At 39.1% G+C, this 54,378-nt stretch overlaps 2 protein-coding genes across 7 annotated transcripts in view; both read left to right on the plus strand.

Annotated features, from left to right (window-relative positions):
- The window catches only part of agrn (agrin), a 261,254-nt gene extending 257,823 nt beyond the window's left edge, over positions 1-3,431 (plus strand). For all 4 annotated transcript variants that reach the window (XM_038723324.1, XM_038723325.1, XM_038723326.1 and 1 more), the window contains one exon: positions 549-3,431. In XM_038723324.1, coding sequence (XP_038579252.1) covers positions 549-709 — 161 coding nt within the window. In that variant the 3' untranslated portion in view covers positions 710-3,431. The remainder of the gene's footprint in view (positions 1-548) is intronic.
- Positions 3,432-7,800: 4,369 nt separating this feature from the next.
- ptpn11b (protein tyrosine phosphatase non-receptor type 11b) lies at positions 7,801-51,685 on the plus strand. Of its 3 annotated transcripts, none has more exons than XM_038723331.1 (16): positions 7,801-7,934; positions 25,050-25,172; positions 34,025-34,219; positions 36,607-36,799; positions 37,052-37,171; positions 39,745-39,858; positions 40,608-40,704; positions 40,943-41,022; positions 41,391-41,546; positions 42,342-42,473; positions 43,608-43,762; positions 45,196-45,263; positions 45,356-45,507; positions 45,676-45,776; positions 45,890-46,014; positions 48,849-51,685. In XM_038723331.1, exons 1-15 carry the CDS (start codon positions 7,921-7,923, stop codon positions 45,972-45,974), a joined length of 1,785 nt encoding a protein of 594 aa, XP_038579259.1. In that variant the 5' UTR covers positions 7,801-7,920; the 3' UTR covers positions 45,975-46,014; positions 48,849-51,685. The 3 variants fall into 3 exon arrangements, with proteins under 3 accessions (XP_038579259.1, XP_038579260.1, XP_038579261.1); XM_038723332.1 differs by having other exon boundaries at positions 37,055-37,171; XM_038723333.1 differs by lacking the exon at positions 7,801-7,934 and adding an exon at positions 17,421-17,547.
- The last annotated feature ends 2,693 nt before the right edge of the window (positions 51,686-54,378 follow it).

Genomic DNA, 54,378 nt, shown 5'->3' on the forward strand with positions numbered 1-54,378 from the left:
AAGTATTTCACCCTTTTGATGGCATGTGCGAGTTCTAGCATGGTATATAATCCAAACCTTTGTCCTCGTGTTTGATCTTTAAATAGGCACTCCGTGCATTTTACACATGAAGGTCAGTTCACTAGTCATGGGGAGTACTACTCGGCCTGTGAAAACAGTTGTGTCATACCTTCTGTGACTCTGGAGGAGCTGAGAAAATAACCCCTGATGATGTCATGAGGGGATATCTTGACTTGGGCTCGAAATTTAAAATTTGTAACAGAAAGCCTGCCTTACAAATGGGGGTTGTGTTATTTGAAAAATATTTAGGTAAGGCCTAATAAACAATGCTATTGGCTTTATTAATGGATATTTAAGAACTAGTGTTATGCATTCTTGGCTTATATGGAGCAGCCCTTTAAAAAATAGTTGCTATGATGAATGATTTATCTTGCCTCAGTCTGGATTATTATTCTCTGATACATGTCTCAGTTTTATCTTAATGCGAATGTATGAGTGTTTATGTACAGTAGCTGATTCATCATTGTATCAACCTATGTCTCCCTCAGGTGGTCTGGAGGAGCTGGTGGTGGCCCGTCGGTTACCCAAGGCCTACAGCACCGGCTTTGTTGGCTGCATCAAGGATGTGGTGGTGGACGGCGTGGAGCTCCACCTGGTGGAGGACGCCTTAAACAGCCCTAAAATATTACACTGTTCCGCCGCCAAATAACCTGGCAGAGACAAAATATTAAAGGAAAAATGAGAAAAAAAATGATACCCTCCCACCTGGTCCCTCCATAGCACCCATGTCTCCTGCTGTAATTATTTTGTATTTTTGTATACTTTTCATCGCTTTTTATATGGAAAGAAAATGAATATGTTGTTTTGATTTTTGTTTTATATATTTTGTTCTTCTTTTTTTTTATCTGCACCTCCGTTCACAGAACACACTTTCTTTTCTTTACTCCCATAGCCCTTCAGCTTTTTCAAAAAGCAGGCTTCTCTGTGAAAAAGAGATCTTTTATTCTTGTCAGTTTTGTTGTTTTAAAACAAACGTCAGCATAAAAAAATAATTGCCTGCTTCTTTTCTTCGCTCATTACTTGAATATACTGATGGACCTTGCTGATGATCCCTGGTTACTGCCTTGTCTTGGTGCCATATCTATCGTCCACATTCCCCAAGCATGGCCAATACATTCATGAATATAAAGACTTACATTCCCCCGTGTAAGCTGGACGCAGAGTATGCTGTGGCCAGTGTGTGCAGTTCTGTAATGCTGCAGCCAGCTTGCATCTCCAGTCAAGAAACTGTATTCAGCCCCGGTAACCCTCTGTATTTTCCTAATGGGACTTTTCAGATATTAGTCAAGCTGCTACAGTGAGAAAGTACACAGTCAAAACCACTCGATCAACCCCCATCTCACAGCGCCAAGAAAAAAGGAAAAAACTCTCCACTCGATCTGAATCCCATCAGAGCCTTTAGTTTTGAAATATGACTCACGAACACTGCAACCCGACATCACGGAGAGAGAGCGCTGCGTTCCACAATGACTCGCATATCATTAGTCATAAGTCAAGACATGAATCATAGACATGAATAAATGTTATAAATATAGAGTATATAAATAATACCTGAGACTGTGAATATGTAAGATGGGTTCTCTTTGCAGAATTGTGCTTCTCATGTAATATTGTGCGTTCTGTTTTACAATCAGCAGATGAACTAATGATGACCACTATAAATGCATGCACTTCTGCAGTGTTGGTTTGAATCTGGTTTTTGTTTGTTTGTTTTTTTTATTCACATTTTGTTCCAAAAAAAAACAAAACTTTCTATTTTGGAAAATGTCACTTTTTGGGGGTTTGTTTGTTTGTTTTTTGCAATAACTATAAAACTCTTACTTTTTTTCTTTTAGAACCACTGATGTAATTTCAGAAAATACAGAGCTCAGAATAACGTTTGACATTTGTTCATTCCCTGTATCTTTTTTGGTCGTCTTTATTTTTCTTGGGAGCAGTTAGTTTTGCAGGACCATAAATGATGCATAAGGGGTTGTTACCAAATCTGACCTTAAGGAGGTGCTGAAAGCAAAGACTGAAGAAAAGGACAGACAGAAAGGAGGCAAGAAGAGATCTTATCATTGGGAAGTGCTACTAGACTTGGGAATGTCCTGTGAAACGACAGTCAGTCGTCAGTACAAACAAAAATGCTGCCTGAAACTTAATTTTGTTTTCCCGTATTTGACCTAGGAGCATTCCTGGAGGAGTCTTTATTTGGCTGGTGAGAGAGACTGTGACGTTGTTGTGACCTTTTCAAGCCATAACAGCCGCGAAAATGGGAGAAGATGCATAACCCTACAGTACTTGCAAATTAACATAGTAACGCATGGATTTGTATTACTAGTGCAAATTCTGTACCATTCAGTGAACTGATGCAACGTGGAGCCGTCTTTGCTGAACCACAATAAGCTGCGATGACTGACTTAAAGACACTTGTTTTGATATGAGAACCTTGGCAATATTATAAGAAAAAATCATGCCTGTTCGTGATAGAGTATCAAATGGTCTTTTTTTTCATAATTATGTTTTCCTTCTTAAATCATCAAACAACCTGTTTTTGTACAGCCCTGCAAGTTTAAAGTGTAAATTTAGCAAATGTGTGATCTGTGGAGGTTTATGTTTTTAGTAATATACACTGGAACCATGTCTGACTTGTCTGTTCACCCACACGATGATATACCTTTGTACATGGGGGAGGGATAGCCCTAAAGCTATAACTGTGTTGTGTGTAATCAAGCTCTGAGTGTCCACACCAGATTAGGAAAACCTTTCTGGTGTACTAAGACACGTTGAAATTCCAGCACTCACTCTATTAACCTTAGACTGGTCTAATTTTACCACACCGTTCACTGAATTTGATGAATTTGGTAAGACTGAATAAAAGAGAGCGATTCCTGTGTATTTGGAAGGACTTAAGAACAATGAAGACAATTGCAGTCTATGGTTTGGGTGGAAACTATTAGTTGCCTTAAAAACTGGTCACCCTGACTCTGAGCAGGTGGCAAAGCCGTTATCCATATAACTGTTTCCTTACTTTAGCCAGTGTATTAGCCTCATCCCCATAATGTAAATGAGTAATAAATAATAATGATAACTATATTAGTAATAATGCTCATACAGAAATAAATCCCAGGGGGGCTCTGCAATTGTCCCCTCTGGCTTTTTACAAAAAATCTTCTATTTACTGTTTTTTGAATCTATTTTCTGTTCCTTATTTATGTCTACATGTGATTACCCTCCATTTCTGGCCTCTGTAAACTACTGTCTGACTGCGCAAACCTCTTCAAAGGGCAGTGCACCGAGTAAGAGTGGCATGACCTGAACATTACTAACTTTATGACCTTTGTCTTGTGTTCCTACCACCATGAAATAAAATGTCAACCAAATGGGAATCCTTTCTTGTCAGCCATCTTGATTTTTGTCATCATGTGATTGATTTGTATTTTGATGACTTTTCAAAGGATAAGGCTGATGTTATTCTGTAATTTCCGAATTGTCAACAAATCCTGGTAGAAGAGCAAAACATGTTTCAGTACTTTCTGACTTCCTTACCTTGTCTGTGGCTCTAAGGCCCAAGCCTGATCGTTACTTCCGAAGACATCATAGGCATGTGCTAATTTGTTAGTGACAAGCTGTGGGATTAATATACAAAAGGTGCTTGACTCGAGTATTTCTGGCAACAGGATGGCACATGTGGTATTGACTCAAAATAAACTACATGACTGCGGAAGAATGAAACAAATGAACACATAACAAACTGTTCAGTTTGAAAACTGTATACCGAAATAGAAAACTGCATTTGACATCTGAGCATTTGTAGTAGTACTAAATAATACTAGATAAATCATTTTCAAATTATTTTAACACATGGTTAGCTTTTTTCCTGAGCTTTCAACCACTTCTCATGGTTTCCCTCTGTAGTTGTTGTTTGCTCAGTTGTGACTGAGATGGCTAAGGCGTGAAAGACGTCTTAGACCATTATTTGTTTCCAGGCACCTGGGTATATTGAAGCAATTCACAATTTAAGACTTAAATCTATGTTCTGTGTTAATGAGAGGTTTCTGCTAACATTTTGATTGAAACCAGATCAGATTGTTTTTCCAGATCTAAGCTATTTAAGCCAGCACGCTCCCACACATAAAAAAAAAAAGCATTTCTGGCTACAGTGATATTTACTTATTTACTTTACTTATGATTCAAATAACCTACAGCAATCTCTGGGGCTCTACTGCTAATTGAAAGCCTGGGATTCAAAAGAAAAAGGAAGCTGCTGCACAGCTTCATACATCATTCAGTATCCCAAATCTGTCTTGAACATTTCCATTAAGCCCCAGATTTAACGAGTTTAATTTATTCCTTGCTAATGACACAGAAGGACATTGCATTTTGTGTTGTGTTAATTAAAACTCTATGAAATGGTGTAGATTAAAAAGTTTCACCCAGTGAGGAATCCGTCTGGGGAAAGATTGTTTTCAAGTAAAAAAAATGTAAGTAATTCGATTTGTTTTCCAGGAATTAAAATCAAAACAAAATACAACATCTATTCATAGAACCAAATAATTGAAGGATCACTGCTTGGGTGACACTCAGGGGAGCTAGACAGTTGAGACGGTTTGGGGTGAATGATGCCTTGGAGGACACAGGATTCACAGAACCAAGGAGACACAGAAAGCTAATTTTGATTCATGTGTCGAGCAACTGACTGGCTTTGAGAAAAGCTGCAGAAGCAGCCAAAACGTTTTAGGATGTGTTTTTTAAGACTTGTTGGGGAATGCAGTATGTACAAAGGTCAAAGTGGATTTAGGAATCATGCAACAAACAGATCTTTCAGCCTGAGAAAACCATGATCGTTTAAGAATGTTTTCTAAACCTAAATCTAGACCTCACCCTTACCATTCTACATTTCACCCCCTTTTGTGAAATAAAGTTTCTTTCTCACAGCTTTTTATGTCTACATGGTAATAAAAGTTCTTTCTCTCGGACAAGGCTCCAGCTGTCCAGCTGCTTCACTCTCAGTATAAGTCCTCTTTGTTTCCCTTTCCAGATTTTTTTCAATCTTTGGACTGGCAGATTTGCAAGTCTCAAGGCTAAAGAGGTCAAAGGCCACAAACCTACAGAGGCAGCCTCCTCGGGGTAGATGGGGCATCCTGGTTTCCAATCCGCTGTGTGGGAAACTAGGCTTTGCGCTCTTGAGTATTTTTGTCCATCTGAGACTCAACAGGACATGAGTCTGCATGGTGATAAAAGGTGAATGTTTTAGTCCAGCAACCTCATCATATCTTTCTATCCCTAACTTAACCACTTCCATAATTTTACAAATCATTCTTTGTCACAGTAAATCATTAAGCAAACCCAGCTCTTTTGTTTTTGAAATTTGAATATATTTTATTTATTCTGTTTGTTCCATTCATGTCTGCATAGTGTGAAAATCATCCAGGGCACATATTATTGTTGCTATTTAGTGTAAGATAATTGAGTTCCATAGTGTATGAAGATGTATGTAGAATGTATATAATGCATGTATGTAACATATCCTATACCGAAAACCTGTTTACTATCATGTATAGTAAGTAAAAATGTAAAGCATACATGATCCGAGTTACAGTTTTTCTCAATTGCATAAACACTATAAGCAGGCTTTTGAATTAAAATATAAAAACCATAACTCCATTTTTCAAAAAGCACACGCATTTCCCTAAAATCTATACACGAATCCCTTCATTCCTCATTGCCTACACCATGTGGTCATTGAGAAAGCACTGACATTCAGTATTATTTACTCAAGGCAGCACAGGTTGAGCTCAATTGCTTCTGACAGGGAAAACTACAGTTATAAATACCACCATGAGTGTTTTTCCTCTATTTGTTCGTAAAATATGTATTAAATTAATTTTTCAGCTATTGAGCTTAAATACATAGCATAACATGACATGATAAAAAACATAACATCCTTTGTTGCATGGTGTCCACATATGTGGATAGTTAAATAATTTAAAAATAGAACCGAATTTTGAAAAAAATGTAAATGGAATTGTATTTTAGCCCAATTTTGAGCGATAAAAATAATCTTTAAAAATCTATATAATGTTTTTAAAAATTCCTGCATGAGAGGGTTAATGACAGCAATTACAATGTTTAAGGTCATGACTATTTGTAATCCTGCTCCCAACACACAAACACTAAAACACAGCTTGACTGACCTTCTCAGTCACATGCATAAGCAAAAGTGAGCTAGCCAGTTATGGACTAAAACATGTGCATTTAGATTTACAAATTTACAAATTTACAAATTTACAAATCCCTCTCCATCATCTCAGTGTTTGTCTGTAAACTGCAGCAACACACTGGGACAAACAGTGGAAAAGCAAATCCATAGATGTGAAGCCTGTGAGCTCACAGACAATTGCATAAGCCCATCCATCCCCCAGTAGATTAACCTCGACTGATAACCATAGGCTGTGACGTCAATGCTGCCCTGCCTCTCTTAGTCCTCTCCCCCACCAGCACCATTCTCCAGAGCTTCAAGGCTGTCCCATCATGAGGGTGTAAAAGAACCTCTTTTATATATATATAGGCCTGTATATAAAAAAAACACCTCTCACCCCTTTGCGGGGTGGTATGTGTCATCCTCAAACTTGGGTCCTCTGCCAGAGGCCTGGGAGTTTAAGGGTTATGTGCAGTATCTTAGCTGTTCCTAGGACTGCACTCTTCAGGACAGAGACTACTGATGTTGTACCTGGAATCTACTGGAACCACTCTCAGTTTGGGGGTCACAGTCCCCAAGCTATACATAGATAGATAGATAGATAGATAGATAGATAGATAGAGAGAGAGAGAGAGAGAGAGAGAGAGAGAGATGTAAATCTTCCTCATCTATCACAAGGAGCTTTACAGCATAACAATACACTGCACAGGTTATGCACCTAGTTGGTGAAGATACAATAAATCAATGGATGAATGATTTTAATCAAACAGGGGAATTGATATTGAGAACCGGCCTTTATTTTCCACCACCCCATAATATAAGTAGATGCATGTATGAGTTATTAAGACAGTTTCTTTATTTTATATTATTTTACAGGTTGTTGGCCTACAGCTTTACTGTCCTGCTCCTAAACACCATTATGAATTAAATAGTAAAAATCGGAATCAATAGGTTATTCATTTTGAAACTAATCATAACTTAAGCAAATAAAATGTTTTAACCTTCCAGCATGGACAACAGCTAAACAACATGTTGTGGTATGTTTTAGCTTGTTATGTTATTCTTTGATATTAATCTGAAAACATGAACTCTTGATGTTCTCTGAATGCATCAAGTTAGCTAGGGCTGTTCAGAACAGGACAGGAAAAGAAGACTGTCTTGCAAAATAAAAGTATAAAACGGTCAATGGCAAAAGAACAGGTAGGCCGACCTAAAAAGCCTTCTTAAATGTTATAGTAGGCTAGTTTACATCAATAAGACATCAAAATACCAGATAGTTTGACGTTAACAAATTAGCACATGCCTATGCTTGTATATGAAGAATTTTACAATAACAGAAATCTTTTTTAATTGTCCAACAAAATGAAAAATATCTGAATCAAAATGTCTCTGCAGAAGTCGGGAACAGTGCAAACATACGGAAAATATCAATAAGTTAATACAATTATATAATAACATAAACACAGTACAGGAATATTTGACATAATCCGCCTACGGATTTCCCTTTAATGAGCCTATAAATCACGGCCTTTGTTTTGAAGGCATTAACCGGAATACGTGTCAGTAGTTCTGTGGAGCTCCACACGCAGGTTCAACAGATCTCTCACTCCTCACAGCGACTCAGCAGCGGCGAAAGGGGAACGTTTGGGGACACTTGACAGCTTTTAGAGACTGCTATGACATCTCGCAGGTAAAGTGGAGTTTGTTTTTTAAACGGTCATTAATCGCGCTGTAATATTAAACCGCCGCTTTACACAACACGAGTGGTCAGAGATTGTACGGGCGAGATTAAAGTGACCGCCAGCAGGAAAGCAGGGGCGCCTCAACTTTTTCGTGCCACAGACCCTTGTAACGGAGGCACTTGACTTCTCAAAGTCACATTTCATCCGAAGAAACTTCATTATACGTTTGTTTGGTTAATTCTGAATGTTACATACGTATAAAGTATGGTGGTAAGAAGACGTGGCAACGTTGGAAACTTTAAAAAAGCTGTAACTCTACATCAATTTGTGCTTAAATTCAGCTAGCTGCTGCAAAGTTAAAAAAAAACAGTGGAGTTCAAATCTACCTAAGGTTGCTCTGTTTTCACGTTTTAACACTCAGTTTGCATTATGTGCGCAAGTTTTTTTTTAGGAATGGTATGATTTATATTTATTCCTGAGTCCTCTTTAATATGAAAAACTCCTTACATTTACGTTTTTATTGTCACTTTTACGACTAATGTAGTGCTATTGCCTTTTTCTGAATCTGTCCTCTTTGTTTCTGTGAGTGCACAATGCAGGAAATTGGCTTGTAGCTTCCTGTGAATCCAAGTCCTACACAGACACTATTATAGCAAAACATAACACATTAAAAAGAGCACTCTGGTAAAAGCTCAGGAGAAACTCAAGTTGAGATCAAACATGTGTTTCAGGTGTCATTCACTCTCACTCTTTTCATGTATTGTCAAGAACTACGAAAACAATTCAAGTGTGCATGTAATTTGTAACTGGAGCTTAAAAACAGTTACTTTAAAAGACTATAAAGTATTCAATATATAAAATTACTCATTGATACACATAACATATATTGATTTATTTTATAATCAATGCCTGCATCTTTTTAAATCAAAGACAGTGGCCTGCTGTACACTAACAACTTATTTAAGTCTTGTTTTACTCATAAATCTGTACGGTATGTTTTCCTCCTACCAATGACTCTGTCCTCTTCCTACATATTATTAACCACATGTGCATCTGTGGACTAGTAATGATTTGTAGATCTCCCTGAAACATTGACCAGCTTAACATGTGACAGTTTAAGAGCTACAGGAGGCTGCGCTGAACACCGTAAACATGAATAAATACATGTAGGCCGACTGTATGTAATACTGAGATGTAATACTGTAGATTTTGCATTACTGGTTCAAATAATGTCAGATTCTCCTCGATAGCCCTTTCCAGATACTTTCCAGTACACCGTTTGTTATATTACCTGCCATATGCAAGTAAAAATAATAAATATAATTAAAGTGTTTGTTTTGCTAGCGTTATTTGGTGGGAAATCATGCAGTGAAATGCAACCATTCACTTATGTATCCCTCATCATAACTAATAGTCCGCACAAGTTTACCAACTGTTCGTCCGGGTAAAGATTTCTGTGCAAGGTGACCTCTGAAATGTTGACTCCAGCAATCGGCTTGTATCTTGACCATTATGACCATTAAGGCTGTTGTGGACTCAAGTAAATGCAGTGTTGGCAGTCAGAGAGTGTGCAGTTGATGCAAATAGTTTGCCACTATATGGGTGGAAAAGATAGCGGATGTATCGTATCACATGGTGTTTGATATGTGATCGTTGTGTCCTGTATTCGAGATAATGATGTGAAGGTTGAAAGACCAGTCCACTGATTTTTACCTTAATCCAGCTTCACAAAGGCATTTATTTCTCCTCGGACAGAACAAAACTTGAAATTGAGTTTAATTCTGACCATGTAATTAGGCAAAGTATGATCTTGCTAGATATGGCTTTGACCTTAGTGCATCAAAGGGAGTTTGGAAACAGCTGGCAGGCTGGCTGGTGCATTAAAGCAAACCTTTTTGACCTTACAAACAACATTTCCATAGTCATGGACCATTGACATTCTTAACCGCTTCCTGGTACACCCTACAGCAAGGATGTACCTACTTACAACACATAGTTTTGTCTATAGTGGTACTGCGTGTGGCTCCGCTTTGCATAAGCTATCAAGTAAAATAAATCCAAATTGTTGTAAACTTGCTGCAGTGGCTGATTATTCATCCGACTAATTGCAAGGATGTCTTTTCAGTTTGATGGTTATATTTATTTGTACCTGAATTCACAGATTAAGAGCTTAACCAAACTTTGTGTGTGCACATAAGTGGGTAAATCATTCCCGCACATTACCAGCATAGGCTAGGGCTGAACAGTTAATTTAAATTTTATTAAAATTGCAAAATGGCCTACAGCAATATTTCTTAAAGGTGATGTGTGGTCAAAATACAATTTTAAATTAAATATTGATGTGCTGCAGAGATGTCCTGGCCTACACATCATATTCTAGACTTAAGAAAACCTCTATGTTTGGTACAGATCACACCATAATTCATTTTAATGTGTTTTTTTTTTTTTCAATGAAAATGAGAATAATAATGTAAAAATTATCATTCATCCTAGTATCGCAAATCATATCGCAATATGAGTCAAAATGACCTTCATTAGATGTTTTATCAAAATCATTCAGCCTAATCTAGCTGACTAGGCTAATAGAAATTGTGTGTAATTCTTTTAAACATTTTTTTATCACTTTTTTATTTACACTTTCAAATACTGTATGTGATTCAGATTACTGGATTAAATTGGACTTCGGTAAAAACTGTCACCAGTAGACACCATTGTAAAAGTGTTGTCTAGTGGTGCCCTCTCAATAAGGCCAGCTAGTGAAATGTTCTCGCAACTGATCGAAATAGAAGCAAAAAAACTATGAAACTCTTAACTTCTCTCTGTCACTGGAGTTCAGTCTCAAGGAAGTTTGTTTCATTTCACAGATATTTGTGTTTGTTTGTGTATGTTTTTCTCAGACATGTACAATAAACACTTGTGAGTTGACAGAGGGCCAAGTGTTCAGTTGCCCGGGGGGCCAAAGCCACCAGCAGGCTAAGATCAGAGATAGAGAGAAACACTGAGACAAAGTTAAGTTGTTTTCATCTCTGCCACTTTCCATGGTTTGTCTGAGATATGCATGACTGCACTGTACAATACTACAGTGCACGCCATCTCGATCTGACAGACCTGCTCTGCTGTTGATTGTATCACTCAGACTCCCCATTTCAGGAGGTTTAGTTCATCATACTATCGGGGAGGGCTGGAGTTTCCACATACTTTGTCATTATTGTCTTTGCAGGGAGGATTTATGACGGTTTAGTCATAAAGGAACAATTTGTACTGTCCCTCATTGTGATTGTACTATCAACGTTGCAATGATTAAGCATTGTAATGAGTTCAGTATAAAGCTGTGGGCCCAGACTAAGCGGTAATGATGCAGAATCATTTAATGTTTTTGTTCCGTGTTATTTTGCCAGTTGATTCTGTGTAGTATTACAAACTTTCCTCTTTTGGAAACTACCTCTACCCCTCTTTGTTTAAAGAGGAGACCTCATCTGTCACTGAAACTCATTTGACCAGCTGAGAGCAGTGAGTCAGTTTTCTCGATAAGCCGACAGGAAAACAACAGCCCAATGTGGAGGAATAAGATAACACTGCCAACATTTCCAGGAGTGCTCTGTACCAGCTGCTAGTTCTTTCCAAATAAATGTTTTGCACTGACACACAACAATGCAGATAGAGTATAGGAGACGAAACATCATAAAAATTTTAAAACTTTTCAAATATTACTTCACACGCGTGGGGTTAATTGTAAAGTGTAAGGCGCTTAAAACGTTAGAAAGGTGTATGTCAAATATTTGCTGTTGAACATATCAGGAGTACACTCCACTTCCAAGCTCAGATTTGATCAGGTTAATACTGCCACACCTAATGTTGTTTCTTGGTCTTCTCTGGAGATAACAGACTTACAAACAGAATATTAAATTCACTCCAGTAAGAAGTGCCATTGTCTCGCTATCTTTGGCTGGTGAAAGTAGTTGGCTGAAAAAGAGGAACAACATGATTGCCCGCTTACTAATATTTACCATTTAACTTCTCTTTGCAGACAGGTTAACACCTATGTAGTTTGTCACAAACCATATCTGCTGTGTATTTCTCTCCATTACGGGTGTGTCATCACTTTGAATGGTTAAAATGTGTAAGATTAATTATTTTTAGAGTAAGCGTGTATGAGTATCTCAGCATTTGTTATTTCCAGTATGTAGGCACTAAATATGGACTACAGTCAAACTAGTATGCACTTATTTTTGCATAGTAAAATGAGTTATGGAAAATCTTAGCGAAGTATCATCCTATATTTGCTTTCAATAATAAGACTGTGATCAGTAACCTTTTCCTGTAATCAAGGTGAACAGGACTATATGCCTAACTGAGCCACATCTATAATGTGCTGTGCCCTTTAGGGCTGAAAGGATTCATTGATTAAATCAATAAAATCGATTTAATAAAATGCATCGATGCTTTGTTTAATCCATTTAACTTTACAGCACAGTGTTTCGCAGGGACATTTATTACTGTCGCACATCGCCCTTACACTGTGAACACGACGTGATTAGAATCAAGCTGTTTGCAAAGTGGAGGGAGAGTGAGGGACAAAGACGAAAGTGTCCAAAATATGGGATTATTTCAAGCTAAAGAAAACAACAACTCTGTAATGTTACCGTCCGTCCACCGTAAAACGAAACTTGTATCGCCTCTGCAACAGCACGACGGCAGCTGATCAGAAAGCAGCCGGTGTTCTGCCAGCGGACCACAGACAAGGTAACCGTAACGGCAACTTTAGCATTTAACTGAAATCCTGATTGATTGTTGAGTTGAATCCAAAGTAAGCCACAGTCCTCAGCTGAAAATGTGCACACTTGCGTTTGTTGTTCTCCTTTTTGGCCCATGAGTTTTAACCTCACAGTCAGGAGTTAACTGGGTGTCGGGAGCTGCACCTTTTAACTCACCTGCAGCTCTCCCCCTGTAGCTCAGACGTTTCCTGCTACCTGCGTGTGCTAATCCATCCTTCACCCAGATTCTTTGTCTTTATAATCGCCATCTTTATAATAACAAACAGCTGTTTCGTGTGCAGGATCGCTCATTTCCCGTTTCACATTTCACATGTGTTTTCTTGACAAAACGTGGTTTGGAGACCAGCGTCGGGTGACACAGCCGCTGTCAGCTCCTGTAGAGTGTGACCCCCTGTCACTGATCAGTCAGGTAGTGTGAACGCACAACGACTTCAAGACTGCAGCCGTGTGAACGACGCTGAATGTCGTGTAGTCTGCACGAGCCTTTAGTATAACTTGTAGAGCACCCGGGTGATGTTTGTGTTTGTAAAGCAGCTGTCTGGTTGTTGGGTCTGATGTTTGCTGTATGACACACTATGAATTTCCCAAAGGACTAATAAATATCTATGACCTATAAACGTACACAGCTGATCCCGTTACGGTCGGGGGGGGTTGCCACCGCCAAGCAAAAGTACTTCTTAAACGACTCATCGATGAATTGTTGAAATAATCTATAGAAGCTTCAAAAATCATTGTTAGCTGTAGGCCTAGTCCCCTTTAAAAACTGTAAAACCTCTTTTGTTGAAGATGCATGTTTTGGAATAATTTTTGAATGAAAAAAGGAGAACATGTAAATAATTTGACATTGTTGATAAATTGCAAATATGACATCTTAGTAAAAAAAATTTGTTTAATGTTAAACATACTGTATTTCTGCCAGTACATTATTTAATCCAAATTGAAAAAGGGATTATTCCATTACTTTAATCTCTTGCTCCCTGATAAATTTTGCCAAGTTTTTGCAAAGAGGTCAGGCAAAATTGCAAAGAACTACTTTTTCAAATACTTGTCTAGTACAGAGAATATGCTGTGTTAAAGAGTTAAAATCATAAAGACGTTTTGAGCGATTACTCTGTCCCACAGTTTGTTTTTTAATCTGGTGTTTTGCCATTTTGGGCAAAACGTCCTGTGTGTATTAACTAGTATCTGTTCCCTGAACATTGGATTTCCATGTTGTCTGTTAAAAAGGTTGGCTATGTCTGAAAAAAGCATAGTGGTTATTTATTAACCAACAATGCCCAGGGCCACTTTCACTCAGTGTTTGACAAGTACTGTTTACTTCATGTAAATACAAAAAGCCACAAACTATTGATACCCTGTGCTATTAGTTGTTTTTGCATTATTAAAGAACTGCCTGAGTAACCTGAAAGCATTTGGCAATTTATCATATCACTGCTAGCATTTCTATTAATCAGTTGGCCAGCTTGATGGGTTGCATGTGTGCAAGTGTTGGAAAAACAAACTGTATGCACGTGTGCAGTGATTGCTGGAATTAGTCATTTAGCTAATTCTACTAAGCTGTCTGCCTGGTGCTACCAAGAAATGTGAGGCATCCGGCGAGTGGGGGCGGAGGGTTGGGGGTCCGCATTTTGCACCTGATGTAAATACCCTGGATCGTCAGCTGGGCTAACAATATCTACGACATTATGAAAATCCACACCACAGGGCTTGTCTGTGACCAATATAGCCCTAGCAGAGGCTTTCATGCTGCACTGCGCCTACTAAGTATATCACTTTTTTGTCAGCGGGGCCTAGACGGGTGCGCTTTAAATAGCAGACCAGGGCTATATCGAACCTGAGAAATTATGTAATAGGATAGAGTGGTGGCTGGGTGCACACTGGGCCTGTTTCCCCTCAACCACCTCGAGGCCTAACCTGCAGCTCCTAGCTGCCTCTGTCTCTCCCACAGTACATTCAGTTTATTCTCTTCCTCCCTGTCTCTGTTTCATCAGATAAAACCAGGCTATTTGAAATCTCATTCTCTTTGTCTTGTCTTTGTCTCTCCCTCTCTCACTGCCCAAGGCCAGATGCAGGGAAATAGGGCGCCTGGTGATTGTCAAAGGGAATCCTAGGCTATTCTCGGAAAGTCCTGAGTCACTCTTGCTCCTGCAGTCATGATCTGAGGAGAGGGGGGGATATGAACATGGCTGTATAGGAAGGGCATTCTTTACAGTTTTAAAGGCAAAATGTGACTCAAATCCAACAGTACAACTGTACTCCTTCAGTTAAATAAAAGGCTACACATACCTTTAGGGACATAAGTCACATCACTAAATAGGAGTGTTGCACTAAAATAATGTGAGAGTAATGTGAGTTTGGTTCTGTGGATCTGTACAGTGTTAGTGTAATGCTGTGGCAGATTTAGTTTAAACAGTTTAAGTAGTTTACTCATGCATATTTGTTGAAAAACGATTTCATCATAATTGTTTTGAATGCTCTTCCTCAGATTTGTTAAGTCATCCACTGTTTGGCAACAAGTGTCTGTTCTGACCATAAAGAGAAGTTTAAAACCAAAATCAAATATCTGGTTCCTTCAACTTTCACTCAGGAGCAAAATCAGCCTTTAAACTTGAAAGAAATTATAATTTGACCTTTATAATAATAATAATTATCAATATCAAATGTTATGGCATTTTTTATTATCATAATATTTTTGGCCATATCGCCCCGCCCTACTGTAGACACATTAAAAGCACTCAATTTTCATCATTAGTGAGGTCTAGTACAACCTTTTTATATACAGTCTATGAGTACAACATAAGGAAACAAAACATTCTGATATTATGACATGGCATTAGTATATTCTTCTTTGTTAGAAATGCATTTAACTGGTCCTTTTAAACAAGGCTGGCAGGTTCAGATATGTAATTTGTTAATTGGTTAGCGGAGTCACAAGAAAAAGGGCCAACGTTCCATAAAGTGATAATCTTCTAGGTGTGAAAATTGATTCTACAACCATCAGGGTTAATTGTACACTTGAAAATCTCTGATTTGGGACCCTGCAGCCAACTGTGGCTTATAACAGGATAATAAACACATGGCAGCGTACAATTATTTTATTAAATCACAATTTACTTTCATATGACAAAATTAATGTGTAGTGTTTAATTAAAAAAATCATCAAGAGCACTGGCTGTAAGCATCATATTTACTTACGTTGCTAAATATAACACTTGAACATCTGCAAGCAAATGAGCAGTTCAATACTCTTTATGTCACTGGTTCCCAATAACCACATCTGTTTTACAAGTATGTGACGAGTGATGGCCTAAAAGTTAATCATTAAATGGAGCAACAAACACTGAAAAAGAAAGGGCAAATACATTTTGTCCTGTGCTTAGACAACACAGGCAGCCAGATCACAAAATAATATATTCTCTCAAAAAGGCTTCCCAGAAAACGCATAAAGAGCCTTGCAGCCAGGATTGCATAAGTGACATTTTGGGAAATGAGTTTCATAATACAAAATTAAATAAAAATTTCTAGTTTGATCTGTGCTTGAATCAGAATCAAAATCAAAATGCAACAAACTCAACGTCAGCAACACCAAAGAGTTGATCTTTGATTTTGAGAAATCAAAGATCTGTGTCAGAAAATTCTGCCAATAGGTCAATCCAGCAGACTGAAACAATCAGATTGCCATGAAATCTTGTACACATGGTCCCCAGAGGATGAATCGTAAAGATCTCTGAACTTTTCCCCTCTCACCACCATGAAGTTGACTTTTTTTGTGTGTGTGAAATGCCCCACCACCTATTGGTTATGGCCATATATTTTCACTTTGTCTATACAATGATCATTATAGACTTCCAGAGCCGCTACCATAGCCGTTTTGTTATTTGTCAGTCTTCAGGTATGTAGTTACAAACACACAGTAGCTGTGATTAAAAATGAATGAATCACCTTTATTATCCAGTATTTCTCAGACAAAGACGAAACTATGATCAATAAGGACAGGAATAAAATCGTAATACAGACCACATTTTACTAAAATCTAATGCAAAGAGAAATCAAAATACCTGTCCATTGTAAGACCATTAGATATTACACTACAGTCTAATACTGATGTGCTTTTGTTCTCTGTATTTATTTTCAAACTCACCTACAAATCTCCCTAACCCAAATGAATAGCTTAATGGCATATTGCTGAATTGGCTGGATTGAGGGGTTTAGCATGGCATGGGCTAACTATGATCCAGTGTAACTATGCCACACGATTAGGTGTAATCTCCAGGCACGGGCAGCACAGCTGTTACATTTAGCCTCCGACAAGATAGCAGCAGCTCTCGGAAGACACCCTGATCTGTCCTGGCCCGGTCAGGTCTATGTTACAACCAAGCTCTGTTAGCTTTAGGATCACAGAGTGGGTTTTGGAGCGGAGCCGCTGTCCTAGTCTGAGGGAGGGAAGCAGAGGGTGGTTGGACCAGTCTGTTTGCGCCTGTCACATTTGTCAGTGGTGGGAAAGGAGCGAAGGCGGGGGACGACTGATAGCACTGACGGGTGCTGGTATCAGGCCTGCTCACGCTCGTCCAAATCCCAGATTAAAAGGCCCCCGCCCCCTCACTCGCTCTCCCTCTTGCAATCGCTCCCTCGCTCTAACACTTACAAAGTCGTTTCTTTCACTGTCTGTCTCACTCTATCTAACCCAGTAACACTTTTAAAGGCACCCCCCACCCTCCCCCTTTCGTCTCTATATCTCCCTCGCTCCCTCCGCCCTCTCTTGTGTAACAGTGCCCAGTGCTGGATTACTGAACTCTGAGGCTGCTGAAGTAAGGGGCTGCTGGCAGGCTTGGACCAGAATGGTGAGGTAGGGCAGAAACAATCCAATTCGACTTCACCCTATTTTCTGCTTTTGGACAACCCCTCACACTACTTTTGACTCCTCCTCTTCACATAAATAATGCCTTTTAATTGTGCTGTAGTTTGCTTAATTGAATGCACAGAATCCAATGCTGAAGGATAACAAGTGAATTTGAGAGAGCATGCGGAGACCTCGCCATGCGGAAGTATCTGTGCATATGTACAGCATTTCTTTCTTGTGCATTGATGTGTGTGTGCGTTTCTCTAAAGGTGGGCGTTTCAGGACGTTTGGTTACCAAGGGGCTAGGAGTACGCTCTAGTTGTTAAGACTGAGTGAGTTGTGAAGGTGTCCCCCTGCCTTCAGTCCAGAGTCCAGCCCATCTCCATTGTTTTGATAATTTGACAAGTGACAGCAGCGATGTGAGGGATTAGATATGGATTAGAGACATAAGGCATTTTTGCTCCACTGTTATTATTTTTCTGTATGAATCTGTGTAGGATTAAAAACAATACCAGAGTAATCTGTCCAACAGCTTACACCCATGACCTGTTAATAACTCCTCAGTACAGTAACCTAAATGTGATGGTGAGTTTGAATTGAATTATAAGAAAAGGGCTATGATGAGTGGGAAAAAATGTAGTCAAATAAAATATGAGTAATAGGCTACAACAATAACATGTATAAATAGTGTTTGTTGTAGAAATAGCCACGTACCATGAGCTCCCTGTTTTCATGTGTGTCAGTCTCCATTAAAAAAACAATTTAAGGGACCTAATCAAAAATGTTTTTGTTGTATGCTAATGAATTATTATCGCATGTTTTTAAACTCCCATATATCCGTATTAGGATTGGCCTCCAAATACAGACCAGTATCAGTTGGGCTATAACTTTTTGCTCAGGCCTATACGTTTTCTGATTTTAATCTTTGTCTTTCCAATTTTAGACTTTATTTATGCAAAGCTGCTTTTAACATTTGATACTTTTTGGCTTCTTTTATTAAATGTTGTTTTATAGAAAAACGTGTATATTCCTCAAAGGTACCAAAACTCAAGGTATCGTGTCAGCTCTAGTATTAAAACATTTCACGTTATCTATCCCTACATCCATATATGAATACAGATATGTTGAACTTTTTCTCAAATTAATCCTCTCAAGCTGTCCTCTTGGAATTCAGATATGGTTCTGCAAGATACATGGAAATAAACAATAATAAAACAGAACAAACATAATGGCAAAATTCACGATAAACCATTGTAAACAAGAACAAAAACATATTAAAATGCAATTGCCATACATTCTTCACTTTACAAAAATTGAATTGCATTTTAATGAGAATGTTGTCATGGCATCATTCTTTCTGTTTGTCTTCATACAGTCTCCAACAGAAGCCATGACCTACTGGTGTCTGTGGTGTCTTTCTGACTATTTATGGACCAAATACTCTGCAACTAGGACATGCGTCTAGTATGTCCTATGGATTCACTTAAATGTATTATCTACTACACTCTAACACTTTTTTCTTTCCATCCCTTTGAGTCATTTCCTGTCTACAAATGGTCTGTCCCTAGCTCAACCAGCCAACCTCCCTGACAGACTTCCAGAGATATTTCTAATGTCACAGGGAGGGCATTGTCACCCTCCGTCCCTTACTTGTTTTTATGACTAATCCCCTTGTAATCGGTTACAATTTGTTATTTATGAATTCCTCCTATAATCTGCTCCCTCAGCTCGTGGAATGAGAGAAAGCGCAGCAGATGGGTTTTGCCCCCCGGTGAGGATAAATAAGGGGGTCAGGTGCAGTCTGTGTCAGATGTCTGGTCTTGTGTGGTGTGGGCTATCTGTCGTGAGCTGGTGCAGTTCAGGGCTTTGCTTAAGTCTTAACTTTAACAGTAGAGACTCTGTTTATGCAGGCTGGACTGATATTTAGATCAAGCACATTTTGGCATTTTATTTAATACTGAACTAGTCCTGTGGTTAATCTCCAGCAAAAGAGGGTCCTCGATGACCACAAAGAAGCGGTGTAGTGTCTTATGTTGGTCTACATACTAATACAAACCCTATCACACATTTAGTGTCATTACTGATTCTTCTGCCGTGTCTGTCTCGCTTTACCTGTTTCTTCTTCCCCTTTCCTGGTGTTCCCTCTCTGTCAGTGTCAAAAGTCACGCAGCTTTGTGATTGACAAGCAGTCAGTGTCACATTTATTCATCTCTTGAATACAAAATGGTGGCAGTTGCTTCATCTGCAATCGTCCATGTGTGACATTTTCATTTAGCAAAAAAACTATTTCAAGCCATTTCAATTTAGTTTTAATAAATGTCACCCACAGTTCGTTTAATATGAATTAAGTCGTTTTGACAAACAGAAACTCAAACAGTTGCACAGTGATAATAGTTGTGTTTTTTGTGGTTCAGGAGTTATTGAAGAAATTATTAGAAAGCGTTTTTCACCTAACATGAAATGAGATTCAGACCTTTACACCAGCAGTGACCACAACAATAATGTGGTCTGTGTTCGCCAAAAGAGCTGCTGAGCTGACACATGAGTCTTATTTTTATCTTACTGTCATGGGTTTGTGTCATACAGTGTGCAAAAACAGAAACGCCTAAATGCTTGCCCACAGTTAAAGCTTTCAGATAGTATCTTCACACCATGAGCTTCATGAAGGGGCTCTTGTGTCACCCGGTGCTCTCCACTGGGTTATATTAATCACTAATAAGCCTTTGTAATGTGTCGTGTGTGTGTGTGGTGAAAGCCTATGATTTAGCGTGTAAAATGCATGATTTCCATGACTCATTTGGTCTCATCAGTGTCAAAAAAAGTCTGTTTTCCAATTAGTGTTTAATCATTGACATTTACAACCATTTTTCTTTCCAAAGACAAAGCCAAGGCCTGCAACTAAAGGGTTATTTCAGTATTTGAATGTTCTTGAGCCTTTCAGTTAATTTGTCAATCTAACTATTCTCTTATTTCCATTACTTAAAAAAACAAGAAAATAAACAAATACATAAATTAGCCTGAGAGACTGTTAGAACATCGCTTTAGAATCTGCAGATTCTCCATGTGCAGGTAGGGAGAAGAGAGTGCAGGTGTTTCCTTGAATGTAATAATATACAGCTTTTCATAATATATCCTATTCAGTTCTGCAGTAAAACTTGATAATCACTGATTTCCAAGCAGCAAGAATACTTGCAGAGAGTATCTAGAGAGATCCATATTTGTCTTTAAAATGTAAGCGATGCTTCTGTGAAAAGCCCTTTTAATTTCTGGATTCATACATTGTTGTCTGGGTGTATTTGAAATGGATTTGTTGATTTGCATGTGTTCAGTTTTTTTATTACTTATCGCCCCCCCAAAAATACCACAGATTTAATATAGTGCTTAGAACTACAATTAACAACCAGTTTCATTTTCAGTTAATTTATCCATTATTCGTTTTATTATTCAATTATTCTTTCATAGGGGCCCAAAGTGATGTTTCCAAATTAACAATTTATTCTGACTAACAATCCAAAAATCGAAAGTTGTTTCAAATATGAAATTGTCACATTTGAGGAGATGCTGCAAAGGTTGGTAGTTTTACTGTATAAATAACTAAAACATTACAGCAGTATGTTAATTATCAACATCATCATTGATGAATTTTCTGTCACTTGACTAATAGATGTATAAATTACTGTAACCATTTAATCAACTTAATCATCAACTAATCTTCAGAAGGGTATGCTTTAGGGCATGCCTACCTTGTGATTGACAAGTTGCTACCATGGCAACATGTCAGTCTCAGTAAAGGCTATTCCTCCCCAGCTACAGGTCACTTCTGGTTCCAAAAACCCAAGTTGGCGACAGCTAATATGCCAAACTCAAGGCTTCAAAACGGTAGTCCACAAATGGGTCAATGGGTGACGGGAGGCTATGATTTAATTAAAATGTCGTTTCCCCCATGAAACTCCAACAAAATGTACAACCCCATGCCCCTGAGCCATGTGTGCAATTTCATGTCAGCGTTGTCAAACCCCTGTTCCTTGACACACATAGGACCCTGGATGGCTAATGGTGCGTTGGATTAGCCAGCAATGGCACAAAGTAGTTAGGGAGGTTTAACCCAATGATCCCTGCTTAAACATGAGCTCTAAATCCACACAGCTGACATAAAGCCATTCACTGGGACGTTGCTGCTGTACTTACGTACTGCTTCTTCGAGATTAATGTAGTCCTTCACTCATTAAACACAGTTTTTACACAACACTCCAGCAGGCTAGTGCAAGTGTCAGTGTGTAGATGCACTGCCTTGATGTCCTGTGAATAATGAATATGGTTTGGTTTGGAAAAGTAGACCACCCAGAATCGGTCAACATACCTGAGACAGGGATGGGATAAATATTTTCCTGCAGTGTTTTGCAAACAGGAAGTAACATGTAATCAATAGCTGTGCAGTACTGTAAACCTGTGTGCCCTTCCCTTTCGGACCAGGACAGGACACAGTTTGTATTTATTTGTAGATTCATCACGAAAAAGATGTACACTATGTACCAAGGCACTACCAGAATCATGATTGCAGATATTGTTATGAATGTCTGTAAATAGATCTTAAAATAAGAGCATAAATGTCATGTTTTATATATGCAGTATTTTATTTGTGCAGTTACAGTTACTTCCAGTGTAGTGTTTTTGATACAGCCTCCTTTTGATGTTAGTTTGATAGTTTATGCTAAAATGTTATTGAGGAGCACTCCAGTTTTTTTATTGATTTAATTTCAGTTTTAAGTGTAATTAAAAGCTGCCTGGTGTCACATGACATAAATGAGACCTAAAAGGCTGACTGAAGTAAAGTAAGACTTTCAAATTCTTGGTAATGATATTTTGACACAATTGAAAACGCTAAAAGATTAGCATTATAATAGTTCTATTGAAAAGATAAATATTAAGCACAATATTCATACAGAGACTACTGATACTGCTGATCTATAATCAATTTTATTCTTAAATAATGAAAGGTAGCCCCATTAATTTGAAAACGGAGTCTATGGATAGACCACACATCCATTATGTTCTAAAAGTAGCCTACATCACAGAAGACATACAGTGCCTGAACACATGCCCTTATTTGACCATCACTCACCTAATGTAACTATAAAAGTCTGCCTCCTCTATCAAACTTGAATTCACACTTAGCAGCTGTGGTCAAGTCACAAGCTGAAACTTTATACGGCCGATTAACACTTACAGATCAGTGAACCACATCACAGACGCTGAAATAATGCTAAACTTTTCTTGAAAGTGCGGGAATTCAAGTTCGGGCTTTTCCGACTAGAAATGAGCGTCCATTACATACAAGCCCTCTCCAAACGAGTGCAAACAATGCTGATTAAGCCCATCACAGCCAGGTAAATGTCTATATATTTTTCAGTACACTGGTGTTTTCAAATCTGGTGTCTGTGGCGACATTCCTGCGCTGGTAAACTGGTAGTTATGTGTTTTATGCCAACCAGTAATGACATTTTTAAACATGCCATAAAAACACAGTATGTACAGTGTAGGTTACAGTTTGTCTGTGAATAAAGGCTAAAAGCTAAAGCTCCAGTTCACTCGAGAGACGGGTGTGGCCTAGTGGGTAGAGCCCGTTAATCGAATAGATCTGTGAACCACAATCCCCGGCTCCTCCAGGCTGCATGTCAAAGTGTCCTTGGACAAGATACTGAATCCCGAATTGGTTGTGGTGGCTAGTGTATGAATGTGTGTGAATTTTAGGTTCTGTTTGAGCAATTAGAATAGCAATTAGTATGAACGTGTGAATACGATGTAGGGTAAAAAGCAAAGACTAGAAAGGCGCTATACAAATACAGAGCATTTACAGTCTGTGTGTTTACCAACTGTTGGAAAAGTACTCAGGTTTATCGCATTGCGTCATTGAAGATGATGTCAGGCAGTTTTCATGTGGCAATCACCTGCCTACAATACATCACCTCAATACTGCATCCCCAGTTTAATAGAAAGAAATAGAAGTCATACCGTCGGGATATCTAAATACCCTGGTATACCGTATTAGCTTGATGCCACCCAGGTCAAATCTCTTGATCCATCTTATAAAACTAATGCCCTATAAAAATCTCAGGACTGAAGAAAAGTCTGTTTATTCAGTAAACTTCTAAATTCTACAGCTGTACAAGTTGTTGGGTGTGAAGTAGGGATGGGTATCGCTACTCAATACCTTTATCGTATGGACCGAAACAGCCCGGTATTGAGTTGAATCGAAACGTCTTTAGTCAAACCAGTACTTCAATCAATACTTTTTGTAGCCAGATTGCTGCAAAATTACTATTGGTATGGTTTTGCTTGCAGCCAACCACGCAAGCAACACTACAAAAGAAAGAGAAGAGCACGCCTTTTTTTATGTGCATGCAGCATAAACTGTATTTAAAAAAATAAATAAAAAATAGGCCTGCATAGCTTGACTTTGCATTGGTTTCATCTTCTGGTATCATTTAACACTTCTCTGTACATTTTTATTAGCTGTTCACATCACTTGTCACTGATCGATTGTTATGATCCATCACATCAATTAAACGCTTTTGTGACCAGCAGCGATCAGCTGATTTTACTCACGGAGTCTGCGGCTGTTTCAGGTGTAGTTGGTGTGATCGGCTGGACGTGCAGCCTCTCTTTACTTGGTTTGCTTCTTTAGACTCTTTAGTGTAGTAGTAGGAGGTTTACAACTCACCACTAAAGGAAAAAGCACTCATGGAGATCTTTCAATTCAGTTTATTGATTTAAAGTTAACAAAATAATTTTCCGTTGTTTACTTTCAACACATGTATATCAAAAAAGTTTTTTCCCACAACTTATTTGGTCACTAAACTATTTCACTCCTCCTCCCTCATTCAAATATAAAAACATTTGCAAGCTGTAGTCTTTCCCCTTTATAATACTACCCATGAGACAATAAATTAGGATGAGGAGGATCTGATACAATTTCGCAATACTTTTATGTAACAGTTATTTGAAATAAGAAAAAAATAAAATATATATCCTTGCTTGTCCATAACAACAATAAAAATAATTATAGACTACCAATCAACTACTATGGCTTTAACAGGTGGCTTTTTATGCAAGGTATCGAATTAAATACTCTCTATACTACTGTTGGTATCGGTGTCACTTTAAGGGTACTGGTTTTGGTACTGGTATCGTAGAATTTTAAACGATACCCAACACTAGTATGAGGTGTATAAAAAGTGCCACAGTTCCTATAGTGTTGGCCCAATATGAATATGAACACCCTCAAATTGAAGCTGAAAGTTGGCACTTTCACCTCCGTTGTCTTTTGTTTCTTTAAAATTTTATGTACTGAAGTACAATGGAAAATTTAGCATATAGTCCTACTCCATAGGAAAGGAAACTGGTGGGGGGTGGGACAAAGATTGTATACATTCTTCTAACATGGACACATGGATTATTTTGGTGTTTAACAGGCCACTCTTTTGTCCCCTGTTTTCACTGCTTTCAAGGTGGTTCCACCCAAACATCACTGGAATTGAGGCAGAGCAGCTCTTGTTGACCCGGGGTGTCCACGGCAGTTTCCTGGCTCGGCCCAGCAAGAGCAATCCGGGGGATTTTACCCTCTCTGTCAGGTAAGTTTTCATCTACACTCCCTCAAGTCCTTTCCATATAGTTTTTGTTGTTCACCCTCAGCCTCACTATTTAACCTGTTCTCCCCAGTTCAAAGTTCAGCCCAGAGAACAAACAAAGCTCTGATGCTGTCATTTTGAAAGACTTGATGGGTGATTAGAGAGGCAAGTGGTGTTCTCTCTGGGAAATAATCATTTGTAACATTTACATTTAAGACAATTTCCTTTTCCAATACACAAGGCTAAATGCCTGGATGACAAAATATTACACACAAACAAAACTCAACATTGCAAAGGTCAGATCCTCAAATACCCTTAAAATAATTATGTAACCATGGATTTAGTCTGAGAATGAGGAGCGACTGTACTGATTTGACTAAAATGGTCAGTTTACAAATAAGGAGTGGGCACTCTTCCTGCTTAAGCAGTATCTGTGCATCGCAGAACACCTTGCTTTTCATTTTGGCACCTATGTTAACAGTCAGTTTCACCTATTTCTTTCCGCCAACCAGAGCGATTCTCAGCTAAAATAGATGAATAGAAAATTACAGTATCATATCAACATCCGCAAAACATACACCTTTCACTAAAGACATACACCTCATGTATACAACACGTTTCAGATTAAAAGCCCTCTAGCTTTTGTGGACAGAATGACCCTTCATTTCAATTCCCTTCATTTCAATTCAAATTAGCTTTATTGGCATAAATGTATAACTATACAAACTACATAAGAACAATCAACCCCATACATTTCATTGAAGTAATTAAAGTAGATATGTGTTTTTGTGTGTGTTAGAAAAATTAAAGTGTGTGTGTGTGTGTGTGTGTGTGTGTGTGTGTGTAAAAAAATATTATATTAATATATTAAACATTAAAATAAAAATAAATAAATATACCGGAAATGTGTGTGTATATTAATAGACAAAAAATAAAAAAATAATAATTAATTGATAAAAAAAAATTAATAATAAATAAAAAGAAAACGGTATCAAATGTAAAAACAAAATAATTACTAAAATATAAAAAAATCTAAATAATAATAATTTAAAAATTTGTACAATTATTTATCAGTCTGAGTTTCCACTGGTTGTCCTCACTTCATGGCATGAGGAGACATATTTTGCACAATTGGGCATTTCTCACAGTAAATAGGGGATTTTCTGTGTGTCTGATATGAATTCAAATTTGGGAAATGTTTGCAAAGTGTTTTTTTTTTTTGTCTTAGTGTTTTATATTTAGGCCATGAGGTTAGAAAGTGCAGCTCTGTCACACTGGGATCAGAGTCTCTCTTCTTGTGGTAGTCAGCTCTGCCTGTGGCGACCCTTTTCTGTGGCCAGGCTGTGTTCACTCAGTCTGTATGTTGTCCTAAACTAAGAAAAATGTTGACATTTTATTGTGCTCAGGTAATTTGTTAACAAGGCTTTTGTTGTATGTATTATAGGCAAACTAAATATAGAAAGATAGGCCTGGCAGTAGCAACACTTCAGCAGCAGTGTTGTCTATGTGGACACCACACGCATGCGAGCCACATCACATCGGCGAGGTAGCAGTCGCACACAGGTAGAGGTAGGCAGTGTGGCCCAAGGCTTAGAGTCTCCAAAATTCCCACCCCTGGGTCAGCAAGTGATGTGACAGAAGTTGTTTTGTGTGTGGGTTTCAAGGAACATGTTGCATAACAGATTTGGAATGTGTGATTTGGTAACATTCTGATACAAATTGGCCAGAAAATCCTTATTTGGGCAGCTGGGTGGAGCTGAGGTGAGTGATTGAGTGAGTGACTGTAATACCCCGTGAAACCCGTCATTCATGCCCTAAAACATATTTCTCTTAATCTCTTTAATTGAGAAACCCTGGTGTGTTGCCGAGAATATGAAATTTCTAGTAAGTAGGACTCAGCACTACATGTTGTGGTGATTACAGAGAGCAGGAAACAAACTGAGATAGAAGAGAGAGTTTGAAGAGTGGCTCTTCCTTGGCAACGGAAGCTTTTAAGAGATACAGCAGTCGGCCAAAAGCCTGGAATACAGCCAAAACGTATTTGTTACTCTGTAGCTGTAGCTTGCATGGCTTGCATAGGTAGGGAAGGCTGTGTGCGTGTGTGTTTGTGTGTGCGTGTGAAAGAAATAGATGGGAAGAAAAGGAAACATTGTAGTTAGACAGGCAGTAGCTTTTAAATAATGTTACAGAGTGAGGGGCCTGTTAAGGTTTCAACCTTCACTACCTGTGGTCTGTGTGAATGTGTGCGTGTGTGGAGTAGGGAGTGGTAAACTCACCCCACCACATGAGGGTTGGTGGGGTGAGTTGTAGCAACAGTTTCTGTGTGTGTGTATGTGTGATTACATCTGTCAAGACCACAGAGGTCAACTGGCCAGTGTGCAAAACCTAACCACCTGCGAGCAAAGCTAGGTCACATTGAACATTGAAGAGGAAGGAGGAGGGAAGCACAGTTCATATTAAAGAGGTACTATGTATGTACTGAAAGAACAAATAACACAGTATTCATCCAAAGTTGAATTTATAAGCAAAAAAATGTGCTATTGCTCAATTTAGGGGTATGACCAGTAGCTCATGGTGGCTATTGTTAGCTAAAGTTAGCAAACTTTAGATAGATATTGTTGTTTAAATTACATTATAAAACGGGTAGCTCAAATCAAGCAATCTGATTGGTTCATAGTAGTGGTATAATGAGCGGATACAACGGCTGTATCACAAACAGGGTTCACGTTATAATCTGGTCTCATGCCCCATTTACACCTGGTAATAAAATGAGATAAATGCCATCAAAGACTATTGCTCAAGGAGAGACCGCAACAGCAAGTTACTGATGCTGGACAGTTTTATTGTTAGTGGCTGCACAAATAAACGGCAACGTGTAAATAAATATAAATAAATAGTTGTAATAATTCTAGCCTTTGATGTATGTTGCAGTCTTTCCCACAGATTGACAGCATAACTGTGGCGGGGGACTGTCGCAGGTGTTATGCCGAATTTTGCATGCCTGCCGAGATTTGTATGAAAATGCATTAAAGTTCTGCTTTTAAATGCTATACTATTCTTTGTGGGGTTCATCAATAGTGATAAATGATCAGTATATATTTTATGAACGTTAATCGTTAATATATTATTACACTTAGTAAAAGTACCATTTCTTGAGATTCAGCATGTGGCGTTAACCGCTTTTAAACAGCAAAGTGTCCTAAAAGGACCTTAAGAAGTGAATTGTATAATTCGGCAAAACAGATATTGTAGGCTACCTACCGAAATTTGCCGCCTCTTTTCTCGAACGCACCTGTTGACTACCAGTTATACAGTGTGCTAACTTCCACAGCTGTTTTCCAAAGTTAACATAGCTCTCCTTATTAGCTAGGCTCCTTACATGCTTGCTAGTAACTGTTTTGAAGATGGGTCTCCGACACTGACAGCGTTGTGTTGGACAGATTTGTGCAGCGGTGTTTATGATACCAACCATTCAATTCACAGACGGGTCTGTTGTTCGTGTTTGCGAGAGAGAGAGAGAGCGATATGCAGAGCGAATATGCGCTGCGCAGCGCTGCAATTGTGGTGTCCGAACAATAATGCTGCGATGATGTGTTGAGAAGAAATCCGCTTGACACTGTTCTTGATCATAAAAGTTTATCTAAAAGTTCAGCATCAATTACAAGCTCTGCAGCAGCTTGGAGAGTGACCCAGCCCGATGACCACTCTGTCTCTCTGTACATCAAACACAGCTTATATAGGACATGTTTAGGTATCTGTTAGATACCATAGAAGGGTCTGAGTCTGCAAACTAAGGCACCAATCCATATAAGGGCACAGTTCTATAGGATATGTGTAGGCATCTGTTAGACACCATATAAGGGTCTGAGTCTCCACATAACCACTAACCTCTGCTCTCCCCTTAAAAGGTCACTAATCCTCTATCCAGCTGCTACAGTGTTATTTTAAACTGTTATGCGTCAAATGCACACATATTATACACCACACAATCAAGAACGATTTTAAAATAGGTCGCCAAATTTACTTGGGCGGCTGTTAATCTACCTGGACGGCCCGCCCAATTAAAGTCTAAGGCCCCGTGTCCACCAAAGCGTTTTTTGCCAGCTGAAAACGCCACCTGCTGTTCTGAAAACGCCTAGCTGGGAGCGCTAGAGTGCGTTTTGGAGGTGCAGTGGTTTTTTTTTCGAAACGCTGTGGTTGCTATGATACATAATTTCCGTGGAGTCAATGTGTTGCAAGTAGGGTAGCCTACTTAATTTTAGTGAATGTAAAAATGTCACCACAAAGTACGTAGGCCTACTTGCTTTGGCCCTTGCTCTGCATGAAGAGAAGGCTGAAACATGAGAGCACAGACTGTCCGTGCTCTCATGAAACCAACATTTGACAGTTCCAGTACACCTCCATCAGTACAAAACATTACAGATTCTATAATCTTTTGAATAATGTACACAGAAGGCATTTCTTTTTGTTGTGCTGCACCAAATAAAGTCTGTAAAATGTAGAGAATATTGGAAAATACTAAAGATAATTACTTAATTATCCTATATCTACAAAAGCAATTCTTAGCTAGCATATCATGATACCTAACTCAATTTCTGTTTCTCTCCAAACACACACCCATAGAGTGTCTTAGAGCTGAGCAGAAGAAAGACTAATTAGCCAGTCATTAGCCAGGTTTCATCTTACCAAGGCCATTATGTGCAGGATAGTCACTGTGAAGATTATAATGGATCCTGGGAGAGTCTGTTGTCTCTCGGTCTCTCTTTCTAATCTTCCTCTCTCTGCCTCTCCACTTCTTATCTTCAACCCCTCTCCTCTTCTCTGGTCCACGAGGTGAACAGAAGTGGTTGGACAGAGCTGCTGCTGAAAAGCGTCTGAAGGCTGAGACGCTAATGAGAGCTTTTTGAGGGTTTTGAAAATTTAATCAATTCAGAGTTTCCCTCCCTCTTTGAGTTTCATGAAACTCAAAGAGGGAGGGGAGAAAGAGAAAGTTTGAAGCGGAAAAAGTTTGGTTATAATTCATATTCAACTCTGCAAGGAGAGCAATCTGGTCAAGTTTTCTAATTTTGCATGCTCTTTATACACTCTAAGGAATTTTAAGGGCAATCTTAAGAGAGAATTTTGCAGGGCAAATTAATACAGAGAGCAAATGGATTTTCTCCTAGCCTGTATGTTATACAGTATAATGCTTGCCTGGGTTTGCTTATATATGATTCCATTGCAGGCAGGCTATTTAAAGGTTTACACAGTCAAGTAAAAAAAAAATCATTTATGTGGATGTCAAATACATCAATGAATGTTAACTGTATTTAAGTCTACATTTCCACCACATTTAAAATGTTTTTTTTAATTCCTGCATTGAATGTTAATGTTGCATTCTGACATCTAACCTCCCACATCATAACATGGCCCAGTTTAACACACTCAGCTAATAGTGGCATTAGGTGTGCTTATATCTGCAGGACAGCAAGAACAAAGACACAACAGCCATGGTTAAATACTACTACTTTTTTTCTGTTGGGAAGAGTCAGTTAAAATACTGAAGTTCTATAGTTCTAAGAAATATTTATTGTTTAGACGGACACTTCACCAGTGGCACAAAAAGTAGCTTTTGTTCATTTGTTTAGCCCCGTAATATTGTTGAAGTAATTCTTATCCATATATATATTCTTATCCATTCAAGTTTTAAGCCATTTTCTATGTGCTAGTATATGAATTTGCAGACACCTCTTCAAATTGCCCAACCTTCAGAAGTGAGTCTACTACAGCTGAGGAAATAGAGGGTGTATGTAATTCAAACAGATGTCTGCTTTTTTAAAGATACTGCATTTGATGTATTCCTGTTTTTTCCACAACCAGGGCAAGCTCTTGAGACACACAAATCACTGACCTGACATAACTGAAATATCTGAATCATATCATATCTGAAATTTTACATCAGATTTGAACATGCCTCCCTTAGGTTTTATGATAAAAACCTAGTCTGTAGAGATGCAAAAGGGGAATTGAAACAGAGGCCCAAACTTGACACCCTAAATTTGATAAGTGGGCCGGATATGGCAAAAGGAATTTCTCAGAAGTGTCAGGCTGTATTGAGTAAAAAATCTTATTTGGAATAGCTTTGGGGCAAAGTAAGCAATAATTTATATATTCTGGGCTTTCTACATGTACTGTGTGTGCATTTTTGAGCAATGTATCTCCTAGTCGTCCATGTTTGTGTACTTTTTCTTATCAGTGTATTAGCTTGTTTAGTCACAATGATCTAAATACCGTTTATTACTCAAATGTAGTCAGTCGTATTTACAGCTTGATTTGTGTACTTAAAGAAAGTAAACTCTGTATTTTTTGTATTTATTTAGACAAGAAATATTTAATGTGATTATCAGATGGAACAAAACAGTATTGCTGAGATTAGTCTTGTTGTTATTAGTAAATCCAACTAATTGTCACTGGAAGTTCAGAATGGTAAAGCAGTGTTATTCCAGACATGCTATTTTCAGGCGGCTAAACACTCTGCAGCTGAAATGATCATATGGTATGTTGGTGACAACATACACACTGATTTGAAAATACAGAACTTAGGGAAAACCTTGTACTTCTCATAGAATTATTGTATTACTAAAAATGTTGAAAATATTAAAATGAGAAGAAGTGATAGGCAGTGTCCGTGTAGTGTAGTCATTTTTGCATTTCCTTTTCACTGAAAAAAATACAGAAATGACAATGTGAATTTTGCTGGGACCTGTACCAAACAAGCATGTTCCCTAATGTCTGGATGTGATTTGTAGGTTGGGGCATCTCTATAGCACCACAGTGGTTCATTTATAATGGGTTGTTGTGACATATCAACTCCTGCAGTTTGAATATTGCACTTAGCCGGATTGCAACCGAACATATTTCACTTAATTGTTCAGCCATAAAATCTCATCAGAATTATGCATATAGGCATTCTTGTAAGTATTTCAGCGATTACTGCTTTATAAACCCATGAAATGGATCATTTATTCACTTTTATGGTTAAATGGAAGCTGGAACAGCCATTAGCAATTTTATCAAGGTAAAAAAAATATTGATGTGTTTTGTACATCTTGTGTTTAGAGATTGCTTTTCTCTTCCAGTTTATTGAGCTGGAAATTATAGACTACTATGCAAACATGCACCATGTGTCTGGATGGGTTTCTTGTTATTGAAAGAGAGAGAGAGTTCTTCATTTTGGACAGCATGAAACCAATACTGAGACAAAAGAATTATCCATAATGCTAATTGTGGATAGTAATGTTTTCCTGTTGATAATTTATCACATAATGTATATAAACGGTGCTGTACTTACGTAAGTTAACCCAAGTTCACCAATCATGTCTGTGGTATTCGATCAATTTGATCTTATCTAATTTTACATAAATACATTGAAAGAAAATAAAAATCATGTCAAATAATATGTTGTGTATTTAAATAGACTGTAATGAGCCATAGCTGAGCAGACATGACGGTGACCTTGGCTTCCTGTATTCTTTCTGTAAAGAAGACTGCCAAATTTTAATAAATCTATGAATGTAATATGGAGCAGGGAACCAGTCAATGAAAATCTAATAGGATGTATTTGGCTCATTCCAGAATTAATGGTGTTAAACTCTGAGCGAAAAGGGAGCTTTGGCCCAAGAGCTGAGGAGGGGCCTTTAACAGGGCCATAGACCTGTGGCACCTTGCCAACAGCCACTAATAGAGCCATAAAGCAATTACCAGGAAATGCTGGAACAGAGGAATGGAGGGAGAGACAGAGAGATGAATTATGGGACAGATGAATGAAGGAAAGGATTGCCTGTATGTTGAGTGGAGTGATGGAAAGAAGGAAAAAGGGAATGCTAAATTCATAAGGACAACAAGAAAAGTGATGGAGGAAATAGGATTTGTGCCATTTGATATGACCATTAGCTGATAATCAGTTTGCAGAGAGAGAGAGAGAGAGAGAGAGAGAGAGAGAGAGACTATTGTATCTCAATCTGCAGATCAGATAGTACTGACTGCCTATCTAACCCCCTTGTGTTCACTAAAACTATGTTGTATGTGTGTGTCGTCATATTTGATATGTTTACAGGATGTTAACTCAGGTTGTTTATTTCTGCTAAAGAAAGATGTTGGACAAAATACATTTTGCCAACAAGCTGTTGAGCTGCATCTGTTTCTTCACTTGCTTCCAGGCAGATATCTGTATTGTGTGTGTGTGTGTGTGTGTGTGTGTGTGTGTGAGAGAGAGAGAGAGAGAGAGAGTTTTCAGATTTGTGTGCACCTATTTAGACCAGAGAGAGGACTTTGAATATGCAAAATGGTACCAAATGTTTTCTGTCTTATCAGTATTTGAGCTTGGCAGCTGCATGAATTTCTGTTGTTCTGCAGACATGATACAGCCTTCCTCCAAATACATTAGATATGAAAACTACAAAAGGATGATCCCTTGTGAGAAGATTTGTGTTTTTGTTCATGGAAGTGAGAAATATTCTGTATGTGTGATAAAATGGATCAGTATTTTTAAATCACTGTGGTTTTGTTGGGTTTAATTTCTTAAAATGGGAGGCGATAGCCTGATAAGCTGGACACTGTTATAGTGTATAAGCATTTTATGCTGTGTGGGCGAAGTGTGTATGGTTGTGATTTTGTTTTGTGTGAGCATATACATGAACATGTGTGTGGGCGGCTGTTTGTGCGATCACTGTTTAAATATCTGCGGGGTGCAAGTGAACAAGATAAAAATCTGAAGAGAAAAATGCACAGTGCTTCTTTGGAGTTAGTCCACCTCTGTTTACACACATGATAACTAACTAAATGATTGAACTGCCTCTGTTGGTTTTCCCGCTCAGGCGAAAAGATGAGGTGACCCACATTAAGATCCAGAACTCGGGCGACTACTATGACCTGTACGGAGGTGAGAAGTTTGCCACGCTCGCTGAGCTGGTGCAGTATTACACCGAACAGCAAGATCTCCTGCGCGAGAGGAACGGCCATGTCATCGAGCTCAAGTACCCACTCAACTGCAAGGACCCCACCTCTGAGAGGTGCAGACAAACTCGCACACAAACACCCACACATGCAAATAAGCTCAGATTTGCATGCAGCTAAGGACTATGTGGATAAATCTAAGCAGATAGACACAAATATACACATAACACAACACATAATATCAAAGGTCAGCTCGATATGTTGATCTAAACTCATTAAAACTGCATGAATGTTTCTCCCTGACCACAGACAGTTATTTTTATTTCAGAGGGTAAAGCCTCATCCTGCCATGAGAAGCAGCTAAACCACCTGAGAAGTGTTATTAGTCTAGCTTTCAGTGCCGTTACAGTATCCTGTTATGGCCTAAATACTGTTTGTGAGGCATTTTTCAAACTGCAGAGAACACAACTCTGTGCAAAATATTGTATACTTGAAATTTCTTGAATGTGATTTGGGGCATAAAAATTGTTACATTTAATAGTATTAAGTTTTGCGTCGTCATGATGCTTATCCAGCATATTAAATTTAGCCACAGTTTTGAGAAGAATATTTTTCTTATCTTGATGAACTATCCACTGTTATGTGCAATGGAAAAGTGTGTAACACTTGAAAAGCAGAATGTCCTTTTTAGCTCTGTTTTGGTCTCCACCAGCTCCAGAAATGTTAAATGCTCCACTGTGTTCACATGCTAGTTGCTTTGTCTGCAGCTTGGTGATGGATAGGTCATTAATTCTTTAACTATCTACCAATACACAAATGTGTTTACACAAGATGTTTGTAGGGAGGATGCATTCTGTACACACTCACTCCCACACATTAAATTCAGGTGCAATGCATAAATCGTGGTGTATTCCCAAATGTATCTTCAAACAGACTAAGTGGGTGGTGGTGCTGTTTTTGTTTATCCATACCAAGTATCCACATGCTAACATCCTTCCAGAGAGTATACTCAGGTTGGACACAGCTACACAATTCATCACACCTACACACCTTGAAATTACTAAGGCAGTCTTTTAGAATGTTACATGATCAGATTTATATTATCATGTACAAATCATCACTTTTCAGCTGTGTTTGGCTGAGCAGGCTATGTACGTTTTCTTTTTCTTCTCATCTGCACGTTGCCATGTGTTTATCTCAGTTTCTGTTTAGGCCTAAGAACAACTTGTATTGTATGGTTTTGGTTTATGTGGTTTTTCCATTCTACATACGTCTCTTGTCAGAGCCTCCTACATGTTCGTGTTCACCACAGAGGAAAAAAAGAGCACAGACATGCAGGTTTTTCATTTTAACATCAGCAACCGCGTGAGACTGCAGCAATGTAAAAGACACTTTCATTCTTGAGTAGGAGTCACAATGTACAGATAGACATTATGTTAAACCCTAATGCTACAAAATGGGACTTTTTCCCTTGAGGTAGGGAGCATAATGCTTGTCCTCCCCCTCAGTTTGTCAAGTCTTAACTTTTAATGTTACTTGTCTTGAAAATTTGTCTACCTTGATACAGCATCTAGCCTGAGGCTGAGCTTCTCCATCTCCACAGGAGTTGGAAAAAGAGATTGTGTTTTTGAACAGGTTTTGCCTGCTGTTATTTATTTGATGTCTTTTTTTTTTTTTCAGCTGTAGCTCCCTCTGTCGGTCGGTTAGTTTGGTCGGTGTGTGTGTGTGTGTGTGTGTGTGTGTGTGTGTGTGTGTGTTCATGCCACTTGACTAAAAGGGCATGGCAATGCGAGTGGCCTACAGAGCTATTTAGCCAGCTAATATAACATGATACCCACAGCAAATGCTTTTGGCTCTACATGTCCGAAACATCACAAAGTAGCTATTATTGATATTTTAAATAACAACAACAATTCCCCACTGTGACCCATCCATCAGTGTGTCCCTGAGCAAGACACTTAACCCCTCGTTGCTCCAGAGGCGTGCAACCTCTGACATCAGCTAAATGAATAAATGTAAATGTAAACAACAACAAATGACAAAACATGACAATGTAAAAAGGGGTCGCCTGTGAATGTTCTGCTCCCCTTGTATTTACGGAGCTTTAAAACAAATTTACTGTTTTGGTTCACTCTTAACTGCTTTCATAGCTTTGTTTTTGGTTGTAGTAGGCAACTGTTTTCATTGAAAAAGCTCTAAACACTACCTGCTCAGCAGACAGACACAACATCATAACACTGTAATATGATAATAAATTCTAAGTAAATAATTCTGCAATAATGATGATGATCTAGTAATATATAAACTTAGTTTTAAATTAAGGTCAAGATTTATAGTTCCTAACATGCTTAAATTATTTGTTTTTTTATTTTGAGGAATTACCACAAACCATATGATACCATCCTTCAAGATGTTGGTTTGCATGTTCCTGTCAGTTTGTCATTGAATATTGTTTCTGAATTCATGTGTTGGTATATAAGTGTGTTGTCTCTCTCCTCTCCAGGTGGTACCATGGGCACCTCTCTGGGCGAGATGCAGAGAAACTGCTCACAGACAAAGGCAAAGCCGGTAGCTTCCTGGTACGGGAGAGCCAGAGTAAACCGGGCGATTTTGTCCTCTCAGTTCTCACCAATGAGGAGAAACATGAGAACGTGGACCGCAAGACCAAGGTCACCCACGTTATGATACGCTACCAGGTGAGCTAACTTAGTGCAGGCAACTTGAAATATACAGAAATTGATATGGAGGATTTTGAGTATTGTTTAGGTGGATGAAGTCAGCCTGGAGGCCTATTATACCTAGACTGAGTTCACCACTCATCATCTACCTCAGCATACTGTTGGTGCTTTGAGTCATGTATCTTTAAGCAAGTCATGATTAATTTTTATACTCTAGGAACTCCTCATACGAGCTGTTGCTATAGTTAAACTGTTGATGTTTGTCTCCAGCAGGATGGTAAATACGACGTAGGCGGTGGTGAGAGGTTCGACACCCTGGCTGACCTGGTGGATCACTACAAGAAGAACCCTATGGTGGAGAAAAGTGGCATCGTAGTTCACCTTAAACAGGTATGGAATAGAAATTTAACATGGAACACAAACAAAAACATCTGATCAGGTGAATCTTGGGCATACAGTGCCGTCAAAGCAAGGATAGTGTTGCAATATACTTGTTAATTCAAATCACATGAAAAGGTTATTTTTGTACTACGATCAATGTAAAACATTGCAATAAAATAAGAGAAAAAAATCAAAATAGGTGTCACACTGTAATTTACCACAATCAATAGTAAAAACATTTACGGTGAAGATAAAAATTAGCATCACACAGTGGTTTAAAACAGTCAGTACAGGTCAATATGTTAATAAAAAAATAAAATAAGAATCAAACAGTAAAAGCATTTTTGTGAAATTGTATCTTAAGAAGTTAGATAAAACCGGGAGCAGAATGTGCAAGCCTGATCTCCTGTGGTAGTTACAGATTGTAGGGGTCCTGACAGAAAAAACGCTGTCTCCTTTGGTTTTTAGTCTAGACCTTGGAATGGCTAGCAACGCGTGTATAATCACGTGACTCCGCCCCGTCCAGTCCTGCTCATCTTCCAGACTTGAGATGTTAGCTAGCGCTAACCGCCCACACTTTCTAGCAGTTGGGGAAACAGCAGACAGACTCTTTTAACAGACATACTGTAACCTACATTGTACATATACTGCCAGACTGATAACTTACTCGCTCGCTTTCACCGAGCCTTTCTATCGCTCGCTCTCTCGCATTTGCTCGCCCACACTCTACACACACACACACACACACACACACACACACACACACTGGCTTTAAAGACCTTACTTCCGGCTCTTATAACAGCACCTTTCAGCACTTGCTAGATGTTCTTTGAAGAATGAGGAGAGGAAGCTAGCCAAGCGTTGAGTGTTCTTGTGCTCATACAGTGTGCGGGTAAAAATCACTAACGTTAGTTGCATTGATATTTCAGTTTTTCTCAATTGCTTAAACACTATAACTAGGCTTTTGAACTAAAATTTTCAAACCATAACCCAATTTTTTCAAAAAGCACACTCCTTTCCCTAAACTCTACACACAAAACAAAAACATCATTCATTAATCGTAATCGAGGTAAAATGTACAATTAACTGTGATTTTGATTTTGGGTCATAAGGTCCAGCCCTACTCAGAGATATAGGAAGGGGCCAGGCCAAGCCTGGTCTTAAAAGTAATTAAAATAATTTTAAAATCAATCCTAAAAGAAACAGCAGCTAGCAAGAATGCTAAAACTGGTGTGATATGGCGACAGACAGGTATATAGGAAGTTACGATCGTGAAGGTGGGAGGCGATAAAAGCATAGAGTTTCTCCTGATCTGTGGCTGAATTAAATTACTTAACTTTGTCTGTATTTCTCAAATGATAAATATATAACTGAACAATTTTATTTACATGGTGTTTAAAACACAAGTCCTTGTCAATAACTACCCTAAGATTTCTGTCCGAGGGCATAATTTGCTAGTTCATCTAGGTTTGCCATTATTTTGAATTCTGTTTGTGGGGTGACCAAGTACAATGGCATCAGATTTTGGTTAGTTTAATTGTAGAATGCTGTGTGCCGTCCAGTATTTAATTTGAGCAAGGCTCTTGTCAAGGGTTGCAGTATAGAAGTGTGTGTCATCGGTCTAACGGTGGAAGTGGACTTTATATTTGCGGATGATATTACTGAGAGGGAGCATATAGATGGAGAATAGAATGGGACCCAGAATTGTACCCTGGGGGACACCATATAGAAAGTATGTGGGGGATGAAACTGAGCTGGTCACAGAGAAACATCTGTTAGATAAGTAGGACCTAAACCAGTTTAAGACCACATCTGTGATTTCTGCTCACCTTTCCGGTCTGTCGATTAGCATATTGTGATTGACCGTGTCGAAAGCAGCACTAGAATGCACTCACCGGCATCTTCAGTCAAGAGAGGGTCATTACAGACTCTGAAAAGAGCAGTGTTAGTACTAAGAGATCAAAAGCCAGACTAGAATATTTCGAAATTATTGTCTGACAAACCTGCCACTAATTGTTTGAACACAGCTTTTTCTATGACCTTACAATATTCAAGGTGAAAGACCCAACAGTATGCATAGTCTACTTCAGTAGTCTGGTAGGGACCACATCCAAGGGGCAAACAGATGACATTGTGTGGTTAACCATATCATTGAGAGTGGAAAGAAATATTGAAGGATACTGAAAGAAACTGAAGGATAAAAAGGCTCTGGTACAGATAGACTGTGGGGCCAGCTGCTTTTTTTTTTTTTCAGTAAAGATATTTTGAACTGCTTGCAGAGGTGGGGCAAGTTAATGTTAGATGGAGTACCAACAACCCGGTAAAGTGTTTTAAACAACACTTTTGAGGTTTTGGGCATTCTGAGAAATCAACATGTAAACGTACATTGCTCATGCATCATTGACTGCAGCATTGTATTTCCTCACTAAGTCATGTACTCATAGTAAATGCAGGCCTTCCATTTGCGCTCTGTTTTGCATACCTCTCTCTTTAGGAAGCAGGTGTTGTTGTTAAACCACGGGGGGTTTACATCAACTTGCTTTGTTCTGTTGACTAATTTAATTTCCCTCTCCCAACAACAGCCCTTTAACGCCACGAGGATAAATGCAGCCAACATTGAGAACCGGGTACGAGAGCTCAACAAAGTAGCTGACAACTCTGAGAAACCCAAACAAGGATTCTGGGAAGAATTTGAGGTATGTAGCCTCAAAACTATCAGCGCCAGAATGACTCCTTTTGATTTCCAGTCACTTGAAAGGCACTGTGTTCAGCAGTTTTATTAAATGAGGCTTCAGTTAAAAGCTGGATGACCTGAGAAATAATTGGGGAAACTGAGTCATGTAAATTGCTCTTTTGAGGTTTCAATAGCTCTTGCACAATGCACCCCACACACATTTCTGTTTAATGTTAAGTATTTCATTCTAAGTTTGATGGCTTTCTTGCTTTTACCTAGTAACATAGAGTATACAATATTTTTCATAGCAGACTTTTTATTTGTTTCATTTCTAATTGTACATTTATACCCGTTTTTGTCATTTCCCTTATTTATTTATTTAATTCTTTTTACAGTTGTTTGTTTCTCTACAAGATAGTCAAGATGATTGTGATCAATATGTGGTTGTCGAATTGCCTGCTCCTAGACTATAATCGTTATTGGGATAATCAATAATAATTTTATATAATTAATAATTAATTTAAATCACTTTCTGAATCTTCTGTGTTGAAGTGTGTGTGTGTGTGTGGGGGGGGGTAATAAACATATGAACTACACAATCCAAGTTATTTTGAAATCAATTCAGGAAAACAGTGCCAACATATGAGTTAGTCTATCAAGAATTAGTAGTCGCACTACAGGGAATATTCTGTTGTTTGGAACTTCATGGTACTCTTTTTGTGCATCTCATGTTATTGTCATTATTCTTTTTCTTTTGTCATCACCTTCCAGGTACTTCAGCAGCAGGAGTGCAAGCTGCTATATCCCCGGAAAGAAGGCCAGAAGCCAGAAAACAAGAGTAAAAACAGATACAAGAATATCCTCCCCTGTGAGTCACACAGCAACCTGCCATTTCCTGTCTCCAACGTCCTGTGGAAAGAATGACACAAATAGACAATTTAGAGGCCTCAACAGAGTGTGAACATTTTTGCTTTGATAGCACTCACCTTATCAATTGACATTAGATTACAAAAAAACCCATCAAGCATGATCTCAGGAAAATATAGACTAGACTTAGACGTAGATTTTGTTGTGTATTAATGATAGTTTGACTATTGTGTTTTCAGTTGACACAACTCGGGTTGAAATCAGGGAAGCAGATCCAGATGTTCCTGGTTCAGACTACATCAATGCCAACTACATCAGAGTGAGTATGTTCAGCCCAGTATACAAGGACATTTGTCAGCTGTAAATTATCAAAAAATACTGCAGTAATACACAAACACTCAAGGTAATTTACCTTAACTAATGAATTAGTTCTAAAGTTGTACATATATCACACAGTATGGCTACCTCAAATTTATTGGTAAACTCAGATGATTTTGTTTTAAAACAAACTAGTATTTCTTTATTTAATGCTACATTTAATTGGTAAATATTATCTTCAAGAAGTGAAACTATTTCTGTATATTTTAACTTTATCATCAGGTAGTACACATTGTTAAGGGCTGGGGTTAGTGAATGAATGAACGAATGAATCTATCTTCACAGTATATTACTGTCCATGCTGTACAGAGTATGCATGAAGAAGGACGCCATGTGGAGGAGGGCAAAGTCTTCATCGCCACCCAAGGGTGCCTACAGAATACAGTCATTGACTTCTGGAAGATGGTGTATCAGGAGAATACACACGTTATCGTCATGACCACAAAGGAAGTAGAGCGAGGACGGGTGAGCAGTTGGCACTAAACATACTTTATATATACTGTGGTTGAGCTGAGGGCCTGTGAAATATTATGATTGCTTCTGTATATTAAAGTTGAACTAGAAAGGTAAATTTCTATTTTCTATAGCAAGTAGCTTGTTTTTCTCTTCCCAGCTCTTTTTCACTTGTTTTCTCTAGCATTTACTCTTATATGGTCTCTTTATTGTCTCAAGATTGCACTCCTTTGAGTTTATTGGTGATGATTGCTTGTAATGATGGAGATCTATGAACTAAGGGATTATTCTGTGATGGGAGATTTTGTGAAAATGGCATGAGTGAAATACCACATCTAAAACACTAAATCCACTACACTAGTCAAGTATAATTCTTCTTCAGATTGGTCACAAATGCCTTTACGAGCAACAGAAGATAACAGGACAAACAAGAACAGGTTTACACTTTAGCGTTTCATGATGAGCTAAATGCTATTTCAGGCTCTTTTCCTTGTTTAATTGATTTTGATCAAGTATCAAGTCCCTTTGTTGACCTTTACAAATCCGCATTGCTCTAACTACATTTCATCCTTGTTTTTCCTGCATTTTAAGTTGAAAGATAGAGAGAAGGGAGGATATGTGTAGTAGGGATGAAGGGGTGTGTGTGTGTAGGGTACGAAGGGAGACGTCTGACAAGGATAGTATGACCGTTAAGCTGATTGGAAAGCTGCTTGAGATGTGCTGGTTCTTTCAGTTGTCTAATGCTCACCACCATCCCCCTCTCCTCTCCATCTTTCTCTCTCTTTCTCTGTTTTAACTCTGATTTAGAACAAATGTGTCCGTTACTGGCCCGACCTCCACGGCACTAAGGAGTTTGGGATGGTGCTGTTAAGGAATGTGGACGAGCAGCCAGCACAAGACTACATCCTGAGGAAGTTGGAGGTGACCCGTCTGGACCGGGTATGGAAAGCTGTAGACTCAGTTAGAGCTGACCCACTGACCTGGGGTCAGATTATCTAACCCCTAACACACACACACACAAATCTTCTGCACGTGCTTGTGCTCACAGGAGTATTGACTGCATGAATCTCAAAAATTCAAGAGGCAGATAGAGAAAAGTATATAACCAAAGTGCACACAGCCATTATAGACTTGCAGTTTTCTTGCACTCAAGCCTAAAATAAAATATATATACAACTCACAGTTGTCCTTGACATGTAAATGTACAATAAGGAGAAAATTAAAAAATGCCAATCCTTTTTTATTGTCGCTCTAGTGAACACTGTCCAATTAATGCTTAGTAAAAGCAACAGCTTTTGCTTGATCACAGTAGTCAGTCAAGGTACTGTTAATCTGTGAAAGCAGGAGACTAAAGCGGACACAAGTACACACAAGTAAAGATTTTGTTTCATTGAAACAAAGCAAGGATAGAAGTTTATTTGATTTTGTTTTGTTTGTTTTTTTATTTGATTAGTGTCTATGGTTTATACTGTTTGCAGGTAGGTTCCTTGTTGCTATAATCCTGTACTGTATATTGGTCCTAACCTTTAGTTTCTCAGGATGACTTCACTGTAAGAAATTAGGGAAATAATCCACAATCATCATTTTCCACAAAGGCATATTCCAGCATTCAGGTCTAATTGTTAGTACTGGTTTACTTTCAGTTTTACTACAATGCCAGTTTCAGCAACAAAGCATACATGTGACTACCAAAGAGTATCCCTCCATCAAAGTACATCAATGAACAAGTCCCAGCCAACATGAAGAAGGAATTTTATACTGACTGTGACTTTGGAAAATTCCCACTGAAATGAACTAAATCAAACTGCTGCAACATGATATTAGCTTTGGCAAAACATTTGAAACCATGCATGAATTTAGGATTGTGAATTTGGCCCCCTATTTCTTATAGTGGGCTCATTCCTTTCACTGAATACTGTAGAGCCAGAATGGAGGGGAAGATGCATCAGAATATGTTATATGCGCAAAGTTAACATAATCAAATTTAAAAACAATTCATAATAAAAGCAAGTGTTAAGAGAAATCTTTAACAACCTCATCTCATCATGTTTTTTTTTTCCTGCAAACTTGTAGAAGGAGCCACCGAGATACATCTGGCACTACCAGTACCTCAGTTGGCCGGACCATGGGGTGCCCAATGAGCCTGGCGGTGTCCTCTGGTTCCTAGAGGAAGTCAACCGCACACAGAGTACCATTCCAGACACTGGACCCATTGTCGTCCACTGCAGGTACAACCAGAAGGGAAGGACACTGTTTTACAAAAGGAAGCTGTGGTTTGGCCATATATTCATTGTTGGTGGTCCAGGTAAAGGAAATATGCGAGGTGATCTGTTCATCAGCAGATATCAACATCAGCAATTACTAAAATCCCATCTTGTGTACAGTCCTCTGTGTACGAACACATGCACACACAGTGGGTGTTCATCTGAACCATAAGCCTGAAGGCAGAGAAGACCGTTACGGTGTGGTCATTAGTCTCTTTTGAGAGGCAGAGCAGAGTGTAACTAGACAATGCAATTTCTGGAGAAATTGCGGTGTGAATGCTGGCTGTTGAAGGCTGATGCTAAACTAGGCTGCTGGCTTGAATAATACTAATAAAATTTGAAATATGCTGGAAATCTGATCCTGTTCCAATGACTAAAATCACAAAGTAAGCAAAACCTGTGTGCGTGTGTGTGCCTGTATGTGTTAGTATTTGTCTTCCTATTTGTGTGTGGTATCCTGAGCCATACACAATTTAAAACAGGGGTGTGTGTGTGTGTGTGTGTGTGTGTGTGCATGCGCGCGCACACTTGTCGGCTTGGACACATGCATGTGTTTGTCCTATGCAGTATAGTTTAAAGGTCCATTATTGGATGGCGCTGTGTGTGTGTGTGTGTGTCACACTTTTCTACAGAAAGTGACTAATCTCATGAAAGACTTATTTCCATGTAAACAAGGATTGCATTTCAAAAGACCAACAATATACGCATTTAAAAACAACCACTGCAAGTCACTGGGAACTGATCAAACGCAAACATAGCTGTGAATATGTACTTTTGAAAATCCTCTAGCGCCACCTACAGGTAAAATAATCCATAATATTCCCCATACTTGCTGAGCAAACATGTCTATTGAGTTTTGCTCCAGTTGGTTAACATGCCCTGTTCAGGATTTCATCCGTCAATCTTTGGATCTGAAGGGCAAAACCTTAACCACTGTGTGGGTCACCACTTGCTTTTTCCTTTTTTGTTTTATTGTTCTCCATGTAGACTCAATTTCCCAGGAGATGGTAAAATTGTGGATACCTAAAAGTTTGCTTACCAAAACACATTTATGAAATTGGCCAATTGAGTGCGCTATACTTTTACTTGTAAGTTAAGCTGAGTTCTCTTGGAGATCTAACGGCATGTTATTGTGACACAATAACAAATTTAACTATTGCTGTTGCAAAGTGAAAACCTATTATTTATAACCTTAAACATCCATGAGAGTCTTCTCAACCCACACATGACAATAGAAATAACACATGAAAGTCTATGTAACTTCTTCCATAACTGACTGGATAAAATCAAATATGCTCTTATAGATATGTATGTCTTATTTTCCTCATGACATTGACGCTAAATTTCTTCACATGAAGTAACAACACGTTTGACTTCTCACTCTGTTGTCCCCACAGTGCAGGCATCGGCAGGACAGGCACCATTATCGTCATTGACATCCTGATTGACGTTATTAACCGCCAAGGTGGGAGACTTAAATATATAACTAACACTGGACATTTTTTGTCAAAGTCTTTGTATGGCATCTCTGCTAACTTTTGGATGTGTGTGTTCTAGGTCTCGATTGTGACATCGACATCCCTAAGACCATCCAGAGAGTACGGCAGCAGAGGTCGGGCATGGTGCAGACAGAGGCTCAGTATAAGTTCATATACATGGCTGTGAAGCAGTATATAGACACGGCTCAGAAGAGACTGGAGGAGGAGCAGGTACTCCACTACACAAGAAGTCAAAATTAAAGTGGCTTCCAAAGAAATTAAAACACATAACATGATGTTTTTTGACAAAGTAATTAAAGATTTAAAATATTTTTACAAGACGCTGTTGATCTTCGACTCTAAATTGAATCTGCCTCCTGTCATGTTGCCTCTTTGCAGAGAAGTAAGATGAAGGAGAGGGAATATTCCAATATCAAATACCCCCAGATGACCAACTCGAGGTCTAAACCCAACATGGCATCCTCACGCTCTTCTTCTGTGTAAGTATACATATACCTTGATGGTAGAATGGCAATCGATGTGTGTGAACACAGAACCATAGCAGAAAATAGATTTGTTTTGTCAGTAACTATTTTTCTCTGTGTTATTGAAGGATGACAAATGATTCGTCAAGTGTGTACGAGAACATAAACTTTAAGAGCCCCCAGACATCTTTCAGCAGTAACACCAGGAGGTAAAACCATCACTGTAGACCTCCACATCTCTGTCTGCGTCTCTGTAAGTACTTCATGAATTTCATTCTACCTAGTTTGCGTTTCACCTTGTGCTGCGGCAAAATCCTTCAGCCACTTAAACACAGAACACTTGAACTTGAACACCGCTGCCAGAGAACTTCCCCCTACCACATCCACTGTAATGCAGACCTTCTGCACCTGCAGTTTTTCTGAAGAGTGCGTCGCTGTTTTGTTTATCGCGTGAACATGCACAATGATGCATATGCATACTTAAAGGGTTACTAAGCGATTCTGCAGAGAGTTTGTTGATATTTGAGTTCACCTGCCAAACAAACACACCCCTCCTTTCACTGCTCCTTCAGAAGCTCCGCCATGGCAACCAGTCTTATACTGCTGAAATATGGCAGACTCCACAATCTGATGGCCGAGAGTACGTTAGCCTCATAATAAGGCTTGGTGGGGGGGCAGCACTTTATGTGACAACTAGTCTGTCAATGTTTACATATATATTGAAGCAAAATATGTTTCTAAGTCTAAGCCACAGAGTCTTGTATCAGTTGGATCATTCAGAATAACTTCAACAGTTATAATTGGTGAACAAACACCATCAAACGCAGGACATGTGAGCACACAAACACAGCATCCAAAATTATTTGAAATAGTTTTTACAAAACATACAGTGGAGAGTGTATTTAAACACGGCCGAAGTGACTGCTAACTTTGGGGCTAACCTCCTCACTCTATTCAACAGTTGGCAAGCAACAGACAGGAGCTGCAGTCTTTATTCACCGGCCACTGTAACTTGTAACGTTACTGTACATTTACTGCTAAACAAGGCTTATTGCTGACCCGTCTCTTTCTTTTCACCGGGGCACCCGTTCACACATACGCTCCGTTTATTCCTCCTCTACCACACAGACACTGACTGCTGCTGCTGCAAAGCTAACACAGCTAACCAGCTAGGATCATCACAAACATGACAAAAGACGGACAAAACAGTAATACTGACCTGTTGCTTATGTGGAACAGCAAAGCTCACCTGTCCAGCAGAAACAGAGCAACCTCTGCGTCGGTTTTTGTTCCTTTCAAATCTCGGAGATTTATTCAGCATTGAAACCTCTCACAGATGTTAACACAGGTCATCCCCTCACCTGGTAACATGTGCGTGTGTGTATGCCCAGAGGCAGGCAGGTTAGAACCCAAGCTTCCAGGGCACCCCGCAGTACCCACAGAGCATGTAGGACCCAGGCCACCGCCATAGGGGGGAACGAGAGGGGCAACAGCCCTCAGGCCAGCCAGAGGACACCCCAAGAGCCGGCAGAACCAGTGGCACCCGGGCACCAACCCAAGGCCCGCCCAGCCCCCGAAAGAGGGAGCAGTGCATAGATTCACTCAGCACCTCTGCGCGCTCTCTCTCGCTCTCTCTCACACAAATGCAAACAGAGCCGTGTGTTAGAAAGAAAAACTAATGCATTCAAGTGAACTCTGAGAAGTTATCTATCTGTTTTCTTAACACAACGCTGTCAGTGTCGGAGACCCACCTTCAAATAAGTTATAAGCAAGCATGTGAGGAGCCTAGCTAATAAGGATATGTTAACGTTAGAATACAGCTGGGTTGTCGAGGTAAGCACGCTGTACATAGCTGCTATCAATTGCACCCGCCTCCTCCACAGTTGCGTCACAGTTGCACGGTAATTCTGTAGGAAACAGAATTACCCCCTCCCCCAACAGGCAGGCCTGTATATTCTATGGAGAGTTTTATACTGTATGAGTTGTAGATTGGGATTTAATTTATATTTTTGCCCAGAAGTTTTGGTCTGGACTAATGGACAGATCTGTCTCCCACTTTAAGAATGGGAGAGAAACTGAACTATCTGTTTTTGACAGTAATATGTTGTTTTTTTGTTTGTTTGTTTTTTGGATAATTGTTTTGGGGCGAGAATTTAAGTTTTTTTATCATTGGAGGTAGATTTAAGTCCAATTTATTATACTTAAATCTCGCCCAAATTATGGATTTAAGCTGTTGATATTCAAGAAATGACTTATTGCTAATTTTATAATGTGCCACTATCCTGGAATGGAATAAAGTTACAGTCCTGGATGACATACTCTAAATGTCTTATTCCATTATTGTACCACAATGGGGATTTTAGTGTTTTCTTATTTTTGAAGGATGTTAGGATTGTTTCAGATTGGGGTAAGTCTGCAAGGGATAGATGATATTTTGAGAAATTCCCATCAGGCTGTCAGGGAAGTGCTTATGTTAATGCTTTTAAAGCAAGTATGATGTTTAACACTGGAGCTGATGAATGGCATATCGGAAATTTGAATTTCCTTACAGAATATTTGTTCTATGTCCATCCATGAGTGGATTATTTTTAACTGCAAATGAAGTCAAATTTTACTGCTTTTTAAGGAAAATTTACTCAGCATTCAGCATTTTTCTGGCTGTTCTCTGCGCAATCTCCATTGTACACCACAACAGATAAATCGTCCGAACCTGTGTTAGCTTAAAGCAGAGTCATCAGTCAGCAGTTTGCTGGCCATGAAGTAACAAGAAATTGCAGCCCAGAAATTTCAAAGATATGTATATCTGACAAATTGCACATTAAAATATAGATGCACTTTAAATCTGACATGCAAATGTATTATAAAGAAAATTAAGGTTGTTGAATTTCTGACTGATTGAAAACACTACCACTCATTGAACTATGATTTAAAATCCCTGTCTGGCAATTTGAGTATATGTTAATATACTATATGGAAATGCTGCTTTTAGCTCCACATCATGAATTAGATCTGATTTTAGTGTTCTTGATTTAAAGTGACACCAGCCATTAACTCCACTTCTGCCTTGTCTGTTTGTGTTTGCTTCAGTTTCAGCTGAGGTGTCACTTCGTCAGTGCCTGAAAATCCCTTGTGGCAGGGGGGAGTGTGCTCTGACTACACCCCACATCTGTGGACCCTGCCTGGGTTGAAGGTGGCAATCTGACCTCTCTCCTGCTGCCGTCCTTCTGGACCTCTCTGTCTGGAGTCAAACCATACCCTCCACGGAGAGGAGGACTCTACAGCATAGTGCTCTCACTCAGGGCCCTTCTCCTCCCCCATTTCTCCCCCCACTGCTCCAGCCTCTCCCTCTCTTAGAAGCGCAAGTGCCTTGTCACAGGATGTGTCTGTGATTTTGCATCCCTAAAGCATTACATCAACAACATTAAATACTGTTACATTACTGTCACTATTTTCTAAACCCTGGAAACCCAAGTTGACGTGAGAAACGAGCAGGTTTTTTTTTTTCTTGGGGTGAAAGACTTTAGTCTGCCCCAGGGTGAACTGAACACAACCGTATGGGACCCAAGAAGAGGTCAAAGCTAACCTGTTGGCCAGAAGTCACTCTATTCACTATCCCTCTTTCTCTGCCTTTGCTAGTTGTCATTTGAACTCAAATCTAAGACTGTTTTTGTGGTGTTCTGTCTCTCCAGCTGTGGTGGTTATTAATGTGGCTGCTGAGTGATTGCAAGGGCAGTTACATAACTTTCTACAGGAACCAGAGGCACAGGGAGGGCAACCAAGGTTGTTAGTTTTTTTTTAATATCGGCGAGAGGAATCTAAAAGTTCTTTGTTTTCTTGAAGATATTTGTGTGTGTGTGTGTGTGTTGTGTGACCGGTGAGTGTAGTAGTACGTAATTGTCCACATTTGACAGGAAAGGAGTAGAGAGAATTCCTGAATAGGTGGTTGGAGTTCAGCTTGGCTGACAGCCGTCTCTCAGCTTTGTTTGACTGGCTGTACTCGTTAATCAGCAGGTCTGATGCAGTTCAACATCTGTCGTCGCAGATCGTCACAAGGAGACGAGGGAAAGGGGGCGATTACAGTGGGCCAGATGGCCATCTGCCTGAGATTGAAGAATAGATTTGCCTCCAAAAAGTAATTTAGAAGATGGCCATAATCCAGGCTTGATGATAGTGAGGCGAGTAAGCCAGTGTCATTGATGTGATAAGAAAGACGGTGGTGCTGCGGAGCAATGAGCCCTCTATGATGTCTGGCAGATTGTTTCACTATTTTTAGCCTCCAGGATCAGCACCAAAATATCCTACTCAAATACAAGACCAGATATACTGGTGAAATCTGACCTAGCATGTTTGGAATGTAATGACTTAGTGGTCTTGAAGACCTTAAAAAATTATAATTGTATAAAAATTTAAAGCATCAAAATAAACCGTGAATGAGCAGCACTTGTTGGTGGTGTTAATGCTCTGACCATTCCTCTTTCTCCACCAACCGAAATTTTCAACTAACCAGGTCAAGGACACTAACAGGCTAGACTCACCTTGTTTTCTTCAGTAATAAATTGACGAGTTTCTGCAGCTGCAGCTTGTGATTCTTAAGAAACAGGATTTAAAATACAGCAAATTGTAATCAAAATGTACTGCAGTAATAGTACTCCTTTCCTATGGGGGATGCAGGGGGGCTGGAGCCAATCCCAGCTGATACTGAGTATAGTTAATGGATGGATGGTAATAGTACTCATTGCACTGAAAAAAACTGTAATTCGATACTGTTGACCTTGTGGGGGATATTCAAATAAAGTAACAGGGTAACCTGGAACAGCCATATCATTGTCTGACAACAGAGTTCAATCTTTTAAAGACGGCTAACAAGAGCACAGAGTCTCGGTAAGTTTTGAAACTTTGTCTGTGTAGTTATTTCAGTCACTTGTCTGTCAGTGTGGAGATTTTTCCTGGTATAAATTTGCCAATACATTTTAATGGTTGACTCTTTATGTGAATAAAAGCTATGTTTTATGATATGAGTGGCATTGATGCCCTGTGTCAGTGAAGGCCTATGTCTGTTATATTTGACCCACTTGATGTACTTCAGTTGAATTCAAACAATCAAACGGGTTTGAATCCCTTTGGTTTTTCCTTTTGGTCTTTCACTATATGAACTTTGATCTTTGTCTGATGAATGAGAAATTACTTTTGGGGTTTTGCTTCTGTGTTTCTGAACTATCTTGCGCTGTGGAAAAATTAGTTTTTGGTGTATTTCACTTTGCCTCTTATGGGTATTTTTTATGATATGGTCAAACATCAATACTTGAAAGTGTGAAACTGCTGAATCTTTGGCCTCAGGCTTTGTGTGGATGTCCACTGGCTGTGGAAGTATTTTTGGTAGTGCACTAGATTTTGCCATCAGTGTTGTTTTTTTCTTGTTTTGTTTTTTGTTGTTTCATTTTGCTGATATGTTTAAATTGTATTTCAAATTGACTGTTTTATCCATTCTTGTATTTTGTATTGTGTCTGAATTATTATTATTAATGTTATTATTATTGGTGTAATTTCACCATCGAAACTAAGTAAATTCTTTCTCTGAGTTGAACCAGTGTACATTGAGGTATGCAGTAGTAACACAGTATTTTCTGCTTTTCTGCTTGTCCTCTTACATTTACTTGAACATGATGTTGATGTCTTTTTGTTTTGATTCCTTGTTCCTCTGTTGGTCACAGTACGCCTGAAGTGAGTAGAGGTATACTGAATGCTCCCATGCTGTCCGTTTGAGGCTCTTCCCCTTCCCTTTCCTCCTGTTGCACTGGCTGTGCCCAGACGCCTTTTTGCTGTACAGGCTACAACTGTTGATGCAGTGAGCTGCCCGAGACGGCATTAAAATGGTTTATTATCAAATAGTTCAATAAAATCTATGATGGCACTATTTAAAGTTACACATGATTTTTTCTTTTTTCTGTTGTTTTTGCTTGTGAACCTGGAACAGTTTTTCTACTGGGGGAAAGAGAATCTCTTCAGTGCCAGTTTTGGAAAAGGTTCCTGAAAACAGTGCCCTAAAGTGAAAGAAAGACAAGTGTGTTGTGAACCAGTGTGTTCGACCCATAGACTGTATATAAAAAGGTTAGACCCTGCTGTGGCTCTCCATCTTTCCACTGCACAGTACCAGCTCGACTCGCCTCGCTTTTGTTTGGTTTTCCATTGTGGAAACTTCCTTGTTGTGTACACAAACACACTGCATTTTTAACACCATTGTGTTTATAAAGTTGTCACAGCTGATTGGTAGTGGTAGGGGTGGTGCAGTGGATAAGACACATGCCTTGGGTGTGAGAGACCCGGGTTTGAATCCACTGTAAGACACCGCAGCAAGACACTTAACACCTAGGTGCTCCAGAGGCGTGCGTCAGCTAAAGGAATTAATGTCTAAAATGATTGGGTAACACCTGTGACACGCCCACCAAACAGAAGAAAACACACCTCGAAGCCCGTTGCTGAATGTTGCACAAAGTTGCAAGGAAACAAGTAGTTCAATCCGAAAATGTTGCAAATGTTGTTCTGACAATATCTTGTCGAAAAATGCGCAAATCGATAGCCGAGTCTATCAAGTCGCTCTGCCATATCAAAAAATGCTACCTTATGTGTTATCTTTTCCAATCCCATAAAGTTGTAACTCTCACAGTATTATGACATCTTCTGTTTTTTGATTATACACTGCTCAAAAAAATAAAGGGAACACTTAAACAACACAATGTAACTCCAAGTCAGTCACACTCCTGTGAAATCAAACTGTCCACTTAGGAAGCAACACTGATTGACAATCAATTTCACATGCTGTTGTGCAAATGGAACAGGTGGAAATTATAGGCAATTAGCAAGACACCCCCAATAAAGGAGTGGTTCTGCAGGTGGTGACCACAGACCACTTCTCAGTTCCTATGCTTCCTGGCTGATGTTTTGGTCACTTTTGAATGCTGGCGGTGCTTTCACTCTAGTGGTAGCATGAGACTACAACCCACACAAGTGGCTCAGGTAGTGCAGCTCATCCAGGATGGCACATCAATGCGAGCTGTGGCAAGAAGGTTTGCTGTGTCTGTCAGCGTAGTGTCCAGAGCATGGAGGCGCTACCAGGAGACAGGCCAGTACATCAGGAGACGTGGAGGAGACCTCCAGCAGGCCACAAATGTGCATGTGTCTGCTCAAACGGTCAGAAACAGACTCCATGAGGGTGGTATGAGGGCCCGACGTCCACAGGTGGGGGTTGTGCTTACAGCCCAACACCGTGCAGGACGTTTGGCATTTGCCAGAGAACACCAAGAATGGCAAATTCACCACTGGCGCCCTGTGCTCTTCACAGATGAAAGCAGGTTCACACTGAGCACATGTGACAGACGTGACAGAGTCTGGAGACGCCGTGGAGAACGTTCTGCTGCCTGCAACATTTGATGTACTGTCCTTGTTTTAAGGACATTACTTCAAAGTTGGATCGGCCTGTAGTGTGGTTTTCCACTTTTGATTTTGAGTGTGACTCCAAATCCAGACCTCCATGGGTTGATACATTTGATTTCCATTGATAATTTTTGTGATTTTGTTGTCAGCACATTCAACTATGTAAAGAAAGGAGTATTTAATGAGATTATGTCATTCATTCAGATCTAGGATGTGTTATTTTAGTGTTCCCTTTATTTTTTTGAGCAGTGTATTATAACATCATTTCAGGGGTAGCGTATTCTGAGACAAATATCCTCTATCAAATAATGCTCCCACTACAGAATCATTTCATATTGCACCACTACTCACTCCATGTGTAATGTACAGAGATGGGACGCATGTTGAAATACTATATTATGCCATCTTTATTTAAGATATCAGGGATGGCGTATTCTGATATGCACAGAACTGCTAAGTAGCACATCTCGATAGGTAGCATAAATCGACAGAACACCTGTGCAAAACCTTTTGAGATTTGACTCGCCCCTGATCTCGCGGCATTTGTCGTCTTCATGTTGAGTTTGTGTCTGGGTTGATGGCGCTGTTTTTTAAAGTCAGCTGCATTCATCTCAAACGCACCTGTTGTGTCTTGTGTTGGAAAAGTGCTCTACTGCGTGAACTACATGATACAGAGAATATTGCTCTATGAACAGAAGATAACTAATTAATATCAAAAAGCAAGCCAGGAAATGCATTCCTGAAAAACACGAATTTCAGCAGTGAGCTTTAAATTAGTGCTTATTTTTAAGCATTTTAACACATGAGCTACATGAAGTGTTGAAGAAAACATAACACATGGTGTTAGGCTTTTTTTTGTGTGTGTAGCTAAATGCCCTAGAGCAAATTACACCAACTGTCAAAAGCTAAAGAAATTGTACATATAATCATTATTTTCTTCTTTTTTATATGCCTTTATTCATTTAGGGGGAAAATCCAGTCTTTTTCAAGCCTTGACTGAGTATTTTTTCGTATTATTTCTGCAGGTTCCTTAGCCATGTTTACTGGCAGTTGAAATGCTGCTTGAGGAAGTTGCACTTTTATTATGGCCACTCCTAAATGAATGTTAGAATTTAACATAACCGTCTTATCAACCATGTGTCACAAGTGAGCTACTTGGAAAACCCCACAGCCTAACTTGTCCTTT

This window comes from Micropterus salmoides, unplaced genomic scaffold (genome assembly GCF_014851395.1).
Source record: "Micropterus salmoides isolate LMB-PRFRI ecotype aquatic unplaced genomic scaffold, ASM1485139v1 Ms_hic_scaffold_16, whole genome shotgun sequence".
NCBI classification, from domain to species: Eukaryota; Metazoa; Chordata; class Actinopteri; order Centrarchiformes; family Centrarchidae; genus Micropterus; species Micropterus salmoides.

What these genes read in the sequence shown, in the direction of transcription:
- ptpn11b (XM_038723331.1), top strand. An exon ending in ATACAAGAATATCCTCCCCT is followed by an intron (nt 40,705 to 40,942) that starts GTGAGTCACACA and finishes TTGTGTTTTCAG; the next exon opens with TTGACACAACTCGGGTTGAA. An exon ending in AGGAAGTAGAGCGAGGACGG is followed by an intron (nt 41,547 to 42,341) that starts GTGAGCAGTTGG and finishes ACTCTGATTTAG; the next exon opens with AACAAATGTGTCCGTTACTG.